Source organism: Hypomesus nipponensis, chromosome 6 (genome assembly GCF_054491055.1).
Source record: "Hypomesus nipponensis isolate SF chromosome 6, ASM5449105v1, whole genome shotgun sequence".
Taxonomy (NCBI): domain Eukaryota; kingdom Metazoa; phylum Chordata; class Actinopteri; order Osmeriformes; family Osmeridae; genus Hypomesus; species Hypomesus nipponensis.
The window spans coordinates 15722246-15792500 of record NC_140366.1 but is presented as its reverse complement, the minus strand read 5'-3'; the positions used below and the strand labels follow the sequence as shown (position 1 = coordinate 15792500).

At 50.9% G+C, this 70255-nt stretch overlaps 2 protein-coding genes across 2 annotated transcripts in view; both read right to left on the bottom strand.

Annotated features, from left to right (window-relative positions):
* rgs6 (regulator of G protein signaling 6) overlaps positions 1-240 on the bottom strand; it is a 41502-nt gene extending 41262 nt beyond the window's left edge. Inside the window, exon 1 of the mRNA XM_084700280.1 lies at positions 77-240. Coding sequence (XP_084556406.1) covers positions 77-240 — 164 coding nt within the window. The remainder of the gene's footprint in view (positions 1-76) is intronic.
* A 9444-nt stretch (positions 241-9684) lies between these two features.
* Positions 9685-67407, bottom strand: sipa1l1 (signal-induced proliferation-associated 1 like 1). Its single transcript, XM_084699747.1, is given in 27 exon segments — positions 9685-11638; positions 12113-12191; positions 12589-12697; positions 12834-12983; positions 13190-13412; positions 13628-13793; positions 14149-14340; positions 14468-14925; positions 15270-15367; positions 19330-19433; positions 19435-19458; positions 19827-19976; positions 20143-20427; positions 20600-20874; positions 22543-23122; positions 26905-27062; positions 27362-27465; positions 28540-28714; positions 28916-29104; positions 30479-30609; positions 30875-31097; positions 31388-31419; positions 31422-32606; positions 32609-32958; positions 33069-33154; positions 46831-46882; positions 66955-67407. Coding segments are annotated over 24 exon segments (5457 nt in total). The 5' UTR covers positions 32832-32958; positions 33069-33154; positions 46831-46882; positions 66955-67407; the 3' UTR covers positions 9685-11494.
* Between the last annotated feature and the right edge of the window lie 2848 nt (positions 67408-70255).

Genomic DNA, 70255 nt, shown 5'->3' with positions numbered 1-70255 from the left:
CGGCCCCCCTGTTTCACCCACACCCCCAGACCCCTCATCTTCCCCCGGCCCCCCTGTTTCACCCAGACCCCCATACCCCTCATCTTCCCCCGGCCCCCCTAGCCCCTCGGCCCCATTGGACTCCCCTTCCCCAGATCGCAGGGCTCTTTCTGCCTCCAGAGGCTCCACCCCCTTCTGCTCCTGGGAAGGCTCGCCCACAGCCGGGGGCACTGAGTCTCTTTCCTCCACTTCTCCTTCCATCTTTCTGTCCCTCTCTCTCGTCCCTCAGATGATTGGTCTTCTTGGTGCTCAGCTCTTCCTCTGTGGTTCTCCTCGCGTGTCAGAAGCTGAAGATGAAAAGGAGGATGAATTCATTTGACGTTATGCAGTGCAGTTGTGTTTTAATCAGTTTCCAATCCCTTCTTCCACTATTTTGTCCACCTCTCCTGTTCACAAGAGGGGCTGGGGGTGGAGTTAACCTCTCTCTTCCCTTCCACTCTCCCTTCCACTCTCTTCTCAATCAGCCCCCAGTCACTAGGACCCGGGGGGAGCGAACAGGAAAACATTAGATATCATTACATCTCCTCACTCACTCTTCTTTCCTCCTCCCTCCTCCCTCCTCCCTCTCCTCCCCTCTCTCACTAAACCATTAGGGTCCTTGTCACCGAGTGAAACAGGAAGCCTTGTCAACGACGAGCAGCAACAAGACTCCCTCAGCAAAGTGGAATAGACACCACAATTCAGCCTCCGGCTCTCTCAGTGTTATCTATAGACAGACAACAGAAGGCACTCTGGGCTGAATAGCCCTGGATGCTGTGAGTGGACTGATTGTGTGGAGTGGCAAACGGCACAGCTGAAAGCAGAGGATGTTTGATTCAATATCAGATTTGTTTTTTTGTTTTTCTTCGCAGACACCTACTGTTGACACGGCGTTCAAAAGAAAACTATACTTCAGCCAGAGGGGGAGGGGGGAACATGTTTTGTTGGCTAAAAACATTTCATGTTGATACATCCAGATGAACGGAAACCAATTAGTAGCAACACGAGCACAGCTACAACTTAATAGCTCACAGTAGCATTTCCACAAACAACAAGACAACGAGACAATGTGCCCCACAGCCCGCGCAGGTGCCAAGAATCCTTAAGACGGAACAATCCATCTCAGAGGAGCTTCCGGAAGGTTCCACCCTCCGCCTCAGAGCTCCGTGGCAGATCTCCAGGTTGTGGGCAGCACGCCTGACACATGTCACAGTATTGACAGCCGAGGCAAGATGAGGAAGGGGAGGCAATGGGGCGTGGGGGGAGGAGAGGTGGTGAGGTGCATACCCAAACAGGTCTGTCCCTGCTGCCTTTTGCGGGGCACGTTCCAAGGTGGACGCCGTCCTCAGTCCTGTTCCACACAGAGGGGTCAGCTGAGCTTGTCTGTAAGCCCGTTAGAGGCTGCAGCACCTGGAGGGAGGGCAGGGTTGTGCCCTCCTCGCTCCACACAGAGGCTCCTTGAAGGCAGTGCTGTCTGACCAGGGCCCTGGGGCGCCCTGCAGGGGCTGCTTGTATTGTGTGGTTAATTGTGAGCGATTTCAAAGAGGGTGGAGGATGAGGCTGCCCTGTCTCCTCAGGTGATCGTGTGTGTGTGTGAGCGTGTGTGTGCGTGTATGCGTGTGTGTCTTCGTTATTGAACTTGTAGCTCAGCTCCCTTACAGCCATCACCTCTGATCAATAACCTCATCAGCCTGCTTTGTCTCGGACAAGAGGAAGACCAGACCTGGAGATGACACGCACACACACACACGTGCACACACACAAACATGCACCCACACACAAACACACATGCACACACGTGCACACTGCACACACACACAAACATGCACACACACACAAACATGCGCACACACACGTACGCAATATACCAGTGACACACAGGCAGCTGCTGCTGTAAAAGCCTGAGGATGCTCTGAGTGTCTGTGTCCAAATGAGTTATCTAGTCTGAATCAATGAGTCACTCATCCACTACCAAACTTTGCTTTAGGGAAGATATGATCTTTTATTGTTCAGCAGCAACCAGACCATGTTTCTGAACATCAATATTTGGTTTGGTGTATGAGGGATCCATCATGTTGTCTACAGCTATGTGGATGGATTTTTAGCATGGGAGGAGCAAGACAAATAGGATTCTTCCAAAGCAGTCAAATACAAATCCACATGTGCTGGATCCCTCCGTAGGAACCCAGAGAAAACATCCAGCTAACGTAACTCTGCAGTGAAAGTGTCTCAAACAGCTGTTCTCCTCCTCCAGATCTGATGTGAGCTGACACTGTGGTGAGGATCAGCTGAGGGCTTCTCTGCTCTCAAGGAAACCCATCTGGCTGAGCAGTCCAGCCCTCCCATGACCCTCCAGTAGGCCCTGCTCTCCAGACCCAGCACTGGCTGCAGCACAGCCTCATGTAGACACATTCACTCATACACACACACATGCACACCTACACACACACGCACGCACGCACACAGACACACTCTCGCTCATACACAGACACAAACACAAGCACACATAGTCCAACAAATACACACAGACTCGCAATTTTACACACACACATAAACTCATACACACGAGCACACACACTCACACACACACAGCTCCTCATATGCCCCAGACTGCCCCGACAGAGAACAGTTAAGGACCCAGTGACAAAGTACCGCTCTTCAATGAGAAGAGTCTTTCAACTGTCACCTCCCCTCACTACTACAATTTGAAGACAAGCACACACCACACACACAAACAAGCTGAAGTACCAGTATTTTCTGTAACACCTCCAATAATTGCGTCCTGCGCTACATTCATGTTCAGATTACAAACACACGGTGAAAGATGACAGATGTTGATATAGATATCATACCTCGAAAACTGGAAGCTGGAAGCATTCATTACCTTAGCAACAAAAGTGCCTGGTCCACGCTCTTCTGTGCGCCTCTTTCCTCTTAGCAACAAGCAAACGGCAGGTCCATGGTCTAATTGACTCCGGGAGTGAGAGAGGTGGAGGACAGAGGGGATGGAGGGATGGATGGAGTAGGAAGGAAGAAGAAGAAGCTTCACAGCTGTTGAGACGGTGGTGGGATCAGCGTCAGCCACCGGGAGACGGATTTCTACCTCTCTCTCTTCCTCTCTCTCTCTCTCTCTCTCTCTCTCAACCTCTCTCTCTCTCTCTCTCACTCTCTTCCTCTCCCTCTCTCCCACTCTCTCTCACTCTCTCTTTCTCTCAACCTCTCTCTTCCACTCTCTCCCTCTCTCCCACTCTCTCTCTCTCTCCCTCTCGCTGTCTCTCCGTATCCCTCTTCTTCGCTCTCTCTCTTCCTTGTTTTCGTGTTCTCTCTCTGAGCGGGGAGCTGCCGTCAGCAGAGGGTTGATTGTGTGTGGAGTGTAGCGGTCAGGTATGCTATGAGGATCCTTGCATGTGTACGACTGTGTGTGCGCGCGCGTGTGTGTGTGTGTGTGTGAGAGAGCAGCAGAGCGAGGGAAGCAGAGAGAGAAAACAGGAGGTGGGGGTTGGGAAACAGTGACTCCCTTACAGTGTGTGTGTGTGTGTGTGTGTGTGTGTGTAGAACAATTTCTAAAACATGCAGCCATCTATTAGTAAGAACAAGACATAGATAGGAATGGACTGAGAGATAGAACGCAGCTGAATGACTGAAAGAATTGAAGGGAACTAGAGATAGAGATAACAGACAGGGTTAAGAAGAGACAGGTGGAGAAAAGTGAGGGAAAGAAAGGGATGAAGAGAGAGAGAGAGGATGGTGAAGAGAGTCCAATCAGAGAGGAGGTTGTTTCCACACGCTGCTGTGGCAGCATGGTATCAAAGTGAAACCTCAACCCACTTCACTGTGTACCATCTGGTCGGCCCATAGGCATGGTTATCTGTTCTCTGATGAAATCTACAACTTTACCGACTTTCTCTTGATCTCCTCCCTCTTTCCATCTTTCTGTGTTGTTGGTTTAAACACGTCTGTGGGCCTTGCTAACGGCTGTAACACAGACACGCACAGAGGAAGAGGATGGAGGGATCAGGACTTGAACTGCGACTGGAGCCTGAGATGAAAGCCGATGATCCAAGGATGGACTCAGGGAAGAAACCTTCCTTGACTGGGACAATGGAGGAGAGACCACCGTGTGTGTGTGCGTGCGCAGGGGGAGGATGTGGATGCGGTGTGTGTCTTGTGGGGGTAAATGTAGATGGTGTGTGGGTCTTGGGGTGGGATGCAGATTATGTGTGTGTGTGTGCTGTGGGAGAGAATTTTGATAGTGTGTGAGTGTGTTGTGGGGGTGAATGTTGATAAGGTATGTGTATGGGGTTGGGGAGGGGGTTGGGCGTGTGTGTGTGTGTGTGTGTGTGTGTATGCCACTGTATGGCTGGAGAGGGTTGAATGTAACAACTGGCACAACAGCATATGTTTGACAAATGTGTGGCTTTTGGGAGTCAGGTGGCTGAGCGGTTAAGTAATCGGGCTAGTAATCAGAAGGTTGCTGGTTCGATTCCTGGCCGTGGAGAAAGGAGTAGTGTCCTTGGGCAAGGCACTTGACCCTACTGGCCTTGGGAGAATGTCCCTGTACTTAAGGTAAGTCTCTCTGGATAAGAGCGTCTGCTAAATGACGTCATTGACATTGCCACGCAGACACGAAACAGGCAGGTATAGAACATTGTGTATTTGAGACAAAGACACAGAAATGAGTCAGAAACCGCTCTGAGGCAGACAGGAAACTGCCAGACATGAAAGCAGTGCTTATCATCATAAAACCTGTTCACTTGGCCAAATGACCAATTATGCTTTATGAAAATGGCTTATATTTGAATCTAATTGAATATCGTTGGGACAGTGAGACGCTGTTTCTCTCTCTTTCCCCATCGCTCTCTCTTTGCCTATCTCTCCCTCTCTCTCGTTTGTTTTATGCAGTTCGCCAACCGATGGGGAAAATGACCGTCAATAAGCACACAAATCAATGCACTTACAAGCAAACTGTCAACAGCAACAAGGATTCTAATGGACTACTTTGGCCAAACGGATCGACACACATGCACTCATGCTCACACACACACACAAATTCATATCCCATCATGCCTGTGGACAGTACTCCAGATAAATAATTGAATGAGTGTAAAGGCAGGAAGAGTGGAGGTCCAAGGGGCTCACCCTGCACTTTCTACAGCCGCTCGATGTCTTGCGCATTTCCACTCTCATTTCTGACCTCTCTATACGTTAAACTTGCTGTAGTTGGCCTTTTTTTTTTTTTTTTTTTTTTTTACCATACATTGATTAGGCATAGCTACTGCAAGATGTTATTGTTGCTCCGTATATAAGTAATTGAGATGTTTTTGGATGTTTTGTTTATGGTGCCTGGTAGCTGAGATTATTATTATATTATGATTATGCGATTAGATTATCACCGTTCTTTGACTTTGACCATGAAACTTCAGATTCTTCATCTTCTGCTGTCCTTTATAAGAACTATTTGTACGTTGCTTTGGATAATAGCGTCTGTTAAATGTAATACACACAGGATTTTTTATGTAACTATATTTGAAAAGACCTTAAGACCGCCAGTACAGACTCTTGCTCTTTCGAAATGTCACAGCCCGATGAAGGCCAGCCCTGCAACTCCCCCGGAAGGCTCATGAAACATCTGTACACACCAGTTGGCATGTAGCCTATGCAGCATTACATCTATCTTTTTGAATAATAAATCTTTGATCATCGTTCAAAGCTAACCCCATCTCAGGGATGTTTAATGTATTAAAGGCAGTGCAGGAAGTGGTGGCAGCGAACACTGATCATTGCGTGTGTTTTTAGCGGTCGTGCTGGCTGGCTGAATAAGGATGGAGAGACAGTACACTCGCAGGCGTTTATTGTATGGTACGTTGTGTCAAGAGTGGTGTAATGGCCGAATTCTGCTACTCTGTTTTACTCTGTTTTCCAAAAAACTGACACATGGGAACGCCTTCTGTCTAGAGACGCTCTCTGATGGAGACAAGGGGGGCTGTCACTTGAATACAAGTCTCGCATCCAAGAAGTCTATGGAAGCAAATCAATATGCGTGTTCGACTTCATGCAGCGCTGGCGGGGCCGAGAGTCGGCTGCAGCCGGCTGCCTTGAAGCTGAGAATGCCATTGGCTGCTTCAAGTCAGCCAGCTGCAGGCGGATGCATGAAGTCGAATACACCTATTTACATAACTTTTCGAATTTTAAACTTTAAAGCCTGAATTTGGTTCTTTTTGAATTTCTGAAGCTTAATTGAATATTTCTTTATTTAATTTTTGGGATCTGAATTTTACTTCGGATTAGAGCTAGGCCTGCCTGAATTTCCAAATCTTGAACTTTTGGATCTGGATTTTTTTTTACATTAAAATTTAAATATGATTTATTTGTCAAAGAGGTGAATTCAAAACTAACACATTCGGTGGTGTTTAAATTTCAATATTAGGCTGTAATTGCTCACTGGTCCCCACATTGAGTACTCAATGACTCAATTCAAAACATGTCACTGATTTGCTTCCATACAACTCGCTTTGTCCGGACCCAATTCTCAAGATCTTAAGAGTCAGCCCACACACGCGTACACGAAAGACCGACGACTCACTCCTGGTTTGAACTCCACATTCCTGCCCCTTCTCCCAACACCGTTTTCCTTCTCCTCCAGACTCCTAACTGGGCGCTGAGCTGGAGAGGAGACCTTCAACCTCCTGTCTGGATGGACTTACAGGAAACATGCTGAGGTCGATCAGCTGGGATGAACAGGCCATTAAACACGCATTTGTCAGCTCTCTGTCCCCCTCCACCTGTCAGCTCACTTCTGGAATAATAACACCCACTCCTTCCCCAGTGACTCAGCCACAGGTGCAAACACACTGGTTACCTGGGAAACAGATCCAAGATGGCCGGCGCTGTCCCAGTGCTCATGTTTCAGCCGCGCTACAGAGGCAATGAGGCTCGAGCAACTCCAGAACATGACTCATTCTTGCCGATTCTGTGTTTTTTCTTTTTAATCCTGTCAAACCCGACAGGATTGTAACAACACACCCGCACACCTGTTTGATTTGACAGTTGTCCGTCTCAGCAGGTAACAGAGGGCCAATGCAGTGCCGGCTGTTCCCAGACCACATCATGAGCAAGGGGGCAGCTGCCGTTTAGTCCTGGTAGCCCTGGTGGTGAAAGGGTTAAGCACGCAATCAGGAGTATCTCTTTCTCTCTGATAGGAGAGCATGAGGAGTTGTGCCCAAAGCAGCCTCAGCTCCAGACCCTGGTCCTCTCTCTCTCTCTCTCTCTCTCTCTCTCTCTCTCTCTCTCTCTCTCTCTCTCTCTCTCCATCCTCTCCTCTCCTCTCCTCGCTTCACTGATTGCTCACCGCTAGGTGCAATTATACATCAGACAGCGTAGAGAGACCAGACACTTACCTCTGATGAAACCAAACTGGGAGTGAGTGTGAGAGTGTACGCGTGTGTATGTGTGTTGTAAAACACAACAATCACCACAGAGAGTACTCCTCAAGCTGAACGGAAAAGTGAGAAAACAGAACTTCCTGATGCTGTGTGTTGTCAGATAACGTCATTTATTGGCCCAGTAAGCGACGGTAGAGCACACACACACACACACACCTCGGCCCCGCCTCCTGTGTGTTCCCCCACCCCCCAACACCCCCCCCCCCCCAACACCCCCTTCTATAACAGAAAACATTACAGCACCTCAAATCAAACAAAGGAAGGGGAGAAGGGGGGCTTTTGTCACAAACTTGAATACTTTGATCACTGCAAACTTTAAAAAATCTTCTTCACCTCTACACTTTTCAAAGGAAATAAACATGAGCTGTAAACAGTACTTGGGTTATAATCGCAGGCCTATACCTTCTACAGAAATATGCAAATAATCCTTCCTAACAGATGTCTGTGTAGAGCTGATGACAGACACACCCCAGAAGCGTGTTGCTTTGTGTAGGCTGCACAACACTGTCCCCCCCCGTCCCCCCCCAACACCTTGAAAGTACATCGTCTTCCTTGGAGTAATCACTTATCTCACATGACTGAAGACAAGGCCTGAGCTGGATCTTACATGGTACCAAGCATGGCACACCCAGGAATTTCAAATACACAAACTCAATGCAGTGGTTTGATAAACGCGACAATTTTGTACAAAACAATGTGCAAAGTTTTTTTTTTTTTTACAAAAAAATTCAAACAAAAACTAAAGAAATCACAGGGGTACGTTTGAACATGTGTACACTCCCCTTATGTATCCGTCTACTCAACTGTAACTGTCAACTAAGGCAAAACACAACAACGACAAGAAAAGGAAAAGTATTCTATGAGCTAACATCAAACTATTGAACATTCAGAACTGGGGAGCTCTCCTGGTATGCAGTTTGAGTGTGTGGTTGTGTGTGAATAGAAAGAAATGTTTTTCTGTTAAAAACTGAACTTATTCAACGAGGTGCTGTCGTTCATGTAATTTGAAATACAAAAACCAAAACAGGCTTCTGTCTTACACACATAATCAGTGGTCATTTATTACGCATCTGTACAAGTGATCACTGCCTGGCCACGGACTCTGCTTTTCAAATGGGGGAGGATTCAGATTGGATGGAGACCCTTCTATCCACAGGCTGTTTCTCATCTCACTGGGGCTCTGATCTGGCTGACAGACAGACAGCCCACAGCTGAGATCTGGGTCTGGGAGCTGAGATCTGGGTCTGGGAGCTGAGATCTGGGTCTGGGAGCTGAGATCTGGGTCTGGGAGGATTCTTAGAACAGAACCAATACTCGGACATTCCACATTCTTCTCCTGGCTCTGCAGAGCAGAGCGGAGCTGTCTAAAACATTCTAGTTCCTAATTCTTTTGAGGTGTTCTATGGGCAGCTGTGTGGGACAGATCACAGCTGTGAGCAACACAGACACTCTCCTCTGTGGAGGAACAGGAGTCATATAGGGATGGAGAAGGCAGTCTCACTTCAACATAGGGGAGTTTCTGTGGCACAGTTAAGGGAACCTATGACAAACACACATGCACAGGCACACCCCCTCCCCCCCATGACTCTCAACGCCCCTGTGTCTAGCCTGGTGGAGGTTACGTAAGCATGTCTGTACAAGGAAGAGACAGACTGTTCTTCAAAAAGCAGTGTTCTAGCAGCAACTTTGGAGAAATGCGATACTCTTTAGTGTGTGTGTGTGTGTGTGTGTGTGTGTGTGTGCATGTGTGTGTGTAACCAGGTGATCCTTCAGCTTACATAACTGCTCATCCCTTTAATCTGGTCCCAGGTGTTGTTCAAAGGCACATCCCTGTTTCCCTGTAGCTGGATGAAGATCACAGGCAACGGAGTCATCAATCACGTTCTCGCACCTTTCAACACTTTCAGAGAACACACAGAGCACAGTCCACTATTGCAGGCCGGCTAATCGATTAGCCTGGGCTTAAACATGGGTTCCTGCTGAGTGCAGGATATTTTTTTGTATTACACAGTGAATGCACAGTTCTTTGAATGTTTTTTTTTTTTTTTAAGAATGTCATCTTCATATTTGACCACAAGATGGCACTGAAAGCAACACAATAGCAGGCTTGGGCACCACAACACAAGATATTAATAAAAACCATATCAGGCTTAAGTTAGAATGGAAAGAAAGCCATTTAAATAATAGGAATGATCCTTCTAGATAAACTAAACACTGACGTCAGTTGTACTGTACGCATAGAACAACTTATTTATTGATTTATAATACAAGAAAATAAATAAATTGGAAAAAGTCCCCCGAGAATGACTTCAATGTTCAATCAGTTCTGTATCAACGTTCCTTGAGATGCTGGGTTAACAGGGTCAGGAATAGTGCTCCTTGTTCTTCAGAGGGTCGTACCAAAACCTGAAGAAGTTTGATTGCTAAGATGTAAGATGGTTGAAACATTAGTCCTTCGGCCATCCAAGGTGTGTTTAACAGAGGGGGGAAGTCTGGCTCAAATACTGTCCTTCCTATTGCTTTAAAGACAACGTTTGGGTTGATCAATCTATTCTTGATGTCAACTGTAGAATCTCTGCCGAGCGCTGGACCCAAACATGAAACGGAACCTGTCGTCAAAGGTTTCGGCCAGGGTGTCACAAAGCACCAGCAGTGAATTGTGGGTAGTCTTTGAATGCTGGAGGAATGGGTGTTCGAGAGAAGCTTCTGCTGCAGTCTACCCAGCTGGAGGACGCTGTGTCTGGGAGCAGCAGGGGAGACCACGCCCCCAGGACGTCCCTCTGGAGGGGGGGGGGGAGGTGGGGGGAGACCACGCCCCCAGGACATCCCTCTGGAGGGGGGGGAGGTGGGGGGAGACCACGCCCCCAGGACGTCCCTCTGGAGGGGAGGGAGGTGGGGGGAGACCACGCCCCCAGGACGTCCCTCTGGAGGGGGGGGGGGAGGTGGGGGGAGACCACGCCCCCAGGACGTCCCTCTGGAGGAGAGAGAGGTGGGGGGGGAGGTGGGGGGAGACTACACCCCCAGGACATTCCCCTGGAGGGAGGACATGATCCAGTACAAGCCCAGACCTCCTTCTGAAGTCCAGGACTACCTGCAGATGTAGCTCTGCTCAGGGTGAATACAAGCCCAACAGTCCCTCATTAGGGCGGAATGTAGAGTGAGGTGGTTGGTGAACGTGTGGTATGTACAGTGGGATGACCCTCCTCTGGACCAGCTCTCGTCTGTTCCCATGGCAATCGAGCAGGATGCCGTGCTGCTTCCCGTGGATGATGGAGGAATGTCTCTCAGCATTCCTGTCTGGTTCTGGGGATGCTGGCCTTGTCCCTTGTCTAAACCTGTCTGTCTGCGTTGGTCTGGCTGCTCATACGTCTGTCTGTCTGCCTTCGCAGACTCAAGTGTGGGGACCAGTGAGCAAACAGGTGAGACAGGTGTAGTTGTGGAGAGCTGTTTAAAATCTTTACAGTTCACCTTTTCAGTTGTGCCTTTCGAAGAGTGCATCCTCGGCGAGCTGGATTACAGACAGAGAAACAGAGAGGCCGTCCCCTCCTCCACCATCCCTTCCTCCCTCCACCATCCCTCCCTCCCTCCACCATCCCTTCCTCCCTCGACCATCCCTCCCTCCCTCCCTCCGCCATCCTCACGTCTTGAGGAGAGGGTGGCTCTGACACTTCAGAGCGAGGGGGAGGGCTTGGGGAGGGAGGGGGAGGAGGGAACAGAGAGGAAGGGGGGAGAGAGGAGGGGGGTGGAGGGAGGAGGGAGTGTCGCAGGGCAGTGTTTCGGGGTAGATCACACCCTCAAGGCTGTGGTAGGGAGGCTTTTCCTGATTGGTCTCTCTGGTGTCGGGTGTGACAGAGGGGGAATCTTCCCTCGGGGCAGGAAGGAAGGATGTGTTTGAACTAGTCCTTCAGGTGAAGCAGGACATGGCGGCTGTTAATGAATGGGGAAACAGACCCTGGCGTGATGGGTAGAGAACAAAAACAGTTCCTCTCTCCTCCCTCTCCTCTCCTCAGGGTGTGTGTGTGTGTGTGTGAGCCTCAGTTCATGTCGATGGTGTTGAAGACCCACTCGGTGAACTTCTTGAGCTTGGCGGCCGAGCTCTGGGACTCGTCCTGCAGTCGCTGGTTGTCCTCCCACAGCCTCTTGATCTGGACCTGCAGCCTGCTCTTCTCCTCTCTCTCCTGCAGGGGGCAGTGTGTGTGTGTGTGTCAGTAAATCCCAGTTTTTTTGTTTCCAAGTGTGAGTATGTGTGTGGATATGTGATAATGTATCTAAGTATGTGGGGAGAGGGGGTCAGATGGCTGAGCGGTTAGGGAGACGGGCTATTAATCAGAAGGTTGCCGGTTCGATTGCCGGTTCGTACAAAATTAGGTTGTGTCCTTGGGCAAGGCACTTCACTCTACTTGCCTCGAGGGAATGTCCCTGTACTTACTGTAAGTCGCTCTGGATAAGAGCGTCTGCTAAATGACTAAATGTAAGTATGTTTTATTATTATTTATTTTTGATTTAACCTTTATTCAACCAGGCAGAATCATTTAAGAACAAAATTCTTATTTACAAAGATGGCCTGGCAAAAAGCATGTGTGAGTGAGTGTGTGTGTAAGTGTGTACCTAGGCGTGTGTATCTAGGTGTGTGTGTGTGTGTGAGCTGTCACCTTCTTCAGATCGTCTTGCAGCATCTTGACCATGGCCTCCAGTTTGGTCACCTTCCTCTCCAGACCCACATGACCCTCACTGCAGCACAACACACACGTTTACTCTCTGTTTCACAAGTCACACATAGAAACTATCTAATCCAGCTGGAACACACACTGATGCATCACTCTATGATTTGTATTACAGTAAGTGTACATGAACGTGTGAGTGGGTTAGAGTGTGTACAGTAAGTGTGTGTGTGTGTGTGTGTTAGCATGTGAATGCGTGCATGTGTACAATATATGTGTGTGTGTAAGTGTAAAATATGTATGTATCAGTGTGTGTACAGTGTGTGTGTGTACAGTGTGTGTGTCACCTTGAGGAGGGCCTGGACACAGGGGCGGGCTGCAGCTCTATGCGTGTGTGTGTACAGTGTGTGTACAGTGTGTGTGTGTGTACAGTGTGTGTGTGTGTGTGTACAGTGTGTGTGTGTCACCTTGAGGAGGGCCTGGACACAGGGGCGGGCTGCAGCTCTATGTGCTGCTGGGGGCTGGAGGCTCCACTGCCTCTGTGGTTGGAGTCGCTGAACACAAACCCCCGCTGGACTGGAGAGAGACAGACAGACAGGGAGGGGCTTAACACTCACACTACCCTCACCCACCCACCCCCCCTCCACCCCCCCCCCCCTCCACCCCCCCCCCCCCACTCGACAGTGTTCAGACTAACCAGCTCCTCTCTCACTTTCAAAGGTGTTGGCCACATCCACCAGGAGGGTCCAGTCCAGGGGGCTGTCCCTCTCACTGGGGGGGAGGGGCATCAGCTCCTGGGGGAGGGGCCCCCGGTGCCTCTCTGCCATTTCAGCCAATGACGTGTCGGACGCAGACAGGTCACCTGGGGAGCACACGGGAGGAGCGGGTCAGAGCCGAGGCCGTCCTGCACGCTCTCCACCAGCAGGGGGCAGCAGAGACGTAACCAGACGTTAAACGCTCTTCCGCGGAGCCGTAGATTACAAGCTTTCGTTTTGGCTTTCATGTCCCGCCCCTGGTGGACATGTCAGCTAAACACCTCCAGGGCGTGGTGGCGGTGGGCTCCCTCACCGTGCAGCTTGACCCCCAGCTTGTAGGAGGGCCGTCGGAGGGGCACGCCGCGGGTGGTGGGGGAGCGCGGAACGGTGGAGCAGCTGAACAGCACGTCGCTGCCCAGGGCCTGCTCCAGCATGGAGTCCCCCAGGCTGGGCAGACGCTGGCCCCGGTAGATACTCTCGTCTGACAGGGTCCTGTGGAGCGAGCGACGACTGGGGGGCTTGCCCGATGAGGAGGACTAGGGAGGGGGGAGGGGAGTAAGGGTAAGATCATGTACATACAGTGAAAAGAGTTAAGAATTAAAGAGTTATAAAACATGAGGACAAAGTCACAGCACAACAATTTTGACTTTTTTTATTTCCACAAATAACTATAAAAAGGTTTTGGAGCTGTTCCCATCCTGCCTGGCTACCAGGGGCTCCCTGTGTGGCGGCGAGGCGGAGGAGGAGCTACCTTGTCCTTGTGTCTGCGGGGGTGAGGGGGGCTGTCGGGGGCGTGGTGCCTGCGGGAGTCGTCCTCCATGGTGGACTTGGCGTGGGGCTGGGGGGAGTGCATGTCCCTCAGAGAGGGCCTGGTCTGGGACGGGCTGCCCTCTCCACCCCCCTCCCCTGGAGACTTCCTGCTCACACACACACACAGACACAGACAGGGATTCAGTTAATACAGCAGAGTGATGATGATGATCAGGCGGGATGACGATCGCTCTCGCAACATCAACCAACCACCGGGTGGCGATAGAGTAGTAAAAACAACCATTTACTTATTGGACGCTTTAATCCAAAGTGGCATACCAGCAGAGCACAATAGAAAGTTCAGACGAAAATCAAGAGGAAAGTTATAACAGTAATTCAGTGGTTAGACTAGTATTAAAGCACCTCTTAGGATGTTAAGAAGCACAACTAAGTCAGAAGGAGACAGTTGAGATTCCCAGCCTCTGTGGAAAACAGGAGAGCTCTACACGGCAGCATGCTTACTTCCTCGTGTCTCCGAAGTCGACGGAGTTGATGGTGGAGCCTGGCTTCCTCCAGCCAATCAGGTACTTGGAAGTAGCGCCCTGGCGGGGGTAGAAAGTCTTGGGCCCGGGGGAGACGAAGGACTGGGACGAGGGCGAGGTGGCCGAGGACGAGGACTCGTCCCGGGGGGAGTTGTGGCCGGAGTGTCGGGAGCTGGGGGGCGGAGAGAGGGGAGACCAGGTCAGCTCCAGGGATGATGACATCAAGATGGGGCTTTACAGATGCCCCATGGGACCTAAAGGTCGTGGCTAGACCGTGCTGGACTGTGAGAGGAGCGTACCTGGAGTGGGAGCCGGCATCGCTCAGACTGTAGGTGCTGCTGTCCCTCACCAGCAGGTGTGTGGGGGGGCTGCGGGCCTTCCCCTCGCCTCCCCTCTCCCCCGGGGGACCCGGGGACTCGGCGGTGGCTGCAGACCTCTCCAGCACCCTGCGGCCCCCCTCGGTGGGGCTGTGCCAGGGGGACGGGGTCCTCTCGCGGGCCTCACGGCCCCCCGGGGGCAGCAGGGAGCTGGAGCTGCCGTGGGAGTGAGACGCTCCGTAGGAGCTGGTGTCGATGCCACTGTCGGCCGAGGCCCCCTGGAGGTAGCCCCCTCCCAGGCCGTTGGGCTCCGTGTCGGGCCGGTCCCCCGGGCCCCCCGCCCCCAGATCGTACCACTTGTCGCTGTCGCTGTGGCCCCCGCTGGAGGCTGTGCTGGACAGGGTGTTGCTGCTGGAGTGGCCCGAGTACAGACCGTCAGACTGGGGGAGAGGAGGGAGGGAGGGAGGAGGGAGAGAGGGAGAGAGGGAAAGAGGGAGAGGGAGGAAAGGAGGGAGGAAGGAGGAGGAGAGAGGGAGAGAGGTGGGAGGGAGGGAGGGGGGAGGGGAAAGGGAGGGAGGGAGGCCCTGTTTAGTTAGCAGCCTCACTTACTAAAGATACTGTAGTTAAAGAGAATTGTGGGTGAAGTCAGAGGGAGGGAGGCGTGGACGAGGCTGGACACGTCAGCTGACACACGTGTCATGAGCGGGACAGTACAGGTCCAGTAGTAGCCAAGCTGGTCTGAGGTAGGGGAGGGCAGCAGAAGAGCCTAGCGGCTGAAGCTCACCTGGCTGCCCTTCTTGGGGGACAGGTGGATGACCTGCTCCTGCCTCTGGATGCGTGGAGCTCCGGAGTAGCCGGGGCCGGGCTTGGACATGGGCGCGTCTGAAACACAGACACACACAGCTAGAGAGACACAGCGAGACACACACAGCGAGAGAGACACACACAGGAAGCCACCAGATCCCTCTAGGTACATCCCACACGACACATCCTTCACGATACACAAACACACGACATGTTGACACTCAAACACAACGAAATGTTCGGCACAGATAAAACCCCACGAAGCGCATCACTTCCTGCGTAGCGCATCACTTCCCACCATGTCCAGCCAAACCGCTCCAACAGAACGACCAATTTAAGTGAATAACAACTGTTTGAAGCGCAGGAGCGTGTCTTTTTTAGCCTGGAAACTGCCTCCACACAAATCAGTCTCCGGACAAGTGTCCGGAGGGTGTGTGTATAACTGCGCGTCCCTGACAGGAAGTAGTGTGTCCCTGGAATGCACCTGGGAGTGTCATGAGACTGCTGGGTCATTGCAGAGATGTTATGCAACAACAAGCACACAAAAATAGACAGAAGAGGCAATTAGAGAGCCGTGGACCCAAGGGGAGAGATGGCAGCATGTGTGTGTGTCCTTGTGTGTGTGTGTCCTTGTGTGTGTATTCATATGTGGGGGGGGGGGGAGGAGAGACAGCAGGGAGGTGAGAACATCAGCCTGAAGTGAATTGATTCCCACCATATTTACCCCACCACGGTCTGCCGTATATGTCGTTCTGTCTTTTTGTACAGAACCGTTGGAGCTCAGGCACTAATTAAAGTGTGCGTGTGTGTGATCTCTGTGTTTCTGCCCCTCCCAGAGACAGTAGACTGTGTCCAGGCCTGGCAGGCTGGAGGAGGGCCTCGCGGACGGCAGGTGGCCAGCGTAGAGGTTCAGGCACGTCTTGACTGGAGGTCAAGAGGTGGCAGGTGCAAATCTCCCCCAAACTCGACATCATTTCGGACGAAAGCATCTGTTACAGCTTTAAGTCTCTGGATAAGCCTCTTAGACTCTGCTCTTCAGAAGCAGGCAGTCAGGAACACAAGACAGGGCCTCTATAGCATGTTAAAGACACACAGGTGAGCTGAACCCTGCTTACCGACTAGAGGGTGAATCTTCACTGATCTCCAGATTCGATTCTCACGTCAGCGATATGATTTGATTACTCGATACATCAGGATGCGTCAAATAAATGTTTCTATTAAAGCCATATAGGGTATTTGACTTGACACCGTTTTCTATTTGACTTCATATGGTTGTTTTCATCCAAACATACAAGTAGTAAGATAGAAACAATCTTTTTTATTTAACAAGTCTGAACAGACAGCATTAATAGCAGTGTTAAAAACAGAGTTTTATCAATCCTCGGAGTTGCTGGCCCAGAGTTTGCATTTTCCACGGCAGGTGTTGTTGCTAGCAACTCTGGATGGAAACGGCTAACGTGATTCCTAAAGTTGGTAGTGTTCCCAACGTATTTAATTTTGGTGTGACAGGCTTTGCATATCGCATGCAATGTTTCCAGTTCGTGCTTCCCAGGCTGTTGGTAGAATGAGAAAACTGTTTACTGTTGGTGTTTACTGCATCGATGCAGCATTGTCCATGTCCGCATTGCGATGCATCGATTATTTGATTAATTTCAACACCTCTAATACTGATTACTGGTGTGAAGTTCATGGGAAAGAAAAGGAGAATGTGTGTGTGTAAGCACAGTGAGTGTTTGTATTCATTGTACAGTATGAAAATTAGTGCTGTCAAACGATTAAAAGATTTAATCGAGATTAATCGCATCAATGTCATAGTTCTCGCGACTAATCGCACATTTGGTATGTATTCTAAATGTCCATTAATTTCTTTTTGTCCCATTATTTTTCTCATTTTGATGCCCTTATCAACATGGAAAAGTGGATCGGATTGCTTAGTGCAAATATTTATTTAATTTAATTGAAAACAACATTGCAATCGCCTGGCTTTGACAAGGGGGCGGAGAATTCGGAGTCTTGTCAATGGAACCATTTGGCAACTTTTTCAAAGTAAATGTTCCATTCAGAATTTTGTTGGCATCCATTTCGGCGTCCACTCAAAACGTAACGTTAGCCGACTACTCTTTCTAATGTCAGTAGTTGTTGCAACAGCATGTAAAAAAAACTCGAAAGTTTGCTTGGCCAAAAAGAATGTTAAAACTTGCGATTAAAAAATGGACGCCGTTAAAATGGGTTTGCGCTAACGCACTAATGAAAATACACTGTATTTGGAGAATGACCCCAGGGTAGTGGGGAGTGTGTGTGAGTGAGTGAGTTAGTGAGTGTGAGTTAGTGTGAGTGTGTGTGTGTGTGTGTGTGTGAGTGTGTGTGGCGGACGGCCGCTGTATGACTCATGTTATTTCTGGACAGCCGAGTGAAAGGCCAGAGACTAGAGATATGGTTGTATTGCAGAGGGGTCAAGAGGTGAGAAGAGAGAGAGAAGTAGAGAAAGGCAGGGGAAAAGGACAAAGAGAAAGACATTCGGTAGAAGAAAGAGACAGAGAGAAACCACAGAGAGAATGGACTGAACTGGACTAGGTGGGGCTGAACTGGGCGGGGCCAGGCTGAACTGGGCCAGGCTGTGTGGGAAGCTCCTTATGACCAGGGGAACCACGATATATGATGGTGGGTATTTCTAGCCAGGACTGTGGTGAGACAGGGGGAGGGACTCCATCAGCACTGGGCAGAAAACGAGGCTCTGTAGGTTTGTGAGGTCCAGAATGCAGGGCTTAAAAGGGCCGACCGAGGCAGGAGAGGCCAGAGAGGTAGGCAGAAACGTGGATGGAGGTTTCTTCTAACCTCGAGCAGCAGAATTGAGCTGAACCATAAAAGGTGGAGTGAGTCATGGAAGATTTCGACCTTGGGAAACAAGGGATATGCTGGAGAAGGAAGGGAGGGAGGTTGGAAGGTGAGAGAGACATTGATTGATAGAGAGAGAGGGGGAAAGAGAGAGAGATTGATAGAGAGAAGGGGAGAGCGAAGGAGAGAGACAGAGAGATGGAGAGAGAAATGGAAAGAGAGAGGGAAATAAAGAGAGAGACAGAGAGAGACAGAGAGAATGAGGGAAAGAGAGAGAGAGAGGGAAAGAGAGAAATGGAAAGAGAGAGGGAAATAAAGAGAGAGACAGAGAGAATGAGGGAAAGAGAGAGAGGGAAAGAGAGAGAGAGAGAGGGAAAGAGAGAGAGGGAAAGAGAGAGGGAAAGACAGACAGAGAGGGTGGCACACAAAGAAGGGGTTACACAACTGTACAGACAGGAAAGAGGTATTTCTGGTTTTTATTATTTTCAATTGAACCTTGGAAGCAGAGAGGGTGGAGAGGGGGGTGATGTATGCGCAGGGTGTGTGTGTGAGTGTGTGATGACAGTCACGCAGCTGGGAGGATGAGGAGGATTGATGGAGAGATGAGGGAGGAGTGTAGCAGTGTTGTCAGTGTTGCAAGACTCGATGCCAAGAGCCACAACACAGGAAAGAGCAACAGAAACACACTGTCACACACACACACAGAATATATACTACAACACACACTTTACGCTACAACATACTCGCACACACTCAGAATGTATGCTTCAACACACACACACACACACACACCCCACACACACACACGGAATGTACGCTTCAACATGTGGGAGGACAGGCAAGGCCATACTATGTCTTCCGTTCTCTTTTTCAAACACATTCTTCTCCCCCCTCCCCTCTCTTCCCCTCCCCTCTCCCTGTCTCTGAATCTGTGTGGGAGTGTGTTGCCTGTGTGCTGTTCCGTGCTAAAGCTACACTTCAAAAGCACCAGTTGTAAGGCTTAACGTAACCAAGGCAATTTAAACGCTGTTCTGCCTCAGAGGAGGTAACCAGGCATTCAAACCATGTCTGCACTACAGCATGATAATGCATCACAATTACAGATGCTACAAATAACTACTTTGATTTGGTCTTGTTAAAAACCGCACACTGTATGTCAAGACTTGGCCATGTCATTAAAGGTTTATCATTATTATATTAATTACCTGTAGAGCTTCTTTCAGCTCCGCCCCCTTCCTCCATCCTCTGCCAATTGGGAGTGGACTTGCCACTTGTCCCGCCCTCTCCGGTACCCTGCCGCTCTGCAGAGAGGGGGGTGGCGGCTGCCGCTGAATCTGAAACACACACACACACAGTCTTATTAAAGGCTCGCCTACGTACACTATTCAAGGATATGCAGCTTCTCATCTGCTCAGCATGTGTTTGCCATTGCAGTGTGATTGAAATGACAGTAAGAGAGAAAGAAAGAAAAAAAGTCAGTTTGACATGAAAATGAAGTGAATCCTAAATGAGAGAGTTTAGCAGCAGCTGCGTGGGGGAAGCTTCCTGAACACCTAGTCATGAAGAGCGTGCGTGACTTCCTCTAAGGCTGCTGTCAGTGTGCTGTAGATAACATGCACGCGCACACACGCACACACGCACACACACGTACAAACACAACCAAACACACACACACACACATCAACACACGTCTTGGACTTACGCCTCAGGCATGGATTTCTGTCTCCAGTGTGCGGAGCCAGCGGAGGCGTCAGTAGAGCAGGAGAGGCTGCTGGGAGAGCTGCGGTTGTGAGGCGAGCGGCCCAGAGCCAGCGACGAGGCCAGGGCATAGTTCTCACTGCCTGGAGACATCCTGGAGGAGGAGAGGAGGAGGAGAAGGGAGGAGAGTGGAAGAGAGCTTGGGCATATATGTATGTGTATTTGCCATAAAACAGCAGAAAGGGATAAAAAAAAAAAAAAAAAAAAAAAAAACTATTGTGGAATTATTTGGGGATCCAGGGGGGACTCCAGGGGCCGACCTCTTTGTGTCCAGGGGCCTCCCGTCACTGCTGACACTGCGGGGGATGGCTGTGTTCCTCTCGGGCCTCTCGGCTGACAGGGTCTTCCCCACAGAGCTGCCCAGGCTGACGGCCCGGTTGGGGGTGTGGGGCTGGGGGGAGGCCGTCAAGGACTGCTGGGGGCTGCTGGACGTGCGCTGCCACTTGTTGTTGTTGCTGCGGAAGGGGAACTTGTACTCAAACGAGCCGCTCTCCCCGCTGCCCTTGTACTCCACCACGGGGACACGGAAGAGCTCAGAGCAGCCCCTGTGTGTGGGGGGGGGGGGGGGGGGGGGGGCAGGAGGAAGAGGGAGAGAAAGAGAGGAAACAGGTGGAGGGAGCGAGGTGAGATGGAGGCAGAGAGACGAGAGAGAAAGAGAGCACCGATTCATTTTACAAGCAAATATGACAGATCACCACCAAATACACACACACACACCTGCGTGGCGTGGCGTCCTCGTGCGGAGGGATGATCACCACCCGCACCGTCACCGACGTCCTCAGCAGGTCGATCATCTGCTCGTGGGTCAGGGTCGCCACAGCGACCTTGCAGATCTCCACCAATCGGCTGCCCTGCCGGAGCCCTGCCTGCCAGGCGTAGCCGTAGGGCTCCACCTCCGCCACGATGCCCTCGTAGTTGACATGGAAACCCAGCTGGCCCAGCGCGTTACGCCTCAGAGTCATCTCTGAGGTCTCGCAGCCCTTCGTTAGGAACTGGGGAGATGGAGGGAGGGATGGATGAGTGGAGGGAGGGGCGGATAGAGGGAGATATAAAAGTGAAGAGTCATTTTGTGGTGGGGTCTTGTTATAATGTCAGGGCAGAGTGTTTGTGGTTTGATATGATGACGAGGAGCTCCAGTATTAACGTGAGTCTGAGAGGCCAGGCCTGCTTACTGTGTAGAAAGCTTCAGTAGACATGATTAGATGTGTCGACTAGACCGTGTCTGGTAGGATATCTAACTAGGCACTTAAAGTAGAAAAAAACGCACTCTCAAGCTTGTCTCATTGCTTATTTTGACCATTATATTCACAGACGCGTTTCGGCCTAAGCCATCAGCCATCGTCAGGCAGACAGGCAGACTGACTAGGCAGACAGGCAGGACACACACACACACACACACACACACACACAGATGAAATCCTCCCAGCACTGTGTCCCAGGTTTAGTGCCACTTCAACACACTCCCCTTCACCTTCACCCTAACCCTTCCCCAGAATGGGACGCTGATGAGTGGTTCTGCTGACACACAGAGACACACACACACACACACACACAGAGACACACACACACAAGAGACACACACACACACAGAGAGAGACACACACACACACTTGGGTTGAACGTCTTGTCTGGCCGGGTCAGTGTGGAGAGTCTCAATGCTCTCTCGTTGTGTGTGTGTGTGTGTGTTAGCTAGCTAGCGTGTGTGTGTTTACATAGTGACTAAGTAGTTCCTGACTTGCTCAAGGCTTCTTCCTTCCTCTGTGGTTGAGCTGACTGGAGATCAGCGTCAGCTTCCTGACATGTGACCTGAAAGTAGGCTTGTTCCTCACGCCCCGAGAAGATCCAGACATGATCCAGACATGGTGCAGAGAGGGTCCAGACAGGACCTGTGTGTGCTAGTATGTGTTTCTGTGTCGGCTGCAGAATGTGATGGAGAAGCTCAGGCAGGTTTGAGTCAAGAGGAAAACACATGCATACACATGCCAGTGGGCGGCTGGAGAAAGGAGAGGCATCGAAAACCATTCATGATTATATAAGGTAATGTTTTTTTCCAACTAGTTACCATGGAAACAGTTATAGATTCAGCGATACTTGTACGCGTTCTGGGGCAATTATGAACGAGCAGCCTCCCTCCCTCCCTCCCTCCCTCCCTCCCTCCCTCCCTCCCTCCCTCCCTCCCTCCCTCCCTCCCTCCCTCCCTCCCTCCCTCCCTCCCTCCCTCCCTCCCTCCCTCCCTCCCTCCCTCCCTCCCTCCCTCCCTCCCTCCCTCCCTCCCTCCCTCCCTCCCTCCCTCCCTCCCTCCCTCCCTCCCTCCCTCCCTCCCTCCCTCCCTCCCTCCCTCCCTCCATTCCTCCTTGTCTGCTTGTTGTGTTCACCAGCAGTAAGATATCATCAACAACGCATTTGTTAAGATGGAACAATAAAGGAAAATGAGTGGAACATCGATCATCAGAATGAGGCCGCATCCGCAGTGTTTCATAAGCATCTTCCAAGTCTCTGTCTCTCTTCCCAGATGGAATGCAATTTCCTGGATAGTTTATGTGTGTGTTTGTACAGCAGAAGTTGTGGGAACATCAGTATGTGGCGCATGTGTCTGTGAGTGAGTGTGTAGGAGCTCTGAGAACAATTTGTGGTGTGTGTGTGTTTGTGAGACAGCTCACCTCCAGGCGTTTAACCACCTCTCTGAAGTCCTCTGTGTTGTTGCTGACGCTCCTCAGAGACACACTCTCCCCTCTCTCATAGAAGATCCGCATGGAGGCGGGGCTCCCCAGGGTCCAGCCAATCACGTCCTTCGTGGCACAGTTAAACACCACCGCTTTGGCTTCCTGGTCCAATAGGATGAGGAAGTCGTTCGAGATGGCCAATAGCGCTTCCAGCTCCCCGCCCGCCCCGTGATCCTCCGCGTGGACCGCCCACGTGATGGCGCCCAGGCTGCGGAGCTCCGCCCCCGCGTAAGGACGGCTTTTCTCCTTCCTCTTGTGAGCCAGCGATATGAAGGGGAACTTTCCGGAAGGGTCGATGGGCGTGCTGGTGGTGTGTCGCTCCGCCAGGTCCCTCAAGTACTCCTGCCGGGTCCGCGTTGCCATGGCGCGGAACTTGTGCGATTTGTGGGCGGCGCTCTCGGCGTTGATGACCTTGGCCAGCAGGAAGTCCCGGAACACCGAGGACTTGGGGAAGGTGACGCCCTCGGGGATGGGAGGACCGAAGGCGGGGACGTCACGGGAACGGGTGACTGCCACGCTGCAGAGGGGGGGGAGAGAGAGAGAGAGAGAGAGAGAGAGAGAGAGAGAGAGAGAGAGAGAGAGAGAGAGAGAGAGAGAGAGAGAGAGAGAGAGAGAGAGAGAGAGAGAGAGAGAGAGAGAGAGAGAGAGAGAGAGAGAGAGAGAGAGAGAGAGAGAGAGAGAGAGAGAGAGAGAGAGAGAGGCAGAGGGGACAGAACCGGGTTAAAACAACAGTAGGATTGTGTGACGTTTGGCCTTTACATGGGCATGAAACAGGGTGTGGCTGGAGATTCTGTGGCTTGGCAAGGTTCCGGAACGTTATGAGATCAAGTAAATCAAATCATATACAGTGCAAACCTCATTTCTCCTCAGCAAACCTAATGTATTAACAAATGAGTTAAGTGGGACTCTGGAAGAGGCAGAGTGAGACCAGGTTCCCGCTCCCCCCAGCTTTCCACTTCCTGCCTTCTCTCTCGGGCTCCCACTGATCCCCATCCCTCTCTTTCCCCTGCTTTATTTTGTCCTCCCTCCTCTCCTCCTTGGGTTTATTAAGGCCCTGGAATGACCATCCCAAGCAGTCTGCCCTGTCTGGTATGTGAGGAACTCAGCTGGATGGCCAGAGAAAGAGAGAGAGAGAGCGGGGGTGGGGGGGGGTGGGAGGGAGGGAGGGAGAACGGAAGAAGTGAGGGGGAGGAGAGGCAGAGCAGATGAGGAAAGAGGAGAAGAAAGGAGAAAGGGAGGAGAGGAAAATAACGAAGTCTGGTGTTGCTCCTCCTTATCTCCCAACCCAGTCCAGAGAAGGGAAATAGAAGACAGGAGGAACCAGAGGAGAGGTGGGAGGGAAGACAAAGAGAACAGAGACCTGGGGGCCAGGACTAATATGGTCAGAACTTGCTCTCTCTCTCACACACACACACACACACACACACACACGTATCTCTCCCTCCCTCTTTCTCCAGATAGATAAGAGTGTATTCTCCAGCACTTGGGTGTTAGCATGCATCCTGGACAGTACATGACTAAATGAGCTGTTTGGCCTATTATGTCCTGTGAGAAGCAGCAGAGCCATGTGTTGACACTTATCAAGGCTATTTCTGCTCCGTGGAACAGGGAGGAAGTGGTTCAAATGAAAACCAGGATACGCCACAAAAAAGAAAAAACTGCAGCAATGACGGCTCTGAACTAGTTTGCCCCTTGGCATCTATGTGCCAACAGCTGTCCAGTCTGTTTCATGTTCCTGTGTATGGGCCCGAGCTACAGTTTACCTGTCCATTCCAGTCTGGCCCGAAAACCACCTGGTTTTCTACCAGGGAGCTTGTCACAGAGTGACTTGCATATTCTCTTTAAGACGTGTTCCTCTCCAGAAAAAAGACAGCTATAGATGAGACAGGAAGTGTAAGCATGTTCGGAACAGAAATAATTACCACTGATGCACCTTCGCAAATAATGAATACAGATGATGACCTACATAATGCTTTTCTGTAGAAAAACTGAAAATAAAGAAGCCACGTCTTGAGCCGAACCTCACAAAGCTAACCAAAGGCCAGTGATTCATAGTGAGAGTGAGAGAAAAATAAATAAAAAAGACACAGATGAAGAGAGTGGTTTGAGAGAGGGAAAGAGAGAGATGTACATGGGGTGAGCTATAAAGAAGAGGGTGAGAGAGAACAATTATTAGAGTGAGAGCAACTGACAGGGAAAGAGAGAGAAAAAAAGGAAATACAGAGAGTGTAAAGGAGAGAGAGGGAGAGAAAGAGAGAGCGAGAGAGAGGGAAAGCGAGAGAGCGAGAGAGAGAGAGAGAGAGAGAGAGAGAGAGAGAGAGAGAGAGAGAGAGAGAGAGAGAGAGAGTGAAGGATTGAGCCACATTGTTCTGTCCTGACCTCCCCTGGCTGCCTGCAGATGGAAGTAAAAAAGCGTTGCCGTGGCTTCCGTGATTGCGGTCATATAAATATCCTGTGTGTGGGCAGCGCGTCTCTCTCTCTCTCTCTCTCTCTCTCTCTCTCTCTCTCTCTCTCTCTCTCTCTCCCTCCCTCTCCCTCTCTCCCTCTCTCCCTCTCTGTGCATCCACTGCCCACGGAGCGCGCGGAGCAGGGAGGGGGAGAGAGCGAGCACGTCAGCGCAGGAGAAGGGCTCCGAGCTGGGGGAGAGCCACCCGCAGCAGCACCTGACCCAGATAAGAAGGCTGTGGTAAAGACCACAGAGCGGCTGCGTCTGGCTGGTGAAACAGTCCCCAAACGGAACACCACCTGTGGACTGGATGCATGTCCAGGCGGAGGGCGCTCCTTAGAGATTTCAACTGCGCTGTAGAGAAGGGGGTGTTCAGTGAGAGAGCGTCTGCTAAGCGCGAGGGAAGGCATCTCCAGGCCACACCATTCAGAATCAGATATGTGTTAGGGAGTCAGGTGGCTGAGTTGTTAGGGCATCGGGCTAGTAATCTGAAGGTTGCCAGTTCGATTCCCGGCCGTGCCAAATAATGTGTCCTTGGGCAAGGCACTTCATCCTACTTGCTTCAGGGGAATGTCCCTATACTTACTGTAAGTCGCTCTGGATAAGAGCGTCTGCTAAAATGACTAAATGTTTAAAAAAAATGCTCCCCAGGCTGGCACACCCATACCTGTTCTCAGTGTTAGGGTTACATCGGCCCTGTGTTTAACACAGAGCCATGGTAAACCTGCAATTAGCCTTTATAGAACTGGTTTCCCAGGTAGTTAGAATTAACAGCTTGTTATGTTCATTAAATGCCACCGTGCCTGTCCCTACCCCTGGAGCTCCACACAGCCTGTTAGCACCACAGGAGTCAAACCACAAACAGGCTTGTTACAACGAGAATCAAACACACATACACAAGCGCAAATACTCAAAGGCACTCGGCAAGTTTTAACCGAGGCATTTAAAAGAGCGATTCTAAATAACCCACCTGTTGAACTTCCCGTGTTGAACCAGCCTTAGCAAAAAAGATAAATCCCGTAGTGGACGAGGTGAAATAACTAAATAAAATGGAGGGGTGGTCTTCAGTCACATGATTACTCTTGGTATGGGGGGGTTGACTAGGAGAGAGAGGGCGGGGCGGGCGGGGCATTCAGGGTGGGGGGGCTTGACCAACTCTGTGCCAGGCACCCTCCGAACATGCTGGCTGGCAGCATTGTGTGTGTGTGTGTGTGTGTGTGTGTTTGTGTGAGTGTGTGTGTGTCTTTCAGCCACTGTTGTTTCCTTCTGCCGCTACAGTCCTTAGCTTTGTGTGGTTCCCCATGGGGCACAATTAAGACCTCACACACAACAAACTCCAGCAGCAATTAAAGCAGCCATTAAAGAGAGAAGGAGCGAGAGAGAAGTGGGGAAAAGACAGAGAGATAAAAGAAGAGAAAAGGAGAGGGAGAAAGAGACAGAAAAAAAGAGAAAGAGAGATGACTACTCCAAAGTTTCTCCCCCACAGCAGGAGTAGGAGGAGGAGGGAGAAGAGGGAGGGGGGAGGGAGGGGGAGGAGGAATCCTCTGTTCATTACAGACAGCCAGCTACGGATGAGACCAGGCTGGAATAAAGACAGGAGATTCTGCATTGGCTCCACCGCAGAATACCATCCCTGCATCAGTAAGGGGGAGGGCTCAGCCAGGGGATCTAGGGAAGACTAATCGAGCCCAGAGTAGAGGAGGGTCAACATGTCAGCAAATGCTCTGATTAACAGTAGTAGCTGTGTGGTGTGTGTGCATGCGCATTTGTGTGTGTGTGTGTGTGCTACAGTCACCTGGAGCTGCTGTGCGCGTGTTTGGGTGTGTGTGAATACGTGCATGCGCTCCCCTCACCTGTAGCTGGTGTTGTCGGAGCAGGGGTGGTGCGCGCGCACCACCACGAACACGTGCTGGAAGTGGGAGCGGATGTTTTTGGGCGTGAAGGGCAGCGCCCCGGGCTCCTGGAACACGATGGTGACAATGTCGTTCCCGATGTGGCGCTTCCGCAGCAACTGGCAGGGTAAGACACAGGGACGAAGGACTTAGGAGAAACTTCTGGAACTAACTTTTGGGAGCGTTTGGGAAACACAGTGTTGGATAACGTGTGCGATCAAGCGGCTAGAGCAAAACAGCGCCGCCTGAATTGTTACATTATCATCGGAGGATCGCTTTCGCTGATGAAATGTGTTTCAAACTCCATTACCACAGGTATCCCTGCTGCCTAGGGAAAGGGCCGGTCCTCTACAGCCAGCCTCAAAACCCTGTCCGACCTGCTGTTTGTTGTGTGGGCATTCACAGTGCTGTGTCCTACCTGCTGTTTGTTGTTGGGGGTGTAGGGCAGCATGGTGGAGACGTGGAACATGATCTCATAGTCCTTGTAGGTGGTGTAGAGGGAGTGGGTTCCTGTGGAGTCAGCTGCAAGAGAGACAGACAGGTGGAGACAGACAGGTGGAGACAGACAGGTGGAGGTTAACCACAGAGGTCTGCTTCCTATGACTCGCTGTTCGACGGAGAGTCAACAAGATAGCATGGTCTGAATCGTGTGCCCTGTTGGAAGGCCCCCAGGCTGTTTGTTCAGATAGACCATGTCTATTAGGGGTGGGGGAAAACATCGATTCACGATTTTTATTATTATTTTATTTATTTATTGTGAATAAATGTTTTATTGAATCATGACTCCAAGAATCTAATTGAATTGTGAAGTACCAAAAGATTCCCACCCCTAATGTCTAACAGTCTTTCAGTCTCTCCCTCTTTCACTCTCTCACAACTGGAGACACCTCATATCTAAAGAAGCAGAGTGACTGTTCCGAGCAGCAGGGAGGGGGACACACACACACACACACAGAGAGAGAGCCAGACGGGGAGTACGGGCTGAGAGTCGGAGAGAGGGAGAGGTGCCAGAGGAAGGGCGGCGGACTGGGAATGTGAGTGCGTGGATCAGAGCGCGTCCCCTCGCGTGCTGCGAGGGGCCGAGAGAGGAATCTGGAGCGCTGCCAACCCTGCCATAACATGCCTCCCCCAAGTCTCATCACAGATAGAGAATTAGTCTGGATGAGAGGGAGAGAGCGAAGGGGCGGGAGAGGGGGGGGGGAGAGGGGGGCATAGAAGGAGGACAGGAGGTAAGGGACGGGGGAAACTGCTGGACGGGGAGGAGGGAGGGAGGGTTAGACGTTAGTCAGGACCAGAAAAAGGGAGAAAGGGGGGAGGATGGGAGAGGGATGAGTGGAGAAGGAGGATCAGGGCGAGGACGGTGAGAGGAGGGGACGGCCCCTGCCTGACTGGAACAGGACGGAGGGGCCGAGGTCAGGAGGTCCCACTCAGGACGGAGGCCTCTGGAAGGCGAGTGTGCACTGAAGAAAGCACGTGCCAAGTGGCTCGCAGGATCGAGCAGCAGATGGTTCTGAAGCGACGAGTGTGTTCAAAGTGGGTGCGTGTGTGCGGTGGCTGGATGGCTGGGTGTGCGAGTGGAGGCGCTAGCCCACGTACTCTTGGTGTCCAGCTGGGCGCGGTACTTGCTGAAGCCCTTCAGGCGGACCTTGTCCCCCAGCAGCTGCAGGAACTCCTCCAGGGAGGGGCTGGACGCCTCGTTGTTGTACATCTCCTCCTCGCTGCTCTGGCCCGCAGCACAGTACATCACCCCCACCTTGAGCTGGAAGCTCAGCTGCAGGGACAGCACAGGGCACACACACACACACACACACACACACTGAGATTTACATCTCATCTTCCTCGAAAATCCTTCAACAATGTTTGTTCTAGTAAAGATTGTGCACATTGGATAAGAATGTGTGTGTGTGTATGTGTGTGGTGTGTACAGGTGCCTGTGTGTGTGTGTGTGTGTGTGTGTGGTGCCCCTCCTCACCCCCTGCTCGTCCAGCTTCATGAGCTGCTCTGTGACCTTGGGGGTGTTGAGTGCCAGACGCAGGCAGTGAGCGTTGAGCTCAGGCACCAGGTACTCCAGCACCTCCTTCAGAGGCAGGCCCCGCGCCAGGCCGTGCTTGGAGGTGGAGGGCACCGCATCCTCCAGGATGGACCCACGCAGGGTGTTCAGCTGGGGGGAGGAAGGGGGGACAGGGTGAGGGAGGCGAGAGAATGACCGAGGGACCAGAAAAAAGGGACACGGATGAATAATTCAGGTCGGAGCCATCATGGTGGCGTGTGTTCACCAGGTCAATAGATTCTTCTCTGAGGATAGCACTGCAAACTGTCACTGAGTTATATAAGCCGAGAGCAGAGAGGAGCAGAGTAGAGGACAGGAGAGAAAAGTAGAGAAGAAGTGTCACGGAAGAGCAACATCGAATTATGAGCGCGTACACAGTATGTACCGAGAGACAGACAGAGAGAAAGACAGAGAGAGGCAGAGACAGACAGAGAGAAAGACAGAGAGAGGCAGAGACAGACAGAGAGAAAGACAGAGAAAGGCAGAGACAGACAGAGAGAAAGACAGAGAGAGACAGACAGAGAGAAAGACAGAGAGAGACAGAGAGAGACAGAGAGAGAGAGAAGACGAGAGAGACAGAGAGAAAGACAGAGAGAGAGAGACAGAGAGAGAGAAGACGAGAGAGACAGAGAGAAAGACAGAGAGAGAGACAGAGAGAGAGAAGACGAGAGAGACAGAGAGATGGGGCGAGAGACAGAGAGAGAGAAGACGAGACAGACAGAGAGATGGGGCGAGAGAGAGACCATGCTTTCTGTTACTCTCTCTAAGTTCTCAGCTGCTCAGTGTTGTTCACATGGATCCACTTGAGGCTAAAACCAACTAGAGAAGGAGGATGAATAAAACAGAAGGCATAGGACCAAGGCTGCTACTGCAGTCTGGAGTAAATAAACACAGTGTAGTCCCCAGGCTCTCACAGATACGGGTGTGTGTGTGTGTGTGTGTGCGCGCGCGCGCGTGTCTCTGCACACACATTAAACCTCCAGGTAAAAGGACCTCCAAGGCCAGCGTCTAAGCTACAGTGGTGAAGAGGACCCGGTGCTCAGGACAGAACTGTTCTCCCATCACCATCCCCGCCCACACACTCCTACACACTCTCACGCCTGCCCACCTTCCTGGCTGGAAATAGCAATGACAAGAGAGGAATGGAGTAGGGGAGAGGATAATAGACAAGTGGGGGAGGGGGGACAGGAAATAGAAGAAGAAAAAAAGAGGGCATCACACTGGTTTGTGCGTCACGTCGACAGAGCAGTGTGTGTTCTGGCTGGGAAGCTGGCGATCTGCAGGCAGTCTGCCTCCACAATCTTAATGAAGTCCAGCTTCCACTTAGCCCAAAGGCCTCCTGCAACGGTTTAGTCTGCTTTACTGAGGAAGAGTCTGTTCTGCCAGTCTCTGAGGAGTGAGTGCTCGAGAGGAGAGGGGGGGAGAGGAGGAGGCTTTATGGTCTTTCAGTCCTCACAGATGAGAAGACCTTCGATGTTCCCCTACCTCGCTGGTCCTGAAGATCACCCGGTAGTTGTACTGCTGGCCGTGTTCCTTGTGCTCCTCCAGCTTCTCTCGGCGCAGGCTCACTGCTACTGGGCCCAGCGTCTCGTCCACACCCAGGTAGGTCCAGTGTTCTGACCAGAGGGACAAGAGAGGGAGGAGAGAGGGAGGAGAGAGGGACGAGAGAGGGACGAGAGAGGGACGAGAGAGGGACGAGAGAGGGACGAGAGAGGGACGAGAGAGGGACGAAAGAGGGACGAAAGAGGGACGAGAGAGGGAGGGAAACAGAGGGCCAGGTTACAAGAATATGTTGGAGAAAACAGGAAAATAAAGCCTCTTCTGTCTACCAAGCCCCCGTGTTTGTTTGTCTCACACACACACACACACACGCACACACACCTCTCAGGTAGAAGCTCTTCCTGTAGTAGTAGGAGCCCAGGTCCACGTGTTCCATGATGTAGCGCTTGGTCCTGTCGGCGTGCAGGCCCGGCCCGTCCTTGGCTGCTTCCAGCACGGCCACGCCAGCGTTGGTGTAGTGGGTGCTGAGGAGGGCCTCCAGGGGCCCCGCCTCCTCCGAGCCCGACGACCCCCCCGAGCTGCCCCCGCTGCCGATGCTGCCCTGCTGTTGGAGGAAGGGGGGGGGGGGGGGGGGCAGTGTGTGTGTGTGTGTGTGTGGGGGGGGGTTGCGTGTGAGGGGGGTGTGTGTGTGTGGGTACAGGGAGGTTCATGTTACAGGGGGAAGGTAACTTCTCCAAGATCTGGGGGTCTCTTCTGAATAAACCACGTTCAAACACAGCATGGAAAGCCTACCAGTTCCAGACCCTGTAAAACTCGATTGTATTCTCTAACGTCTTAAAACATGTGCCCCACCTCCATGTCGGTGCTGGTGAGGCCTGCTGCCGGCCTGCCTACCTGCTTGGAGGCACAGATGCTCCTGTCCCCCTCCCCCCGATCTCGTTCCGGAAGCAGGGGCAGTTGAGCAGCAGCTCGTTGCTCCTCTCGTCGCCGGGGTCCAGGGCGGGGTTAGGGGCGTGTCCCGGCCCCTCCTTGGCGTTCAGCTCCTCCTGGGACCCGCAGGGCGAGCCGTACCCGCTCCCGCTCTGATTGGACGAGAGGGAGGAAGTGGCGGAGGCGGCGGCGGCGGCCGAGGCTCCCGTGGTCGTGTTCTTCCGCTTGACCACCGACTGGCGGCTCTGCACCACCTCGTTGAGGTCGAACAGGAGGGACTGCACGTCGTAGTGAGAGAATCCCTTCTGGCACACCCACGGCCTGGGCGGGGGCCCCGCCTCGTCCCCCCGGCAGCCGTCCTCCGCGTCCGACCCCGCCCGCGACGAGTCGCCCTCCGCCTTCACGCTGCGGAGCTTCCGGAAGATGGACTCGCCGCCCGTCTCCGACTTGGACCTCCTCTTCAGGTGCTTCTCCCTGTCCTTCAGCCGGCTGGCCGGGCTGCCCCGGGCCGGCCCCAGGGGCCCGTCGGGCAGGTCCAGGGCCGCCTGCTTGACGGGGGCCACGGTCAGCATCTCCCCCAGCCTGTCCGGGGCCGGGCTGCGCTGGTCGGGCACGTCGGTGGAGTGGTAGCCCTTCAGCATGTCGAAGAAGCTCTCCCCGGAGACGCCGTGCTTGTCGATGGAGGACGTGCTGCCGTACTCGCGGTGCATGGGGGTCCAGCCCGAGAAGGACCAGCCCTCGCTGCCATCGCCGTCCAGCTCGCTGATGGTGATGTCGCTGTTGCTGCGCTGGCGGATGCGCCGCATGCCCTTGCGCGGCGAGCCCAGGTAGCCGTCCGGGGACAGGAAGCGGTTGTCCTTGCCCTTGCTCTGCATCTTGTTCTTCAGCGTGTTGTGGATGTTCCTCAGCATGGACGAGTCCTGCGGGCTGATCAGGTGACCCAGCTTGGCCGACAGGTTGCTGTGGGCCGTAGTCGCGCTGCCGCCCCCTCCGCCTCTTTCCTTCTCTCGTTCCCTTTCTCCACCTCCACTTCCTCCTCCACTTCCTCCTCCTCCTCCCCCACTACTACTGCCTCCTCCTCCCAAACTACCACTTCCTCCTCCTCCACTTCCTCCAGAGTTGGAGGAGGTGGTGGAACCGGGGGAGTCCGTCTCCACGGTGATGTGCCACAGCCCGCCCCCCCATCCTTTCTGGGGGGCCAGTCTGCCACACGGGCGCGCACCCCCATCTTGGGCACGCCGGGCGTGGCGGCGGCGGCGGCGGCTGAGGAGGAGATGTGGGCGCTCTCGCTGCGAGGGGGCGGGGCCCCGCCGTTGGGCAGGCGCAGGCGGCGGGTGTAGAACTCGTCGGAGGCGGGGACGGAGCCCCCGACCGAGCGCTCCGTCTGGGAACGCTTCAGGCTCGTCATGGCGATGCTGAGGGAGGGTTGGGGGGGGGGGCGGGGTTAGGGGTGAGGTTCAGCAGAGGAGCTGGACCATCGCTTCCATGAAAATGAGGGCAGACGGAGCCTCACAAAGCATGGGCCGCTGGGAGGACTGGGGGGAGGGAGAGAGAGAGAGGGAGGGAGAGATGAGTCAATCCGCTGTTGGGTGATATTCTAGGTGGAATATTATTGCAGCAGTGCAGCAGAGAGCCGTGCCTGAACCTTGAGGGAGGCTGAGATGAAGGCTGATGGAGGGCTGGAGAAGACCTGGTCTGCTGGTCCCCTAGATCAGCTTACTGGACTGCATTCTGGGGTAGGGACAGGGAGGGAGACGGAGAGAGAGAAAGAGAGGTTAAATAGCTACAGTAACCTGTTACTCACTGTTCCGCACAATCAAAACTACCTTAGTGGATTGTATAATAAAGACCAGCTAGCTGACTATGCAGCAAAGTATTAACTATGGAGGAGAGAGTACACTACACTGCATATAGGTAACAGTATCAGACAGGACAACAATAAGCCATTCACCGTTTGGAACACGCAGTCCATCACCATGGAGATCACCATGGAGATAAAGAGCATCTCTCTTAGATCTGTGTGGTGTATGTGTGTCAGTCAGTCAGCTGGTGGGTGTCACACTAGTGCGTGTCACACCGACAGGCTGTCTTCCAACACAGCAGATGGGCCCTCATGAGGAACCTGCTTTACGTCGTTATCGCTATGGCAGCCATATGCAGCCTATCCTAAACTCTCCATGGATTTTGGCTCAAGACCAGATTTCCGGCAGACTCCTGTCCATGAGACCACAGCCAATCAGGAGGGTTATTAAGTTAGTCCTCCTCAGGATCTCACGGCTGGTTCTCCCAACCAGGGGAAATGTAACAGGCCCAGACTGTCACTGCAATTCCTGCAATGCTGCCCAAATAGTAACCAACAGACAGACTGTTCATAACACCATTCAGATAAGCAAACTGGACCCAGTTCAGTGTTAGTCTACCATCTGTTGCTTATACAAAGCCAAACGTTTTGTTTTTCTAGTTTATTAGCCGAGCCTCTCTCTTCCTTTTCCCCCACTTTTCCCATTTCTCCCTCTGTTTCTCCTTCTCCTCTCCGTTGTGTTTTCACAGACACAGCTCTGGTACTTCTTGTAACACAGGGAGTTTGAAGTCTATCCTGCGAATAAATTAAAAAGCTCAAAGAACATTTCACTTTCCATTCACAGGCAGGGATGTGCGAGTGTGTTCCCCCCACCACCACCACCAACAAAAAAACCTCCAGTCGGCTGTTTGAAAGGGTGAGGCTAGCTCCTGGCTGTGCACAGTGACTGAAGAGAGGATGAAATGAGGATGAAGTGAGGATGGATGGTGACCTGAGCTGCACTCACACGTGATTGGCCCCTCGCGTCCTCCCCACCATGCCCAGACCACAGAACATCCTCACAGGCCTAATCACTTGCACAAACTTTCTAATTCAAATGGCCGCATTCCCTGCGCGGACCAAGACTGGGCCGCGTAAACAGAGAGGGTCCCGTGAGGATGGCTCTCCTCCACGACGGGAAGCAGCTCATCTCACTAATGATGACTAGAGCCCTGCCTTACACACACAGCAGCCTGACGTCCAAATGAGGCCTTAAAGACCCAAGGCACCTCAGGAGCTGCTCCTTCACAATGAAGTTCCTGGGGGAAGAGCGGTGTGTGTGGGTGTGTGTGTGGGGGGCTGTGTGTGTGTGTGTGTGTGGGGCTGTGTGTGTGTGTGTGTGTGTGGGTGTGGCTGTGTGTGTGGGGCTGTGTGTGTGTGTGTGTGTGGGTGTGTGTGGGGCTGTGTGTGTGTGTGTGTGGCTGTGTGTGTGGGGTGGGGGTGTGGCAGTGTGTGGGGTGGGGGTGTTCATACCGTAAGTAGCATGGAGGGGGTACAACAGTGACAGAGAGAGAGCAAGCAGAGAGAAAATGTACAGGGGAAGATCGAGCATCAGAAGTGCATAGTTCTAACAGTATTGGGGTGGTCAGAGTTGTGTATTTCAAAGGTCTCAGTTGATAATTGTGGTTGACTGATTGATGACCTCAAAATGGGGATGCAAGTTCCATTAAGAACAAAAAATGGTCAAAAGAAAAAAAAAAACTGGGCCTAATTTTAAACCACTTAAATGTCCATTGACAAAGCAGGCCTGCTAACTGTACCCTGTTAAGCCCCAGAGGGGATAACAGGCGGGCAAGCAATCAGTGGAGGGCTGCTAGTGTGGGGCTGAATGTGGGGCTGTGTGTGGTGTACATGAGGCTGTGTGTGTGTGTGTGTGTGTGTGGGGCTGTGTGTGTGGTGTACATGAGGCTGTGTGTGTGTGTGTGTGTGTGTGTGTGTGTGTGTGTGTGTGTGGTGTACATGAGGCTGTGTGTGTGTGGGGCTGTGTGTATGGTGTACATGAGGCTGTGTGTGTGTGTGTGTGTACGTGTGTGTGTGTGTGTGGGGCTGTGTGTGTGGTGTAGATGTGTGTGTGTGTGTGTGTGTGTGTGTGTGAGGCTGAGTGCCCAGGCTTGGAGGCGGGTGGCACTGTGGTGGACTGTGTCAGATGCCACTGGCCCGGACAGCAATGCAGGTCAACACCCAGTGGGAAGGCCGGGACCAAGGCTGGCTAGACAGAGACACACACACACACACACACACACACACACACACACACACGTTCCCTTTTTTGGTCCAGCGCACCGTTTAGGGAACAGGAGGTCTCTCTCTGTCACCGTGGTGACTGGAGACCATCAACGTGGTCTCTCTCTCTCATCAACACACAGTCACACTTCCAAATGCCAGTCTGCTCCGTATCCCAGCAACCACCTGAATTCTGACTCGATGTCTGCTGAAGATGTGGACGGCAAACAGAGAGGGGGGAGGAGAGTGGAAGAGCACAGAGAGAGAGACAGAGAGAGAGACAGAGAGAGACAGAGAGAGGCAGAGAGAGGCAGAGAGAGGCAGAGAGAGACAGAGAGAGGCAGAGAGAGACAGAGAGAGGCAGAGAGAGACAGAGAGAGGGCATGACATTATACAGTCATACCAGCCCAATTACCCTGGCAGGTGTGTAGTAACCTTTCCAATTCCTGGCTGCTGGGGGGGTGATCAGGTGGTTAATGCTAAAGTCCCTCCTGTACAACACTTCCACACTGAAGACATCCATGCAGGGGTCGGGACAAGGGGACAAGGGGACAAGGCGTGACACGGAACCTAATGAACCAGGGAGCGGGTCACGTGTGGCTGTGATTATCCTGGCATGGCCATCGCTCACACAGGAAGAGAACACTGGGAAGTGAAGTCAGCTGACTCACCTAACCCTGTTTGGAGTCACGACGTGTCGCCGTGACAACCGGGACCATGAGGTCATGTTCCTGGAAAGGAACCTTGAGCACACAGCTTGCCTAACCCCCACTCAACAAAACCACTCCCTCGCTAGAACAATTACTGCTGTGATCTAACAGAGGTTGTGGACAGGGAGCAGAACTTGCACCCTCATCATGACATCATACAGGACTTGATGGTGACATGAGTGTTTGTGGGAGCAAATAAGCTGTAGTCATTATGATGTCACATTGGATTTTCTTGAAGTATGTGACCACAGTAGAATGTCATAAAGGAATCACATCATATGTAATCAAGGATAAATACATAATCAGCCTAGTATGTAACGATGATGTCGGTGAAGACATGAACCGATGAAGTCATTATGATGTCACAGTGCACGTCTTTGAAGAATGCGACTCCGGCTTATGAGGTCATAAAGGAATCGCGGCGTCAAGTCACCGAGGATCAACACACAATCAACCTACCGTGTCAGTACCACCTAGCGTCCCTTACGGACGGTTCGTGAATGATTTTCGAGGAAGGTGATAGGTCGGAGGAGTCCTGGGGGCTTGGCTGAAGGCAGCGAGGCAGCTGAGGCAGCAGACAGGTGCTGCAGAGGGCCGCGAGGCCTGCGCTGCAGAGTGAGTCACACACAGCTGGCGAATGACAGAGCAGCTGTGACTGACAGGCCGTCAGACAGACCCAGGGCTGTCAGACAGACCCAGAGCCGTCAGACAGACCCAGGGCCGTCAGACAGACCCAGGGCCGGAGGCAGGCTAAGAGTGGCAGAGGGCTGGCACAGAGGCCGTCATGACTAACAATGAGCCCGAGGTGTCACTCGAAGGTTGTCAGACGCAGTCAGAGAAAAGCCTGGAGGAGAGAGAGAGAGAGAGAGAGAGCAACGGCCAGGGCGTTCTCAAAGAGTCTCGCTAAACGTAGGGACACGTTTCCAATCTTGGGCATGTTCCTGTTCAAAGTCTCATGCTGTAGAGACTCCTGACAACACAGGTTGCTCAGGCTGATCAGAGATCTTACCAGAGGTGGCAAGAGGACACACATGCTTCACTCAAGTGGAAGTACAGATACTCATGTTTAAAAAGACTCTGGTAAGAGTGGAAGTGCTGATTACTTTACCTTGTGTGAAAAAGTGTAAAAAAATAAATAAAAAAAAATTAAAAAAAAGATTTATTGCTTTTTTTTTCCTACCTTTTGAAAATCCCCCCCCCCCCCCCACACACACACACACACACTCACATGAGTTTTTTCAAAAAGTTAACTTTTTAAAGTCTTTGTAAATCCTTTTTTTTGAAAGAGGGAGAAGATGAAGGTGTCCCACACAAATAAAGAACTGGCGATTACAGACGTGTCTCTGCATGCCACACACGTCACTCACACGTCAGTCACACGTCAGTCACACGTCAGTCACATGTCAGTCACATGTCAAGTCACTGCCCACCTGGAAGTCGACAGATGAGACACACTGACTCCATCTGGGCTCTGACAGTCTTGTCACACATCAGCTGTCTGGCGTGACGTTGCATAACAGTGTGGTAGAAGCGGACAGGAGAGGGTGTGTGTGTGTGTGTGTGTGTGTGTGTGTGTGTGTGTGTGTGTGTGTGTATGAGAAGCTAAATTGTACCTAAAGCACCTCAGGCCTAAGATAAAAGCCAGACTATGAGTCACACATGCAGCACACCTACACTGTACACAGGTGCCTGGACACAAACACAAACACACACTGTACACTAGCCAATGACAGATGATCATAGGCTTCCTCACTCACAGAGGGGGGTGTTTTCAAAGGCTCACTGGCACTCCTGAACACTTCCTAGTCCAAGTTCTCTGTGCTTTTGCAGGAGATGTGAGAGAATCTGTGTTCAGTTACGCCAGGAAGGATCCAGAAGGAAATGAAAGGCATTCTCTTTGAGGGTGGCCGGGAGGTGTAGGAGCAGAGGCGATCCAGCAGAGTGAGGCGTGTGGTGTAGGGTGACACCACAGTGGCTGGGCAGCAGTGTGTCATCTTCGGCGGCAAAAAAATAAATAAACTGAAATTCAAATTGTGTGAAAAGATGAACGTGCTAATAGTCTTCCTACCAAGCAGAGATCCGTACGTGTGTGTGTGTGTGTGTGTGTGTGTGTGGCAGACACTCCCCTGGGACTCATTCAGATGTAAAAAGGGTCTTTCCGCACACACACAGTTCAGCATTGTTGTCTTGTTCCCTGAAGTGTGAAATTGCAAAGGCGTTTCTTCTCCCTGTCACAGGGCTGGGGCGTGTGTGTGTGTGTGTGTGTGTGTGTGTGTGTGTGTGTGTGTGTGTTTAACAGCTAACCATGGAGGCCATAGAGGCTTGGGGTTGCCTGGTGGTTGGAGGCTGCACGGCTCTATGATTTGTGGCTGACCATGTTCCCCCTCTAAACACCATGTTCACCCCAGCAGAGGAAGCCTGCAGTCAACACAGGGTTAGTCACACACTCTCCCTCACTTCCTGTTTCCCTTTCCTCTGCGGGGCTCTGACTCCTCCAGGAATTGTATCCTACCTCGGCCTGTAAGGAGGCTGGGAGCGAGGGAGGAGCGAGGGAGGAGCGAGGGGGAGCGAGGGAGGAGCGAGGGGGGAGGAGCGAGGGAGGAGCGAGGGGGGAGGAGCAAGGGGGAGCGAGGGGGGAGCGAGGGGGGAGGAGCAAGGGGGAGCGAGGGGGGAGCGAGGGGGGAGCGAGGGGCGAGCGAGGGGCGAGCGAGAAAGGAGAAAGTTAAATGGGTTGAATATCTATGCTGCAACCTGAAATAGCGCTATCCACCTTTGGCGAGTTGAGTTCATGAAAACAAAAAATGGAGGCGACTCAGCCACAGGGAGCGTAGAGAAGAAGCACAGGTCTCCCTGGCAGCCCTCTGAGGGAGGGGGGGCCGAGGTGAGCGCACATCTATATTTGATGAGAGCGGTGAGATGTGCGTGTGCATCAGTGTGTGTGTGTGTGTGTGTGCCGGAACCTTTGTGTGCGTGCAAGTGTGTGAGATTGCGTGTGTGCGCGCTGTCACCTGAAATGGAGCACTTGGGAACAACCCTTGTGCAAGGGGGCTTGTTAGCGAGCAGAGCGTGGGAGGAAATCCATCCAGCCACACAAGCTTGGAGGACACCCTCTCTCAGCCTGAGAATACATCTACCTGACAAACAGACTTTTGGTGAAAGCACTGAGAACGGAAAAGTACTGAGGTATCTCTAGTCTAAACTTGTGCATGGTTCCTTCCTCTCTACCGGGTTCCAAACCCATCCCAGGACCCCTGTGTGGGTTACGTGAGCCCCCACATCCAATCCATGCAGCTGATTGAGCGATCTATTATTAATGGTTGGCGGGGGAGGATTGGTGAAGTGGTTTTCCCAGAGGGTAGGATCTGTTATTTATAGGTCTATGATAGTGATGTAACTACCTGATCTCTCAGAGAGCTATGGATGTGTGTGTTTGTGCAGCAGGATGTGGTGAGCCGATGAGCGTTGGTTAGAACTCCCCCAAGCTTCGGAGTGTGATATTTAAAAGTTCCTGACCTATGGGAACTTGGTGAACAAGTCGTTTACAGTCACGTGGTCGCTTTCACTCCTCTCCAACACAAGGACTCTTCGACAGGATGATACATAAATAAACGGGCAGTTGAACACACACACACAAAGGCACACAAACACCCTCCCTCCCCCTCTCTCTCCCCCCCCCCCCCCCCTCACGCTCTAAGAGAACCCGTTAAAAAGGGTCTGTTCCAGTTGCAGAACAACACAGCATCTATAAATACACAGCTCGGCAGCTGAGTTTAGGACAGGATGTTTCAGGGGTATTGATTTGCTAGTAGGTGGGTGTTTTCTTTTCTCCAAGGATGCTTTGGTTTGGGGGGCTTTGGCACAGAGAGAGGGATGGATGGGGGGAGAGAGAGAGAGGGAGAGAGACAGAGAGAGAGGGACGGAGAGAGAGGGAGAGAGACAGAGAGAGAGGGACGGAGAGAGAGGGAGAGAGACAGAGAGAGAGGGACGGAGACAGAGAGAGAGGGACGGAGACAGAGAGAGAGGGACGGAGACAGAGAGAGAGGGACGGAGACAGAGAGAGAGGGACAGAGACAGAGACAGAGACAGAGACAGAGAGAGAGAGAGAGAGAGAGAGAGAGAGAGAGAGAGAGAGAGAGAGAGAGAGAGAGAGAGAGAGAGGGAGAGAGAGAGAGAGAGAGAGAGAGAGGGAGGGAGAGTGAGAAAGAGAAGTAGAAAGAGGAAGAGGCAGAGACAGAGAGGGATTTAAAAACAGCAAGAAAAAAAGAAAGAAAGAAAGAAAGAGACCTGGACACATGAAAGGAGGTGTAATTAAGAGGCCACAGTTATGATGTAGGTTGTAGCTCCCAGGGAATAAACAAAGACAGCAGTCTACCATCCAATCAGGGAGACTTTTGAGGAGCTAAACTGCCACAGAAAACGTATTTAACAGACCTCTCCATCTGATGACTCTCTCACCTCTTGAAACTTTCCATTCGACGGGGGCGTGTACTCTCTGTGAATGAGATTCCCTTGCAGTGAGGCCAAAGCCAGGCCGCTTTGCAGGATAAAGGGCTCGTCTATCGATTGGGCTGTAGCTGCACAGTGGCGATCAATGGAGGGCCAAGCTAACTACACATGTTAACTGTCCGCAGCAAAGTACGGGACATCCTTAGCCCTGTTTAAGAACAAGTCTGTTGCATCAGTCCCATCACAGCCCAACCCACCGGAGTATTGATCTGCAGTGGGCTTTAACCTCAGCTGGGTTTTGACCAGCACCATACAGCAGCCTGTTCTGATCCAAGCCCAGTTCAGCCCCAATTACTGGGCCTTTCACAGCCCTGACTGCTGTGGAATCAGACCCGGGGTGGGGTGTGCACCTCAAAACCTTCTCTCCCTTCCAACTCAGCCCACCAGTCAGTCGCGGACTGCTCACATGAGATGATCAAATATCAAAGACTAAAATCAACGACTATGATCCTTTTCGTTTTTTATGTCAACAGCCCTTCATTCACAGCGTCTGGAAAGTCCTGCGACCGTTTGTGACTTTCACACGACGAACACAAACTATGATCAGATCGTCGCACCTGACCTCGCCTCGATGGCCACGCGGCTGAGGTGTGTCAGTCAGGCTGGCAGCTGGCTAGCCAACTCTGGAAGGACATTTGTTCTTAAGATGGCTAGTCAAACAAACCGCAATGCCCAAAACAATGCTTCAGGACGCTAATGCTAACGCACCGTTCGCTTGCCACCGTTCAGTTCTCTCTCTCTCACTCAGGCAGCCATAGCAACAGAGCTGCAAACATGTGATCGCCTCTGAATAATGTCTGCCTCGACAACTGTAGGAGAAATGCAAAAAAAAAAAAAAGCCGTTGTATAGGCGGTGGTTGGGTGGTAAATCTCTCTGCTGGTAGCCCACCAGGGAGCACCCCCCCTCCACCCCCCCCTCCTCCTACACCCTGCCCACCTCCTACACACCAGCATCAAGAGGCCTCTCATCTCTGCCAATCAGTGAACGCTAAACGGCCATTTGTTGTGAAAATGGGCTTCTGTGCCCCCCTCCTCCTCCTCCTTCCCTCCCCTCTCCTTTCGATAAGTGCATCCTCCTCTCCTTCTCCTCCACCGTGGGCCTTAGCAACACCACGGCAACGCTGTGAGAGAAGGCACGGCACTGAGGGGTACAGAAAGAGAGAAAGAGAGAGAGAGAGAGAGAGAGAGAGAGAGAGAGAGAGAGAGAGAGAGAGACATCGTGTAATTAACACAGTGGGTGAGGGTCTGGACTGACGGGCAGGGGGAGACTAAAGGAATAGGAGTAAAGTAGAAAAAAATAGGAAGAAAGTACAAGACAAAGAAAAGGAGAGAGGGAGAGAGAGAAGGAGAGAGAGAGAGAGAGAGAGAGAGAGAGGAGAGAGAGAGAGAGAGAGAGAGAGAGAGAGAGAGAGAGAGAGAGAGAGAGAGAGAGAGAGAGAGAGAGAGAGAGAGAGAGAGAGAGAGAGAGAGAGAGAGAGAGAGAGAGAGAGAGAGAGAGAGAGAGAGAGAGAGAGAGAGAGAGAGAGAGAGAGAGAGAGAGAGAGAGAGAGAGAGAGAGAGAGGAGAGAGAGAGAGAGAGAGAGAGAGAGAGAGAGAGAGAAAAGGAGGGAGGGAGGGAGGGAGAAAAGGAGAGAGGGAGGGAGAGAGAGAGAGAGAGAGAGAGAGAAAGAGAGAGAGAGAGAGAGAGAGAGAGAAAAGGAGAGAGAGAGAGAGAGAGAGAAAGGAGAGAGAGAGAAAAGGAGAGAGAGAGAGAAAAGGAGAGAGAGAGAGAAAAGGAGAGAGAGAGAGAGAGAGTAAAAAAGAATCCTAAGAAGAGAGGAGGATGGGAAGAATGCGAGAGAACACCATGTGACTCCAGTCGTCACAGCGCGCTGGAGAGGTGGAGGGAAACTTGGAAGAGGTCCAGAGATCAGCCCAGAGATCGGGCCAGAGATCAGGCCAGAGAAGGTGCTGCTGATGGGGCTGGAAAGCTATCCAAGGTCTCAGGGAAATCCAAACAGCGGAGGAGATCCAGTTTCCAAACATAGCAGAGTGAGAGGGGCTTAGCCCCTGCACTGCCCCCCGGCCAGGGCCGGAGGAGCGGAGGGAGGGGGGAGGGGGGGCGAGGAAGGTGATAATTACAAGATGTCACCTGCCGCTCATAAAAAAACCAAGGACATCAAACAGGACCAGCACCTCAATGACTCACCTTCTCCCTCCACCCCCTCCAAACGTACAGGACTACGCTAATCACAGGTAACAACTAGGCTATTTGTGTGAGGAGAGGGAACCCAAGGGGGAAGAGAGAGAGGACGAGGACTTGAGGTGATGACCGGCAGCCTTCCTGTGTCCCTGAGAGAGCATCATGTCGGGCCAGTTCTTACGACTCTTACTTAAGAGTCCATCCCAATGCTGGGCCCAGTATCCAGAGTCGGAGCAGTTCTGTCGCTGAGATCCAAAATGGCGCCTGTGTGTCTGTGTGTGGGCGATGGTGTGTTGATCGGTGTTCTGGAACAGCATCGCGGTGGGGAGGAGAGAGAGAGAGAGAGAGAGAGAGAGAGAGAGAGAGAGAGAGAGAGAGAGAGAGGGAGAGAGAGGAGAGAGAGAGAGAGAGAGAGAGAGAGAGAGAGAGAGAGAGAGAGAGAGAGAGAGAGAGAGAGAGAGAGAGAGAGAGGAGAGGAGACAGAAAGAAAGACAGAGACTTAGGGAGAATCGCTCTCACGACGAGTCTGTGCGTACATTGACTCCGCAGACAGACAGGCCGAGAACCGAGTAGGAATGTAACCTAGCGTGTACGTTTGGGAAACATCTGGCTGAGAAAAAAAGCTGGCGGCTGGTTGGTCCTGTACTGTCTGACCAGGACCAATCACCTGCCTCCTTTGGGAGAGTTGCACAGCCAGCACTGGGCGACACTGAACAGGAAGCAGCCCTCATCCATTTCCTTTGGCGCTCCATGGCTTGGGGAAGTAACAGGGTCTTGCCCAATGCAGGAAGTCCATCTGGGCTCCTTTTTGGGGGAGGTTCTGGTGAAAAGATGGTGCCCACTATAACCCCTGCTGACAGTAATGTTGTGGCTCTGGTTTAATTACTAGAGCAGGGCCAGGCCAGGCTGGTGTGACTAATGAGAGATGGGGGGGGCCGTGTCAGGTAGAAGCTCATTTGAGGCCACAGCTTGACAGTTGGACTGGTGCAGCTTGGGAGCAAAGTGGTGGTGAGACCGCAGGAAGAATGAGAGATGGAGGGAGGAAAAATGACTTCACTCAGTGTGAGTGTGTGTGGGAGTACATGAGCTGGGGAGAGAGAGGGAGGCAGAGAGAGAGAGAGCGAGGCAGAGAGAGGTAGGGATATGAAGAGAGCGAGCAAGTGAGTCAGACCGTTCTCTCCTCCCCTCCCTCTCTGAAGCTGTACAGATAGCTGAGGCAGGGGCAGGAGTCAACGTTGACCTCCCATCTCTGATATATGGCCAATCAGAGAAGGGCTTTGAGGATCACAGAGCTGGGCACCGTTCACACACAGTAGAACTGCCGTAACACAACCGCAGTGGAAACATCCGGACACTTTATCAACACCTGAACAAAGACGATCTGAGCAGAGACAGGGATCGACGTCAGACTAATGTCAGATGTATTCAATGCAGTGTGAAGATCGAATCATTTTCGTTCACTATTTAGAGCCATTTCAACTGACTGTCATTCAATGCTGCCTGTGGGTGTGTGGGTGTGTGTGTGTGTGTGTGTATGTCAGACTTCAGACATCTGTTTGTAGCTCAGTCACAGATGAGTTATCTTAAAAGGAGCTGTCAGATGTGTGTGTGTGTGTGTGTGTGGACTGTGGCGGAGGTGACAGGAGAAGAATCAATTAAATGGGATGAACCTGGAGCACAGGGCAGTGTGGATATCTAGAAAGGTTGGACCAGTCACCTCGCCCCACAACACACACACACACACACACACGATCCATGGCAGCCCACCAGCAAATGCAGAAATTACAGAAAAACTACCCCACCAATGGCAGATCTACCTGGTGGGTTGAGCCAATGACAGAGCAGCATCACCTCAGGAGGTGAGGAAAAATAGGAGACAGGCCTAAGTAAAGGTGGAAATGTTTCTCCTGCAAACAAAATGTAGCATTATACTGTAGCATACGGTACCACAGCAAAAAACCAGAGTGAGTCTAAATGCAACATAATCCAGAACTGGTCCACATATCAGACCTGAGGGATTTTTTCCTGAAAAATTTCAACTGTGAGAATTAAATCTAAAATCCACATAATCCCGGCTTGCCAAAACATACGGCTTTTATAAATATGTCGCTGGCTACAGCGTAACAGGAAGAGGACTTCTGGATCAGTCTCTGGCTACAGCGTAACAGGAAGAGGACTTCTGGATCGGTCTCTGGCTACAGCCTAACAGGAAGAGGACTTCTGGTGTCCAACAGAAACTGTCACCCCGCCTCCGTCACCAACACCCTCTGCAACACCACACTCATCCATAGGATGAGGACCCAGCCCAACTGCTGTTATGATTAAACGCATGAAGAGCCTTCAACTCCTTAAAGCAGAAAGGGCCTGGATGACTGCTGGGTCGCTCGGTAACGATGCATCACCCTGGTTACGGTACTTCTGTACAACCTCAGCTAAGTATGTGGATGGGAGGGGAGGTCAGGGGTGCAGTAGTGAGCAGTGAATCTCGGGGCTGGGCGTGCACGTCAAAGCCTGGGAGATCCTGAAGGAGTGACCTCACAGGAGAGGCTCTCGTGTAAATACTCTCCCACCAGCTCAGAGAGACGACCTGTCAAGCACCCTGACCCACAAGGGACCTATCCACACACACACACATGCTCAGACACACACACACACACACACAATGAGGTCTTTGTTCGAAAATTGGGGTTTCATGAGCTGGCCTATGAAAGGAGATGCTCTCAGCATGCAGCTACCCCCAAACATGCTCCAGTCTGAGCCCAGCTACCCCCAAACATGCTCCAGTCTGGGCCCAGCTACCCCCAAACATGCTCCAGTCTGAGCCCAGCTACCCCCAAACATGCTCCAGTCTGGGCCCAGCTACCCCCAAACATGCTCCAGTCTGAGCCCAGCTACCCCCAAACATGCTCCAGTCTGGGCCCAGCTACCCCCAAACATGCTCCAGTCTGGGCCCAGCTACCCCCAAACATGCTCCAGTCTGAGCCCAGCTACCCCCAAACATGCTCCAGTCTGGGCCCAGCTACCCCCAAACATGCTCCAGTCTGAGCCCAGCTACCCCCAAACATGCTCCAGTCTGGGCCCGGCAGAGTGGCCACTAATTCAGACGGTGCCCATGTAGAACTCCCCAACAACACCGTGTGTCATGCTTTCTCAAGTCCTCTGGCTTCATGCAGAAGCAGTGCAGGGATCTCCAACACCACCCCCCCCGCCCCCCCACTGGTCACATGCCTGCCTTACCTGCCTCCACAGGTCACTTGCCTCTCCAGGTCACCCACCTACCATCCAGCCGCCCCCCCACCCCTCACCCCCCTCCCGCCTGGACGCTAGCAGCTAGCTGGAGACGATGTAGGAGAGCGAGTGGGCGGGCATGATAGCAGTGTTTAGAATCTGCAGCCGGCGAGCAATGGATGAGGAGGAGGAGGAAGAGGAGGAAAACACAAAGGCGTAGTGTAGTGTTTCAGGAACGCAGCACACAGAGCTACGTTAGACCAGGGTGGCCTTTACACACCCCGATCCTCTGCCGCCCTCAACATCATCTACTGTTATTGAACAAGGGCAGGAAAAAACGACAGCTCGGTGTGATGGAACGGCCACAGAGAGAGAGGGGGGGGCGAGAGAGAGAGACAAAGACGGGGAGAGGGAGAGCAAGAGAGAGAGACAAAGACGGGGAGAGAGAGACTAAAGTGATTCGCAGGAGACAATTAGACTGTTACAGCAGTCATTTTGTGAAGAGAAGATTTTTTTTTTTTAATATATATACTGTTTTCAACATGACACACTGTCCCTCCAGTGACAACTACAGCACCTTTTAATTTTTTTTGACACTGCATGGGAACAGTATCCTTGACAACAAACTGAACTGTAAGACAGTGTGGTGAGAGAAACCACAAAACACTTCATTAGATAACGCTCTTTTGACTGAGCTAGTTTGGGGGTGAATACTTACTTTGCCGCCTGAATATCGCCCAGGCTTCACAGTCGGTCTCTGAGGTGGATACCTGAAGGAGATGAAGAAAAAAAACATTATCAGCAACATAAAAGTACAGCGCATCCTCGACATCTTGTTCTTCCTCCTCTGCCTCGCCACAAACACACTCAGACATCTGAAGGCTGCCCGCGTGTGAGTGGGCTGGCAATGAAGAGCTGGAATTCAAGTCGATTCCTCTGTGGGTCGAAACAAGACCGTGGACTCGGTTCCGTGTTTCCATTCATTCCTGATGCCCATGCGGAAATGGCGGCAGGAGAGAGACAAAGAGGAGGAACGAGGAAGGCTGAGAACACAATGACCAGGTCTGATCTGGTCCCAGTCAGCAGCAGGGAGGGCTGCTGGCCCAGGGGGTCATGGTCTAGGTCAGGGGTTCCCAATCAGCATCTAAAACATGCAGGGCAGGGAGGCCCGAGGACCAGGATTGGGAACCCCTGGTCTGGGTGAAGTGGACAGCACTACAACACAGCTGTTCATCCTGGCTTCAATTCACTGTCTTCAACACCCCTAAACAACCTTTTCACCTTCCATCCTTCTCTCAGTCCTTCATTCCTTCCTTGTCTCATTCAATCTTTCCCTCCAACCATTATTCGTGGATCGTTTGAAACCCTATCTGGTCCCACCACCCATGGGCCTGCACACACACACACAGGATATTCTGGAACAGCTGATGAGCTACACCACACAAGATGGACGGCCATCACGGCCCCGTTGTACAGGGACGCCTGGCGGAACGAAACAAACACACACTTAAGTCAAAGGAGCCAATAATACATCTGATGTCTCAGTAAAATGGTGGTTCAGCAAGGATACAGCTGTAATTATTGGCTGAGATTGGCTGAGTTCTATGCACCAGAAGATCACAACAACATCACTTTGACAAAACAGAGAGGGGGGGTATTAGCCCCGTAACTGTGGAGATTTAATTAGATAGTCTTATAAAGAGCTTTTAGAAGGGAGAACTGGAAGAAAATGTTGATTATTGCATACATAACAGGGCAGATATTGTCTTAACACAAAATAAAACATGCCTTGGCAACAGGAAACTATGCCCCATTGATGCACAACATTAGTGGGTGTGCCTGCCTTCTAATGATCAATATCATAGTGAATCAATGGATTTTGTTCCAACAGTTCATTTTGATGTAGTGTTCCACCCATTAATCATATTATTTCTCCAAATGTTTAGATGTGGGATCTTAGTTTAAACAATAGGTTTGGAGGTGATACAGTAAAAAATAAAAACAAATAAAAATGCCCCGGCTTTAACCAACGCAAGCTCACCCTCTCCAGTATAAAAACATGTCATATAGAGTCGATGATTTGATAAGTATATTGAACTACTGTTCCGCTACTGTTTTATATGACTGGAGCCTCTGAACACTGTGAACAGCTTTGATTCAACTAAAATATCCCCCGACAATAGTGACGTTTGAATCCACTCGGAATTATTTAGCATATTTTCTTTATTCACCGACGGCTTCCTCCGGAATCGTCCCTCTGATTGGTTGGTTTGGGTTAGGCTCATTAGAACTACATGAAACATGAGGCTGTCAGTGGGAAGCACCGAGTTTAACTCTCCCATAGAGAGTTGAGGATGAAACCATCACAAAACCTTTGCCTCGAGCCAACTATCTAAGAACAGAACTCACTCCTCCTTCCAATCACTTCCTGTTTAGAATCACGACATCATGGGGCCTAACTGTGTGGAAGCTTATCTGCTGTTGGTGGCTCACAGATACTTCTAAAACACTGTCCCTCCCTGTTTGTTTTTAAACCTGGTGACACACACACACTTCCTGTCCATTGTGCAGGTCTCCCGCTGTGTTTCCTGAGGATCTCTGTGGCAGCAGGACCGCACCAACAGGACCAGGAACACAGGGGCCTGACCGCACCAACAGGACCAGGAACACAGGGGCCAGGCTGGACCGTACCAACAGGACCAGGAACACAGGGGCCGGACCGTACCAACAGGACCAGGAACACAGGGGCCAGGCTGGACCGCACCAACAGGACCAGGAACACAGGGGCCAGGCTGGACCGCACCAACAGGACCAGGAACACAGGGGCCCGACCGCACCAACAAGACCAGGAACACAGGGGCCCGACCGCACCAACAGAACCAGGAACACAGGGGCCAGGCTGGACCGTACCAAAAGGACCAGGAACACAGGGGCCGGACCGTACCAACAGGACCAGGAACACAGGGGCCCGACCGCACCAACAGGACCAGGGACACAGGGGCCCGACCGCACTAACAGGACCAGGAACACAGGGGCCCGACCGCACCAACAGGGGCCAGGCTGGACCGTACCAACAGGACCAGGAACACAGGGGCCGGACCGTACCAACAGAACCAGGAACACAGAGGCCAGGCTGGACCATACCAACAGGACCAGGAACACAGGGGCCGGACTGCACCAACAGGACCAGGAACACAGGGGCCCGACCGTACCAACAGGACCAGGAACACAGGGGCAAGACCGTACCAAAAGGACCAGGAACACAGAGGCCAGGCTGGACCGTACCAACAGGACCAGGAACACAGGGGCCGGACTGCACCAACAGGACCAGGAACACAGGGGCCGGACCGTACCAACAGGACCAGGAACACAGGGGCAAGACCGTACCAAAAGGACCAGGAACACAGAGGCCAGGCTGGACCGTACCAACAGGACCAGGAACACAGGGGCCGGACCGTACCAACAGAACCAGGAACACAGAGGCCAGGCTGGACCATACCAACAGGACCAGGAACACAGGGGCCGGACTGCACCAACAGGACCAGGAACACAGGGGCCCGACCGTACCAACAGGACCAGGAACACAGGGGCAAGACCGTACCAAAAGGACCAGGAACACAGAGGCCAGGCTGGACCGTACCAACAGGACCAGGAACACAGGGGCCGGACTGCACCAACAGGACCAGGAACACAGGGGCCGGACCGTACCAACAGGACCAGGAACACAGGGGCAAGACCGTACCAAAAGGACCAGGAACACAGAGGCCAGGCTGGACCGTACCAACAGGACCAGGAACACAGGGGCCGGACCGTACCAACAGGACCAGGAACGCAGGGGCGGGACCGTACCAACAGGACCAGGAACACACTAATGCTTAGCATTAAAAAAAGAAAGTAAAGCAGCCTGTATTTATCCTACAGAAATGATCACACACGCACACGGTTATTTCAGTAAGCTGATCATCCTGCAAATCCAGGACGAGACAAATACTCACTTGAATACTTTCTATCAGCATCATACCCACCATCCATGCCCCTCCAACCCATCGGTTCAACAACAGCAGAGCTAACCCGACCTGCACCATGCTGTGCAGGGCCTGTGGCTGGGTCCGTAAGGGTCTACAAGGTCTACAGACCAGCTCAGAGACAGACAGGCCTGGAGCCGTCTTATTTAAACACAGGCCCAGGTGCTGGGGTGCTGGCTGACTGGAGGAGGGGATTCTGGGACTCAAAGCAGCACACCGTACCAGCTCACTGCCAGCACAATGCCGGCTTGGTTTTTTGGGCAAGTCTCGGCGATTGTTCAGAGGGGCGGTCCAAATGCGTTGGCGGGCCGTATTTTGGGGACCCCTGGTCTAGAAGCTGCTTCAGGCAGCAAGGGGCAGAAACACAGACACACCATCACACTCCCCTAATCCCACAGGTTGAGGATTGGGAGCACTGTGTGTGTGTGTGTGTGAGAGAGAGAGAGAGAGAGGGCATGCGTTGCTTCTCTCCTTCCTGTTCACCTGGAGCAGGAAGAGGCAGCGTGAGACCGGGACAGAGAGGACCCGTCTCACACAAGATGAATCACCTCGAGGAAGAGTTGGGCCTGGCTGCATTCCTCCAGTCTGACACACTGACTCACCTACTGGGGAGGCAGGGGGGGGGGGAGGCAGGGGGGGAGGCGGGGGGGGCAGGGAGGCAGGGGGGGAGCAGGGAGGGAGGGGCCAAGAGACGACAACAGGAACAGAGGGAGGAAGAGAACACAGCAGGTAGGAAAAAAAAAAGTGTTGAGGTGAAGGAAGGAAAGAGGAGGAGGGAGTGGGAGAGGAAGAAGGCAGAGGGGGGAGGTGAAGAGAAGAGCCAAGTGGCGTTGTGGTGCAGCGACACACAGAGCTGCCCTGTTAAAACTATCTTCCTTCTGCTCAGCAGTTGGGGCCAAACCCACAAGGCTTTCCAGCTGCTTTCACAGGCAGCCTGAACCCTGGCCTGCTGCCGGTCCCGTCCCCGTCCCCGTCCCCCCCCCCCCGCCGCCAAAAAAACCCTCAAATTCCTCAGTCTGACGATTTATTTCTTCCAGCTCGACGGGAAGAGAGTGATGTGGGAATGCGGCTCTCTGTGTTCGTTGGTTCTGGTCTGGTTTGTTTTCTTGGCGAGGTTTGTCTGACGCATTCTGGTGTCGCCGCCTCACAGAAGGCTGGGGTCTGCATTGGGAGCTTTGTTCGGTGAAGTGGGTGTCAATGACAAGGTTCTATCGGAAAAAAGTTGATTATAATCTCAACGACGCACTGAGTGTGGATTCCACCGTGAGCCTCCATAAAGGTCTATCATTACTAACCTAAAGCCCATCCTAGTTATCCACGTGAAGCCAAATCTAACAAGTTATTTGGATGATTAGCTGGCCTTCAGCACTGCACAACCCTGCCTGGCGGTATGGATTATAGAAGTGTTACGTGGGAGTCTTTAACAGCCATATTTCATTCTGCAGTTTTCACCAAAATCCCAACACGTATCGGAGTCCAGAGCATTAGCTCATGTTACAGGTCGTAAAAGCAATCATCTCCAGATGTCTCCAGTCTAGAGATCACAGAGGAACCAGCCTCTGCAGACTGGGGAGGGTGCAGACTGTAGAGGCTGCAGACTGTAGAGGCTGCAGACTGGGGAGGCTGCACACTGGAAAGGCTGCAGACTGGGGAGGGTGCAGACTGGGGAGGCTGCAGACTGGGGAGGCTGCAGACTGGGGAGGCTGCAGACTGGGGAGGCTGCACACTGGAAAGGCTGCAGACTGTAGAGGCTGCAGACTGGAGAGGCTGCAGACTGGAGAGGGCTTCTCCAGGTGCATTCAGCTCCTCTGGGGTCAGGATACTGGCAATCTGGGTGTTCCTTTTCCAACAGGTCCAGAATGTAGTTGCCACTGAACCCATTTGGAAACCGAGATGGTGATGGTTATCTTGGAATATCACCCACAGTGTCTGGTCTCCATCCCTGTGGGAGAAGCTGCTCCAGGACTGGCCTCTCTCTTGAGTTCAAGTCATTGTTTCTTTTCCACCGTCAAAAGACCACAGAGAGGAAACAACATGGCCGCCATGAGAGCCTGGAAATACCCAGCTGCACAACGAGACACTGTCGCTGCTTCGGCTCTAATCATAGATGCTGAGACAGGGGCACATTATTAGGCCCACACTCTCTCTGCTGAAAGGCACACAAAAGAGCTTTGCTCAGAGAGCTGTGAATGGTGTCAAATCTAAAATATCACAGAATTAAAGTGCCGCCCTTTTAAGCAGTGCATTACAGACTCGCAGCGGATGTCATGAAGCCACACAAACGCAAGAGATGCTATACATTAGCCCAGATCTCTCTCTCCCTCTTCAGATTTGAGAAGCTCCCCAAAGCTGAGAGAATCATTAACACAATTAAGGTACTTTGTTAGTGTGTAAACTCGTGCTCTTAAAACGCCTGCTCTTAGAAGATCCTGTGACATAGGTTAGAGTGAAAATGCCAAGTCTGAAAAAAGCTGCACTCAAGTTCCTGATAAAAGGGAAAGGTGTTGACTTTACAACCGACCATAAAAAAAGTCTCAGCCTTGTTTTCCCCCAGACAAAATAGCAGCTGCACTTAACACACGGGCAAGCAGGGCTTCCAAGCTTGAAGCAGGCTGAGGGGAAAGGAAACATCAGCTACCAGCCCAGGGCTGCTGTGGGACCTTCACCCAGGATCGGACTGAAGTAGGAGAGCTTACTGACACTCTTCCAAGCCCCAGACGGGTTTGTGAGAAAACCGTTGTGACGGATTCACTTCAAACCTGCCAGAGTCGGCATAAGCCTCTTTGTCTTTCCCTCAGAATCTTGCTTTTTCGCTCTCTAAACCACCTTCGCTCAGCCCCTCCACCTAACTTTCCTCTCTTTCTAAAGTATCTTCTCCATGTCTTCCCATCTAACTTGATTCTGTCCTCAGATTCACCGTCTACCTTCACATAGCTACTTAGCAGACTTTCCTGATCAGTCAAAACAAAGTCCAGGAAGTCTCTTCCCACGCTCCTCCCCTCCCACGACAAGGAACCCGATATGGTCCAGTGAGGGTTTGCATTCGCATGCTGGCTAAACATTCCTCTGAGCACAGCATGGATTGGTGAACGAACGAAAACACACACACACACATATATACGGTGTATACACACACAGCGCTTGTCATTGTTTAGAGCCACCCTACTGCGTTGCAACCATCAATTAGGCGATGAGAGGGCGAAGTGACCCAAGACTTCTCAGGTTAGGCGTTTGTGTGTGTTTCTGTGTGTGTGTGTGTTTGTGACCAAGTCCGGAAGTACCCATTGGTGCGCATCACCTCCCTATTAGCGCGGGTGGATGGGGGTAGAAGTTCATGGAGGGGCCAGTGCTGGAAGACGCGCTCCCAGCCATCACAGGGAGTAGGGGCTGGGAGAGCTCCCCACATCTGGACAGTGTCAGCCACGAGGACCAGCACACAGCCAGGGTGTCATGGCCGCCTGCGCATCAATCTGAGGGAAAACCTGGCAGACCTGAGGTCACGACTAACACTAGATATCTTCCAAACTCGGCTGAAGAGATGAGCAGGCTTCCAGAGAGACAGAGTGAGGAGAGAGAAAGAGCCAGAGAGAGCGAGAGAGAAAGAGAGCAAGAGAGATAGCCAAAGAGAGAGAGAGAGAGACAAAGAGAGAGAGACAAAGAGAGAGAGAGCCAAAGAGAGAGAGAAAGAGAGAGCTCAGTCAGCAGAGGGGAAATAGTGCAGAGGCAGTAAACTGTGACCGGACCAAACCAGGATAAGTTATTCGGGGACAGTGAGACGCAAGAAGAAAAAAGAAAAAGCGCAGAGCAGGAGAGATGGAGAGAGCAGAGGAGAGATGGAGAGACCAGAGATGGAGAGAGCAGTGAGGAGACAAACAGAGAAGGAGGAAGAAGAAGCAGACTAGGAGGAGGTCTATAACCACTCCATCACAAACAGAAAAGGAGTTCAGAAGTTTGCCTGCAGCTACACTTCCGGAAGCCTGTGGAAGAATCCCCCACACAGCTGTTCTCTCCCCCTTTTCTTCTCCCTCTCTCTCCCTCTCTCTCCCTCTCTCTCCCTCTCTCTCCCTCTCTCTCCCTCTCCCTCCCTCTCCCTCTCTCCCTCCCTCTCCCTCCCTCCCTCTCTCTCCCTCTCTCTCCCTCTCTCTCCCTCTCTCTCTCTCTCTGTCACTCCGGGTCACACACTCTGTCACACTCTCTCTCTCTGTGACCTGAGCTACAGGGTTACAGAGGGGTAGGAGATGAGAGGCGGCCTTCCCGCTAACTAGCCTCCCCCACGCTAACCCCTGGAGCTAACCCTTGATACTGATCTGAGGTCAGCTCAGCCTGTCAGCGGTTAACGGTCCCAGCTATGAATTAGAGCAGGTAAACTAATCTGGGGTCTAGATCACAGGACTGCCCTCCCTGGCCCCTGGTGAAGCCTGCAGGAAACCCCAGAGGAGCTGGAGAGCTCCAGTAATGAAAAACTGTAAATCAGCAGATCCCCGGTCTCTCCGCTCATTAAACCTGGGCACTGCTGTCCGCCCCCAAGACGCCCACTGTCAGCCCCCCTCCTTGTCTCTCCACCCTGTCCTCTCTCCCTCTCTCTCTACTTCCCTCTCTGTGTCTCTCTGGTCACCGATTAAACAACAATAGCTGCAGGGGTAGTCACAGCAAAGCTTAGTCAGCACAAAGACTCTCACCTCCTACCCCCCCCCCCCCCTCACACACACACACACACAGAGAGAAACCCCCCACACTCAACAAACACGCACACAAGCCTTCTTAGACAAGACAAGACACAAAAGTTTGGGGAAGCACACACAAAATGTGTGTGTAGCGGGTTTAGAAACTGCGTTTGAGAAATTAAGAGTTTCAGTGATGTCATGTATCTAACCCGTCTTTATCCTCGAGCAACAGTAAGACTGCTGTCCACACAGCAAAACACACGGATCCTCCTCCACAAACCCCTTATAATCCAAACACCTCAAGACACACTGCCTTAACTCATCCTAATAAAGCTATTGTCATGTCCTTATTATTGTTTAGTCTTTGTATCCAGACCGAGTGGAGGTCTCACCTCATCAAGGCATTAAGCAGATGACACAGAGGTGAAGGGGAGGGCAGACCGTGATTCATGCTGTTGTCAGCAGCAGGTCTTCAACACACAAGTTCATTCTAAAGACAAGACAAGCACTCGCCAGTCCCTCCCAAAACACCTTTGTTCCCATCCCTGCGTTTTACACAGCCGTGTAAAAAAATAAATAAAACCTTGAACCTAATAGAAAAAACATGTTGAGATTCATGGGACGGCATTGTGCTGATCGATTATGCAAGCTTGTGACTGAAGAGCCTGCCAGTGTCCGCCCATCCTTCATGGCACTGAGGGCCGATTGACAAGTGCGTGGTTAATGGTCGTGAGAACCGCCGAGGCTCCTGGGTAATCCGGGATGGAAGGCGGAGAGGAGGCCAGAGGCCACAAGCCTGCTGACACTGACAGATGTGGGGCTTTGCGCTTCTGAACTGGCACACAACAGGGGAAAGAAGAGGTGGAGGAGGAGGAGAGGGGAAAGTGAAGAGGGGAAGGAGGAGAATGAAAAGGGGAAGGAGGAGGAGAGGCCCAGGGAGTGAGACGGTTGTTCTTAAGCTCTCCCCGTCTTTTAGAAGTCCTCGCCCATGCAGTCGTCTCGCAAAGACAGGTTCAGCCCGTTGCCAGATGACAGGCATCTGGGGCTGCTGTTTGGCCAACAAAACAATGAAGTGACACTGCACAGGCTGCAGCTTTCCTTCTCCAGTCTCTACTTTCATCTAACTCTTTTCCCCTTTGTTATTATCTCTCTCTCACTCTCTCACTCTCTCACTCTCTCACTCTCTCACTCTCTCACTCTCTCACTCTCTCACTCTCTCACTCTCTCACTCTCTCACTCTCTCACCCTCTGTCTGTCTTTTCCCCTCCTCTCTTTTCCTCTTTTCATCTCTCTTCTCTACTCCCTGTGGAGCAGTCAGACGGCTAGGCTGAAGTATTAGACAGAGGCAAAGGCAGACCCACAGGAAGCCCTCTTGATACCTGACCGGCTCTCTCACACGCTGTCTGTCTGAGCAGGGCTGAGGGGGGGGGTGGAGGTGGGGCAGAGCTGAGAGGGGGGGGTGGGGAAATCCATCAGCAAGGAAGAGTTAGTTTGAGGAACACTGAAGGGAAGGGAGGGGGGGTCCACTGAGGAATTCCTGTTGAGTGCTTGCAGACAGCGCTTCAGATTGTTGTTGCAGTTTCATTCATCCATCACCTGGCCCCCGGGCTTCCTGTGTGTGTGGTCCTGTCCTGTGTGACGGTCGGTCTCTCTCTCTCTCTCTCTCTCTGCTCACAGTCGACGATCGTGTTCACACACACGCACTGGGTAGCATGAGCAACCTCGTACACAGGCTTTTGCTTGTTGGCTTCACCCTCGCTTGCTTCCACTCAAGACAAATAGCAGGCAATTAAGTGTGTGTGTGTTTGTGTGCATGCATGCGTGCCTGTGTATGTAAGGGCCAAATAGCACCTGCTTCGAGCCATGGGCTCGACTTCATTCTCACCTAACTCATTTCCTCTGCTCTTTACCGATGGGGGCTGAAAATGACTTTTTAATCGCAGTCAGAAATCGGTGTTAAAAATAGTGTCTGTAGAGGCGGACAGGCAGCCAGGCTTCTCAGACACGTGATGCTTCTCCACCTGGCTTCCATTCCTCCTCCCCCAACCTCTCCCTGGAGCAGCCGGCCCCCTCTCCTTCTGCCTCTCTCTCTGCCTCTCTCTGCCTCAATCCCACCATTGCTCAGCACACCAACCTCCCCACAACGGCATGCTGGAAGCGGCGTGCTGGAGGCGGCGTGCTGGAGGCGGCGTGTTGGAGGCGGCGTGCTGGAGGCGGCGTGCTGGAGGCAGCGTGTTGGAGGCAGCGTGTTGGAGGCAGCGTGTTGGAGGCGGCGTGCTGGAGGCGGCGTGCTGGAGGCGGCGTGCTGGAGGCGGCGTGTTGGAGGCGGCGTGCTGGAGGCAGCATGTTGGAGGCAGCGTGTTGGAGGCAGCGTGTTGGAGGCAGCATGTTGGAGGCAGCGTGTTGGAGGCAGCGTGTTGGAGGCAGCGTGTTGGAGGCAGCATGTTGGAGGCGGCGTGTTGGAGGCAGCATGTTGGAGGCAGCGTGTTGGAGGCAGCATGTTGGAGGCAGCGTGTTGGAGGCAGCGTGCTGGAGGCAGCATGTTGGAGGCAGCGTGTTGGAGGCAGCGTGCTGGAGGCGGCATTCAGCTCAGCGCCGAGGGACACGTCTGTCTAATTACTGTCTTTAAAACACTATCATTACACAGGCAGGATTCTGACTCCACAACAACTCCGTTGCCGCGGCAACGCCGTTTTGACGAATACCAGGTGATTGCTACTTTTCTTTTCTCACCTGCTCCACTGTCGGCATTGGCCATTTTGCTGTATTCCGTGTTAGCTTGACCCTGACCTTTAAAAGCAAGAGCACCACATCGGCATTGTCTACGTAGGTTACATCATTATAAAGGATTTAATCTGATCTTCCCTAGTTAGGTTTGGTCAGCCGAACCCACACAGAGCGGGTGAAGGGAACATGGCAGTCTGGCGCTACACACTAACACAGCTGGGCTGTTCTGCTATTACGCAACACTCCAGCACCACCCCCGCAAGCCCTCATCATGGCCATCCTCCCTCTCCCTTCATCCCCCCTCCCTCCCTCCCCAACGCTGGCTAATCACAGGCAGAGGTGTGCAGCTAGTCACTAACGCTTCAGCAGAGAGCTCTACGGCCAGGAGAGAGACTCTCAGAGATAGCTGTCTACTGAGAGAGAGAGACTGAGAGAGAGAGACTGAGAGAGAGAGACAGAGACAGAGAGAGAGGGGGGGGGGGAGAGAGGGAGGGGGGAGAGAGAGGGAGGGGGGAGAGAGAGGGGGAGGGGAGAGAGAGGGGGAGGGAGAGGGGGAGAGAGAGGGAGGGGGGAGAGAGAGGGGGAGGGAGAGGGGGAGAGAAGGGGGAGAGAGAGGGGGAGAGAGAGGGGGAGAGAGAGGGGGAGGGACATGGAGCAAGTGAGAAAGAGAGGAGAGAAAGAGAGCCATAGTGTAATTAACACAGTGGGTGAGGGGCTGGACTGACGGGCAGGGGGAGAGAGAGAGAGAGAACTCAGAGATACACAGAGACAGACAGCACACAGATAACTAGCCTTTGGGACTGAAGCTCTAGAAGATATCTCCTCTTTTCTGGAGCCCCAATGCCTACATTTTTATGTATAGCTGCCTCTCTTCTGCCTGTTAGAATATCCAGTATCAGCACTTTGCTGTATCTGCCCGTTCCTGACTCTCCCAAGTATTAGAGCTTTTATATACACAAGAGAATGTCTATAGAGCCTGACTCAGGCATCGGGAAATGACTGCACACAGTCAGCACCTTGTGTCAATACAGAGGCCTGGTTTACAGCACGGTGGTGAGGTCCAGGTACAGAAACCTTCCTGAGCAACACCATGCCACTTCCTTGCATCCAAATTAATTCACACAGACATAATGTTATACTGTATATACTGTATAGCTATGCACATTTGCTGACCCCCAAACACATGCCACTGGTTTTGATGGTGGCCCCTCAAGGGAGGTGAGCACGTCAAACTCAGTGGATTGCAAGTCAGACTGTGGATCAGCAACCTGGTAAACTTGACCCAGAAAGGACTGTTTTCTCTACAGTAGTTCAGGTCAGCAGAGATATAAACAGACAGAAGAGGGACATTAATCCATTTCAGCTCTTATTCAACCGGCTCTTATTTACCACAGGAAAAGAGTTCCAACCAGCAGTCACAAGAAGAGACTTCCAGGCTGTCTCTTTATTCAAACCAACCCTGTGCCAAATCGGGCTCTACCATTTCATTAGTAACATGGGGACACTCTCCTGATTTTCTAATGACAAACAGCAGCTTAAAATGCAGCGGATCACATCTTGTGTAACAACCAGAGCTCGCGAGTTCCTTCCAGGTGTCCATCAACTACCTCGCAGCCGCGGGGTAAATCTGGTGATGTTTTGAGAGCCATCGCAACGCCACCGCCAAGGAAGAAAAGCGGATGGCGGCGGGATCCAGTTCTTGATGACCGTTTAAGTACTCGAGTGCTGCGGAGCGGCCCTCTTCAGATGAGTGATTGGGTAACGAGGCAGCATCGCTGGTCTGAGTGATTCAGTCCTCCACATCATCACAGAACACAGGTGGAGGGAGGGAAAGAGAGGGAGGGAGAGGGAAAGAGGGAGAGAGAAAGAGAGAGGACGGAAAGGAGGGAGAGTGCGGGGGAAAGGAGGGAGGGAAGGCTAGAGAGAAGGGGGGTAAAGAGTGAAGGAGAGGGAGAGAAGGAGAGAGAGAGGGAGGAAGCAAGCGGAGGCAACAGGTGCCATGAAGAAGGCATGAAGGAGGCGTGCTAAGGCAGAGGTCACAGCCTTGTACAAATCAGGAAGTTGTCTGGAGTTTGCCGGGTCTTCACCGTCTTAAAGCAGACACTCGAAAAGACTATCTGTTTGAATGCTTCAGGTTAACCATTAACCAGGTACAGCCCTGTTCATGTTTCTGGTCGAGTGTCAGAAAAACACACAAAAATTTACATAACATTACATTTACATTTAGCAGACGCTCTTATCCAGAGGGACTTACAGTAAGTACAGGGACATTCCCCCCGAGGCAAGTAGGGTGAAGTGCCTTGCCCAAGGACACAACTTTATTTGGCACAGCCAGGGATCGAACCGGCCACCTTCTGATTACTAGCCCGGTTGCCTAACCACTCAGCCACCTGACTCCCCACTCCCCAAACACTCCCAGGGCAGGGCGGGGAGCGAGGGAAACGACTGTTGGTGCATGCAGATCTCATTGTTCTTCACAGCGCACAGCTTAGCATAAGTTGAAAACGATGAGGTCACCTCTATTGTGTTGGCATAGGTCTCTCACACATTCCAGTGTCGGCCAGTGTCCTGTTGGTCCACAGACATTGTCTGGGAAGGACAGAGGAAGAGGCAGAAGTGGCCTCATTAAGCTGTGCTGGTGGAACCATGGCCTTGGTGGTGGAGAAGCCCTCACAAACAAAACTGAGGATGCTTCAAAATCAAGTCCAGCTTTATTTGTACAAGCACTGTCACTCAGGCCAGCACCAACACAGTCAATCGAAACCCTCATAGAAGCCAAGGAAAACCCCCAGTAATCTCTGAGAAGACTAAATGGGAGAATCATGGCAAGGAGCAGTTCAGGGAGAGATTCCCTCTTCCAGAGACGGTTGGCGATGCAGAGAGGTGCAGCCCATCTGACGAAGACAGTTTTACAACGTCTAACGGATGTAATGTGGCAGACCGCAAAAAATGTTCCTCCACCTCCGATGTTCTCAACGCAAACACCTGCAAACCAGATGTCACTGTCTGGTCATGATCTCCCTTCTCTGGATACACGTTGCTTCGTATTCACACACCGCCCCCTATGAACTGAAGTCTTGACTTGCTACTATGGTGATTGTTTATACCGTCTAAATGTCGTCGTCCCCCCCCCCAAAAAAACAAACAGCAGAGCTCTGACCGTTCACCAGCTGAGTGCAAAACAGGGAGGAATCTGGAGTCAGCGTATTCCCTGGCAGTGTTTGACACCGCGTGGCTCTGAGGCGGGAAGAGTATCAGAGGGTCAGCCAAGAGCTCAGGCTACAATCAGTAAATCAGGATTCCCGTGCAGGCAGCATTAGCAGCGCTGGCAGAGAGAGCGAGAGGCTCCGCAATCCATCATGGATCAGATTAGGAGGAAGCCACAGTCTTCTCAGTTTTGGACGAGGTAGTGGTGGAACATCCACGGCACCTCTGGAGGGGGGGGGGGGGGGGGGTGAAAGAGAGCGAGGGAGAGAGGTGTAGAGGAAAGAGTGAAAGAGGGAGATGGAAAAACGAGGGGGAAACAGGTGCTGAGAGGAGAGCATCGAGGAGGCACGCTAATACGGAGGGGGGGGGGGGGGGGGGGGAAGGGGGGGTGACCTGTGATGATGTTTGACTGTTGGGATTGTGTCTTGCTACAGCGCGGGGTCTGTTTAAATGAAGTTCAGAACCTCTTATCAGAACTGTCAGGCGAAGGCCCCAACCCCTGACCTCCCCCTCATCATCCCTGTCTCCTCTGCCCTGTGACAGCTGACATGGGGAGATGGGACCAGAAATAGATGGTGTACGAATGTTCCCCGCACCACTTTCACAAGTCTTGAATGTTAGTGATTTGCCGATGAGCACAATGGCTAACTGGGTGACTCAACACATTGCACAACACAATCAATGGCTGTATAGAAAATGGATAGGTTACAAATATTTGGAATATCATCCAGAAACATCATCCAGTGCAAGCCCTGTGTAAACCCTGCAGTCCTATTCAAGCTATGGCTGTTGAGAGAGAAGTCCTCAAGATTTAACATTGAATAATTAACAATAGCACTCCAGTCAAGAATTTACAAGCTCGAACATTTTCCAAGAAAGTGTTTTACATCATAATAACACAATAATCATTTTAGAATTGCCCATTTGTTTTTCCTGATTATTGTCAAGTGCCACAACAATGAGAAACCATGAACCAGTGGGTAAGAGTGCAACAGAGTAGCTAAAGCAGAAAAGAGCAGCACAAACTGAGCCTTGTGGGGTAACAACATAATATGAATATACAAAATACTGTCTGTAGACAAAACACAGAACTAAATTCACTGTAATAACTTTCCGAGGCCACAGACAAAATCAGCCAGAAACTGACTCAGGGTCCTGAACTGTCGCATCTCTCATCCTCGAAACCTCACACACTTTCAGACTTATTACTGCATGAAATTCAGGCCGCAGCCAAACGGCGCAGAGAAACAAAGAGGCGATTAACAAGCCCATCCTTGCTTCATTCCAAGCACTTCTATTATTAATTCTTGTCTTGAGAGCTGGTGGAAAAAAACACTGATTTTAGTCACCATGCTAGCAACAAAGTGTCACCATGCTAGCTATCGAGGGTCACCATGCTAGCTACAGAATGTCACCATGCTAGCTACCGAGGGTCACCATGCTAGCTACAGAGTGTCACCATACTAGCTACCGAGGGTCACCCTGCTAGCTACCGAGGGTCAACCTGCTAGCTACAGAGTGTCACCATGCTAGCTACCGAGGGTCACCATGCTAGCTACAGAGTGTCACCATGCTCTAGCTACCGAGGGTCACCATGCCAGCTACCGGGGGTCACCATGCTAGCTACAGAGTGTCACCATACTAGCTACCGAGGGTCACCCTGCTAGCTACCGAGGGTCACCCTGTTAGCTACAGAGTGTCACCATTCTAGCTACCGACGGTCACCATGCTAGCTACCGAGGGTCACCCTGCTAGCTACAGAGTGTCACCATGCTAGCTACAGAGTGTCACCATGCTAGCTACCGAGGGTCACCATGCTAGCTACCGAGGGTCACCATGCTAGCTACCGAGGGTCACCATGCTAGCTACCGAGGGTCACCATGCTAGCTACAGAGTGTCACCATGCTCTAGCTACTGAGGGTCACCATGCCAGCTACCGGCGGTCACCATGCTAGCTACCAAGGGTGGAATCTGGCAGGCAAGAAAACATCTCTGCTGATTTTAGAGTTCTGTCTGTCTGGAGTACAAACAGATGGTGAGCCAGAGGCAGTTGGTGGGAATTTCAGCAATGCAGCAAACAGGCTACATTCAGGGATTTAAAGACTTACAAAACTTGTCAACTCTTTCATTTTCGGGCTGAGCAGACTGACTGGGGGGGGAGGTTGAGAGCATCCTTTGCTGAGAATGGAGGCCACAAAAAAAACAAAAAACAAACTGATTAACCATTTTGGGAAACAATTCTTGGGAGATCAACCTTGATTATTGCAATATGGTTCTGGAATGACAGCAATAAATTGGCTTACGTCGCTGGCTTTGGTTGAAAGTCAGAAAAATCTCCCTCTGAGCCAATATGAAATCTATTAATAAAATCTAATAAAAAGTATCTGTTCGATTTACAATAATACTCACTCAGTACATTGTAACTTCAGGGCTATGTTGGATTATGAGAGCTGTGTGCCTGTTGTTCAGTAATGTTTTGAGAACCTTTCTGTGCCAAAAGCTGATTAGATTCCAGTTTAAAATCATCAGGACGGTTCTCTCTGGGCCCCCATCTGTACAGGCTGTTCCATCTGTTTTTTTTCTGCTTGGATTTGCCAGCCTACTTATTGTTTGGTTGTGTTTTTTTATAGATTTCTCGCTAGTCTGTCACAACTGAAAATCTATGTCTTTTTTCCATATCTGTTTCCCTTTCATCTGCCGTAATCCTCTCTTCCCGCCCTAATTAGACTGTTTCTTCACCATGGGATGGGAGAGAAAGAGAAAAAGAGGGAGAGGAGAGAAAGAGATCAGTAATGTTCCTTTTTTAGCTTGTTTCTTTACTTTAGCTAGAAGTTAAAGTGATAAACACACTTGTTTTGTGTCAATATAAAGTTCAACAATGAGGAACTGGATTTAAATAAATGTTGATGCATTATTTAGAGGTTGCCTAAGAGATTATGTCGTCAAATGTATTAAAAGATGGAAAGATGAAATATGAACCAGTTGCATCTTATCATAACAAATTATTTTCAGATATTTATTTAGTTTAGGATGCATATACTGATCCCATTCATTAAATCCGAAATTATCATTCAAAACACATTAAAACATATTTGATCAGGCTTCAACAGTTTCTTGAAGGCTGGTCAATAATCAAGAATAACGGTAAACATTCTTTTTCTTTTTTTTTCGCAAGTGAATTGATTTTGTAATTGAATCAATTTCCACAACAACCACAGCATCTTCTCCTTAGATCCATCCCTTCTGACAAAGTGCCCTGCTTCAATACGGGCTCGACCATACTCCCTCCAAATGACGGGAGAGTGGGAAGTAGGGGGTCAGATGGCTGAGCGGTTAGGAAATCAGGCTATTAATCAGAAGGTTGCCGGTTCGATTCCTGGCCTTGCAAAATGACATTGTGTCTTTGGGCAAGACACTTCCCTCTACTTGCCTCGGGGGGGAATGTCCCTGTACTTACTGTAAGTTGCTCTGGATAAGAGCGTCTGCTAAATGACTAAATGTAAATGTAAGTAAGACTAGAAAGGGATCTAGTCATAGACCATCTGATTATCCTGCTATGCCTGCAGGTATTCTCCCATACCTGTGTGCCTTCTCCCTCAGAACTCTTTCTGCAACTTCCATGAAAACACAGCCCACCAACAGACCACTCAATCACCTGTTAGAGACAACTGTCAGATAATGTACCAAACCCCTCACTTTGAGGAGGAGAGAAGAGGGAGAGAAGAGTTCATTTGGATGTCAGCCCAAGCCTGGCTCTACTAAAGGAAAGAAGAGGTGAGAGCAAGCTAGGGAGCTTGCGGGAGAGGGTGAAAATGGTGATGGAGAAGGAATGGAGAGGGTCTTGTCTTCCTTGAGGGTTTAGGTTGGTTGAGGGGCAGTTCTATGGGCGTATGTGAAGCCTCTGTGACATGCTTGCGTGTAAAAAGGGCTATACAAATAAATTTGATTTGATTTGAGAGAAGGAGGGGGGAGGGGGTGTAGCTAGAGAGATCCGAGGGGGTGTAGCTAGAGAGATCCGAGGGGGTGGGTGTTTGAGAGAGTTTCTGATCCTCTCAGAGCTGTGTGAGCAGCTAGCTGGGGAGGGGAAACTGACGGCCGGGGAGACGCAGCAAGACTGAAAATTCCTCTTTTTCTTGAATTTGTGAGAGCCAGTTAGTTTCTCGTTCTGTGAACGCACTGCCAAAAAACCTTCTCTCGCTGTCCTAGATCCATCTCTTCATCTTCATGTAAGAAGGATCTCTGCTTGGTCAGAGAAGTGGACGAGGAATTAAGATTTATTTACTGGGTTTTTCCCCCCTTGCTGAACATGGGTAAGGCGAGGTGGAAAGAAATGACCAAACTACAGTCAGGTTGGAGCTAGACAGAGAGCCTTGCCTTTCACAACTATTTAATCTCAGCCGGCACCCGCTTAATCTTGAAATACCTTTAGAAATGTTCCAGCCGCTCTACATCTGAAAAGACACTTGATAATCCTTCATCTGTCACTCACCCACCCAGGCGTTCTCGGGTCTGCTCTCCTCTCTCCCTTCTCTAACTACATGTTGCACAACATGTGCGCATCCACCTACACACTCCCCTCTTAATAGACTACTTATTATTGAAATGCGACACTGCCTCCAGATCTGCACAGCCTTGGCTTCCATGGGCAGGAGGCCCGAGAACATGAGGTGTTTACTTGCTAATTTGTTTTTGACACTGCAATATTCACAGCAAGCTATTAGACCAAAATGAATGCAATGTATTTTTTATTGTGCTTCACTTTACCCAGACTAGACAAACTGACCAATAACCACTACTAAGTAAATACTAATAAGGTCTCCTGACAATTTATCCTAATCCCCCATCTGTGTGTGTTAGTACCCCCGTCCTCCCGCCCCAATGAGAGAAGACTGGTTGCCTAGGGACACTCCATAGGTAGATGAACCAGAAATAATACACAGAGGACAGAACATTCCCAGGAGGTCCACTGACAAAGATAATTGTGGTCAGGATGATCACACACACACAAACCGAGAGAAGGCATCTGTTGTCATTTTAACCCGGCTTTTCTTTCCAAAGCTATTAATTGCTGAGTGGAGCACCGGCACCAGCGAGTCCAAAACTCCTTCAAAGACCAACATTCAATCACAAGTGTCCGTAGTCGTGTCTGACCAACCACACAGAACAACACCTCCAGTGCACCCTGCAGGGCCATGGAACACCAATTCATAGAACAACCATACCTTCACTTCGTTTGGTGTTCGACTGGTGTATGACAGACAATGGCGCTAACTGATAAATATATATACATTTGGCGAACATGCAATCTCATAGTCGACCAGGTGAGGCTACTGAACATTTTACATAATGAGCAGTGAAGGAATTTAAAGAAGCCACTGCCTATAATAATGCCAGTTGACAGGTACCAAACAATCGGTGATTCCATTATCTGATCGTATCTTTCCTGTTTCAATATTGAAACAGCGGAGTTGTTTGATTGCTATGTGACTGACAACAACGGAGGATCAACTTTAGACAATCGTGTATGGCTGTTATTTTTCAAAACGGGTGTCAAATCAAAGCAAAAGATTCGATGACAAATACCGTCATTTGTTGTCAAACGTGTACAGCATAAAGATTTCTGGAAAGGGACATTCTCGCCTTGCTAGCTACAAACTTCTCATGCTGCTCCTCAAGGTATCCGAATCTGTGCACTGGCATCCAAAACGCGTGTTCGTCGAGCTAGATAGTTAGAGATGGCAGGAGCCAAGATGAGGTGCAATCACAGGAAGAAACTACAAAGCTAGATAAGGAGTAATGACTAGGTAAAGGAAATGCAACAGTGTCACAACATGGTTTGCTGGCTAATTAGCTCGTGGCTAGATAGACAGCTTGATAGATATTATCCATCTGGTTGGATTCAGAAAATCGGATAGATCGCGCGCTCACAGGCAAACTAGCTAGCTAGCTACAAGCTACATTAATTCCAAAATGCGATAATCAGGTTACAATCTGTACAGACAGGCACGTCCTCAACTTTTTGATCTATCTGAGAACATTTAAGAACGTTGCTTATATCATGCAAGTGACTTGTCCGTTAGAATAAATCCACATACTTCACAATAAAGGTTTACCCGTTTCATTCTCACACAAAGTTGGGTGATCTTACCGAGATAGTCACTTAGCAGTGCATGCATGACAAGCAGGACAATTCTAACCTAAACTTCCGTGAAAGCTCACCTTCTGGCACCTTTTAGACGTTTTTCGGTAGATGAGTGAAAACGCAACGAGATCCCAGACAGCGAGAAGCTAAAACACTGTCACGTTTTTTAAACAATTCAAGGCTGACTCTTGGAAATTCTCTCACAAAACCTCCAAATAGTCTTCCCTTCACCGTTAACTCCAGCGTCCGCTTCGCGATTGTTCAACTACTAAGTTCATTCAAAGTTACAGCCAGTCGCTCCGCCTTGCTTCGCAGCTGCTGGGTGGATGAGATGAGGTCACTGCAATGCAACCCTCCGCGGCTCCCCTCTCGCGATGAGCAGGATAGAATGGAACCCGATTGTAAAAGGATGGGAAACCGTTGCTCTGACAACTGCTTCAGATAAACCGCTACGCAGCAAGGAATATGCGTGCAACTGGTGTTGGTGCAATTACTGCACTGTTTACAAAAAAGGAAATCGTCAATTCTTGGTTATATTAACCACTGTGCTGTCTTTCACACATCTTGTCTTGTGATCACAATCATTGTAGTATTTTCATTAAGCAGAGAGAGCACATATAGAAGTGCTGTATAGATGAATAATGCAGACCTGTGGACTCTAGCAAGGTAACTGTATTCATACATTGTAATTCAACAGATATATAGATGTACACAGCAGAGTTATGAGAAAAAAAAACGGGAAAAAAAACTTCACAAGACCGAACATAAGAAAGATGGAATTTTACATCATAGGCTTTCTGTCTCTGTCTGTCTGTCTGTCTGTCTCTCTCTCTCTCTCTCTCTCTCTCTCTCTCTCACTCTCTCTCTCTCTCTCTCTCTCTCTCTCTCTCTCTCTCTCTCTCTCTCTCTCTCTCTCTCTCTCTCTCTCTCACTACACCCCTCCCTCTCTCTTCTTACCCTTGTCTATCTATCTCCCTCCCTCTTGCAGATAGTCTCTTGCTCTCTCAGTCTCTCTGACTCACTCTCTATTTCCTTTTCCTTTATTCTCTTTCTTTCCTCCCCCTCCCTTTCCACTTTCCAAGTCTTATCAGTGCTGACTGAAAAGACAGGCATACACATTATCCATATAGCTCTGTACTTCCCTCTACTGTTACCATTATTCCAGAATGTCAAGCGAGATTACATAATAATCTAATAAAGACAATTGGAGACAGATTACCCTCATTAAGAGCAGTATACTTCAGAATCACTGTGCATATTTCCAACGCCCACTCCAAATTATCAAGGGACATGTTTGTGTGGGTGTTTTTTTATTGTTCTTTGGAAACACCATCTCTCCAGGATTATGATAAATAATTGGTTTAGCTTTGCTGGGTATAGGTGTGAAGATTAAAGTATTAAAGGTCCATCTCAAAGACCTGCTGCAGTGTATCCTTGTTTGTTTGGCAGGTAATTGTCACTTTTTCAGTCTGGTCTATCTAAATATCAGAGAGCTCAAGAGATGACAGGAAGAAGAACTCTCCATAAATGATGTCATATTATTTTGGGATTATGAGATTTTAAAGTACAGAGTTACTTTCTATGCTTTACCATTCTCTAATCCTGCACACACACCCTCCCCCAAAACCACCATCTCCTAAATACATCAATGGTTTATTAAATCAATCCAGAGGTAAAAACCATTCTTGGACCATAATCCCTTTCTCATTGGCTGCTAATCCATCACCACTTGTTCTGGGAAAACGTTGTGTTTGTATAGCAGCACAAGCACTTTGTAGCCAATGCACAACGTGACAAGCAGGTCCAACGTGGACAGTTTTTACATATGTTAATATGATGTAGCCAACAAGTCTAAAGTAATAGAAGAAATAGCAAGAAAGCTCTGTTTCAGTTTACAGTAAACTGTGATATTGACCATGTTCACCAAAGAGTGATCTCATGGCATTCCTGGTCAAGGTCGCCCCTCAATGCAGAGGAATGAGAATAATGGACTCCATTCACATAGTTCCACAAGAGCAACGCTCCTACACTAATAGAGATTGACATGAATAAAGGACACAAGTTGCTTTCACATACACAAGGTCTTTGTTTCCCACACTGAGGGGCGTAATGTAGACAGTGTGTTCTGAAAATAGACTACATCAGATGCACTTGTTCGAGCTTTGTGTTTTGCATGCAGTACAATCAGAGAGGTTTGACTGGGATATTTCATTCTGTTGACGAAGACAGAACCAGTTGATGATTATTCTGTTGGTTCATTTGCCCCGTTTGAAATTAGACGCAGCTTAATTTGGTGTCTCAATGAGTCTATTGACCACATGCACAGTCCTAGTTAATCACATATGGTAGAAAATCTAACAAAAAGAAGAGCATAACTCTGATATATTTATACTGAATACTCAGGGAACCTGGGAAGCCAAACATTGTTTTAAATGTTTACATTTTACAGAAGTATTAGAGTTTCACTCGTAAACATGTTCAAAGGAAAATAAATGCCACAACACAGTTGTCAAATTTTTTAAATAGTAATTCATCTGTAACTCAATTAACAACAATGACATGGCTAATCCTGAGGAAGTTCACAATGTTGGACATTGTTAGAAAGCCCACAAAGGGCAGTATGACTGCAAAGTTTCCAATGTTCAAGACAGTGAGTTGTCAGGGTCTCAGGAGGATGTATAAAATATGAGCACAGACCTCCCTCTTCACATGTTCAGAGTTAAATCAGTACTGTATTTGATGCATATCATTGGGTATGACTCAGTTAGCTTGCAGCAGTTGGAGGTAAATAAACAAACCTTAAACAATCACCTTTATTTACTGTAAACATGCTTGATACTTCTACCCATGAACCTAAACTTTTGCTGCCAGAATAGATGTTGAAAAGAGACGTCAAAGAAGAATGTAAGTCATAAATGATTTACTATCTGTGTGTCTGTGCGTGTGTCTGCGTGTGTGTGTGTGTGTATTGTATGGGTGTATTTCTCAATGGGTTAGCAGCCACGTCATGACTGTATTGCATACAAGTTATGCAATAGAAGGACTATGATTAGGTTGGATGATTGTTCTTGCACCTGAAGTCCCTAAGTTCAATGATTAATTTTTTTATCCTGATCTAACTTCAGGCCCATTGTCTTAAGCAGGGAGACAGAGAGAGAGAGAAAGAGAGAGAGAGAGAGAGAGAGAGATAGAGAGAAGAAGAAGAGAAAGATGAATGAATCAATTCCAATCATTTCTGCATTTTTTTTTCATCCACATCTTGGTAAAAAATCCAAACAAATCATAGCTCAGAGCTCTTAGGGACTCATTTAGCTCTTAGCATCCAGTTTGCGGCATGGAACAGAACTCAGTCCCCTCTCATGTGAGGAGTTACACCAG